The sequence below is a fragment of the Trifolium pratense genome, linkage group LG4 (assembly GCF_020283565.1).
Source record: "Trifolium pratense cultivar HEN17-A07 linkage group LG4, ARS_RC_1.1, whole genome shotgun sequence".
Taxonomy (NCBI): Eukaryota; Viridiplantae; Streptophyta; class Magnoliopsida; order Fabales; family Fabaceae; genus Trifolium; species Trifolium pratense.
Genome location: NC_060062.1, coordinates 27,652,851 through 27,720,035, shown reverse-complemented (window position 1 = coordinate 27,720,035; position 67,185 = coordinate 27,652,851). Strand labels below are relative to the sequence as shown.

General features: G+C 36.5%; 4 protein-coding genes, 1 long non-coding RNA gene and 1 pseudogene across 7 annotated transcripts; 3 read left to right on the top strand and 3 right to left on the bottom strand.

Annotated features, from left to right (window-relative positions):
• Window positions 1-22,570: 22,570 nt before the first annotated feature.
• Window positions 22,571-33,423, top strand: LOC123922396 (annotated as a pseudogene).
• Window positions 26,145-26,741, bottom strand: LOC123920145. Its single transcript, XR_006813550.1, has 2 exons — window positions 26,303-26,741; window positions 26,145-26,216 (listed from the first exon to the last, which is right to left on the bottom strand). It is a non-coding gene; the product is annotated as an uncharacterized LOC123920145 (long non-coding RNA).
• A 2,531-nt stretch (window positions 33,424-35,954) lies between the features above and the next one.
• On the top strand, window positions 35,955-38,759 carry LOC123920143 (protein MAIN-LIKE 1-like). Of its 2 annotated transcripts, XM_045972300.1 has the most exons (4): window positions 35,955-36,092; window positions 36,473-36,947; window positions 37,053-37,769; window positions 37,871-38,759. In XM_045972300.1, exons 2-4 carry the CDS (start codon window positions 36,480-36,482, stop codon window positions 38,621-38,623), a joined length of 1,938 nt encoding a protein of 645 aa, XP_045828256.1. In that variant the 5' UTR covers window positions 35,955-36,092; window positions 36,473-36,479; the 3' UTR covers window positions 38,624-38,759. The 2 variants fall into 2 exon arrangements, with proteins under 2 accessions (XP_045828256.1, XP_045828257.1); XM_045972301.1 differs by lacking the exon at window positions 35,955-36,092 and having other exon boundaries at window positions 36,366-36,947.
• Window positions 38,760-39,256: 497 nt separating this feature from the next.
• LOC123922395 lies at window positions 39,257-39,649 on the bottom strand. Its single transcript, XM_045975117.1, has one exon. The coding sequence runs from the start codon at window positions 39,647-39,649 to the stop codon at window positions 39,257-39,259; it is 393 nt and encodes a 130-aa protein (XP_045831073.1).
• Window positions 39,650-41,063: 1,414 nt separating this feature from the next.
• LOC123922394 (PKS-NRPS hybrid synthetase cheA-like) lies at window positions 41,064-44,485 on the bottom strand. Its single transcript, XM_045975116.1, has 3 exons — window positions 44,346-44,485; window positions 42,198-43,990; window positions 41,064-42,059 (listed from the first exon to the last, which is right to left on the bottom strand). Exons 2-3 carry the CDS (start codon window positions 43,986-43,988, stop codon window positions 41,064-41,066), a joined length of 2,787 nt encoding a protein of 928 aa, XP_045831072.1. The 5' UTR covers window positions 43,989-43,990; window positions 44,346-44,485.
• A 1,618-nt stretch (window positions 44,486-46,103) lies between these two features.
• Window positions 46,104-62,762, top strand: LOC123920142 (E3 ubiquitin-protein ligase UPL1-like). 2 transcript variants are annotated; one of them, XM_045972299.1, is made up of 18 exons: window positions 46,317-46,525; window positions 46,796-46,924; window positions 49,252-49,347; window positions 49,428-49,631; window positions 49,754-56,306; window positions 56,441-56,701; window positions 56,810-57,495; window positions 57,572-57,874; window positions 57,956-58,160; window positions 58,401-58,675; window positions 58,768-59,063; window positions 59,555-60,653; window positions 60,733-60,879; window positions 60,975-61,055; window positions 61,145-61,370; window positions 61,502-61,641; window positions 62,188-62,294; window positions 62,467-62,762. In XM_045972299.1, exons 2-18 carry the CDS (start codon window positions 46,829-46,831, stop codon window positions 62,567-62,569), a joined length of 10,878 nt encoding a protein of 3,625 aa, XP_045828255.1. In that variant the 5' UTR covers window positions 46,317-46,525; window positions 46,796-46,828; the 3' UTR covers window positions 62,570-62,762. The 2 variants fall into 2 exon arrangements, with proteins under 2 accessions (XP_045828254.1, XP_045828255.1); XM_045972298.1 differs by having other exon boundaries at window positions 46,104-46,525; window positions 56,441-57,495.
• Window positions 62,763-67,185: the final 4,423 nt, after the last annotated feature.

Sequence of the window (67,185 nt, the reverse complement as noted above, 5' to 3'; positions counted from 1 at the left end):
TTTCAAAGGATTTTAAAAGACTCTTTTATGATAAAAAATCTTGTGGTATTTAATCAAGACTTTTACAAAAGTTAAATAAATCTTGTGGTATTCTATTAAGACAATTAAGATTTTGTTTTAAGTCAACAAAATCTGTTGGTATTCAATTAAGATTTCTTAGTATTTTTAAAATGTCCGTTGGTATTCAAAAGTCTATAGATTTTGATGGATTTTCTTGTGGAATGGATTTTGAAAGACTTTTTAGTTAAAAATACACATAAAACACCAATCCAACAATCTCACTCAAAGTTTTTTTAAAAAAAAAAAAACACACTCAAACCCTTCATACCTTTTATAATTTTTCAAAATTTTTTTTTCTACCACTTACAGGCAGACTACAATCAAGTTCATCGATTTTTATGCATACCTGTATCCTTGATTGTTTATGCTGCTATATATATATATATGGTTAAACCTTGAGGTTATTATATGTCCACACAAATAAAAACTACAGGAACATGATTCAATCACCGGATATCATTGTTAAGAACCCTAACATATATAGCATATGATTGAAACGTTAATCATCACATCAACACGATATCGTTGATCCATTTGTTTCTTTATTCAAATATCGATTACATATGCACAAAAACATGATGTTTTTCTTTTTTTCTTACCGTAAAAAATAAATATGATGTTGATTTTTCTTCAATTTTTTTTTTGTTAAAACGTTAATTTTTTTTTCTTTTTTGTGTTATTATTATTAGAACCATTTTTATTTTCTTTATTTAAACATTTTAATTTATTTATCATTTTTTTATTCACTTTTATAATTTTATTTGTTTATATTATGTCCTTGATGTATTTTAAGGAATGATTGATTGATTAATTATATTTTTAGAAGAAATTTGTATTGAATTTATTGAGTCATTTAAATTTTAAAAATCCATGAAGTTCTTTGAAATCTCAAAAGTCTTGTTATAAAATCTCACAAATTCTTGTATTAAGAATCTTGATTGTAAAGAATCTTTTAAAATCTTATAAAATCAATATAATCTCACAAAGTCTTTTAAAATCTTCAAGATTTTTTTTGCCAAAATAGTCTTTCGAAATCTCAATCTAATACACCCCCTTAGTTTTATAACTTTTGTTTGTTATTATGCTACCCATAGACAAGAAATGTATTGAATTGAGATTTTGAGACTATTTTGGCCAAAAAAAAATAAAAAATCTTGAAGATTTTAAAAGATTTTGTGAAATTATCTTGACTTTGTGAGATTTTAAAAGACAATTTTAAGTCTTTTTACAATCAGGATTTTTGGCATAAGATTTAATGGATTCATATCATAGATTTTTAAGATTTCAAAGGACTTTATGGATTATTAAGATTTCAAATGAGTCGTTTTATAAATTGTTGAAGAATTATTATCAAAGGTTTGAAGCACAGAAAAAACTTAGATACCGTTTGACCTAACTTTTTTTTATAGTAAAAGTTACTTTGAACTTAAAGTTAAAAAGAATAACTTTAAAAATAAAGCTAAAGTTGTTTGGTGATTTTATTTTCTCTTTTTGTTTTAGAAGCTATTTTTTCACAATATTTTTTTTTGACAACATATTCTTACAAAATGTTTGATTTTCTTAACAATAAACTTTAGCTCTGATATAGTGATCATAATTTGGTAGTTAATTTAACAAAAATATTGCTCCCAATATTTAGCAAAAAATTGAACAAAAATGGTTATGGTTATTAATTTGACTAATGAAGAAACAATACGAAGATGACTGATTTTTTTTACTAATGATGATGACTGATGATGAGTAGTGTTTTTCTTAATAAATAAGTAGATTAATCACAACAAAAAAATAATTACGCAGGCAGGATATATATACATGTTAGAATTATAAAAACAATATGTAACCAAAAAAAAATTATAAAACAATAAATATTTAAAATACCAATTCAACTGTCTCAGGTGGGAATCGAAGGAAGGTAACCACCGAGAAGCTAATATTTGTTAGAAAAAGTTCTATAGATTAACTTTATTCAAAGTACTTAATTAGCATATTTAACACACATATAATAAGCTACTTTTTCAATTAAGTACTTTTAAAAAAAATTGTTTGGCCTAACTTTTTTATTAAGGAGTAGAAAAGTCAAAAATTGTTTGGCCTAACTTCATCATATGTGTATGTATGAACACATGACTGTTGAATATGTATATGTGAAGTGTGTGTGTATATGTGAACACATGATCGTTGAATATATATATATTGTGTGTATATGTGAACCCATGATTGCTGAATATGTATGAAAACTGTAGCATAACAGTAGTTGGAAGGATCGGACGAAAACAATAGTCTATGAACACAATCCTATCGTCTAATGTACCGTGAGCAATAACAAATTTTGGTGAAAGAAAAGCAACGGCAAAAAAGTCTTTAAGAGGGTTGAGAAAGTCTTGAAATCCTTTATTAGGAAGAAGAAAACTCCTATCTTATAGAAATCCATTGAAATTTGTATACTTTTTAATACCAATAGACATTTTATAAGTCATAACAAATCTTAATCGAATACCGACGGATTTCGTTGTCCTGAAAAACAAAATTATTGTCTTAATTGAATACCACAAGATTTATTAAAACTTTGTAAAAGTCTTGATTCAATACCACAAGATTTTTTATCATAAAAAGTCTTTTAAAATTTCTTGAAATTCTAATTCAATAACCTCCTAAGACAACACATTTAAACCGAAAGAGGTGAATGAGTCTTCGCATATTTTATAGAGTTTTACTTTTGTCACTCTACTGATTCTGGGGCGCGCCCTACGAAATTACCATACTACCCATGTCTGCTACTTAGGTCACGAAATACTGTCAGGCATTTAAGTGACGGACGTGTTAAAATTCTTTAGTTTTTGAACCAGTTGTGATCTCACACCCTACAAAGATTTTTATAACGCCCACTACTTAAGTAGCGGATGTTATAAAAATTTCTCATTTTAGTAACTTTTGTATATGAAAGTTGTAATTCAAATGTGAGACTTTTTGGTTTATATTATGAAAGTTGTACTCAAATGTGAGACTTTGTGTTTTATGTATGAAAGTTGTACTTCAAATGTGAGATTTTAGATCCGATACTTAAGTATTAGACGTTATAAAAATGAGATTTTTTTGAGTTAAAAACACCCTACCAAGATTTTTATAACGTCCGCTACTTAAGTAGCGGATGTTATAAAAATTTTGGTTGGGTGCTTTTAACTCAAAAATTACTCATTTTTTACATGTCCGATACTTAAGTAGCGGAAGAGTAAAATGGGAAACTCGTATGACGCTCGAGTAACTGGTAGGGTGGGAAAAGTAAATCTCTATTTTATAAGCTGTCAATCTCGTTCCAAGTAGCATTATTTGTGTTAAGGAAAAAGTATATGAAGTGCATTTTTTTTTTTTGTCAATTATTCCATTGGCTAAAAATTCCACCCTATGATCAGGATTTGAATCCCAACCCCTACATATATAATGCAATGTTCCTACCAATTGAGCTACACTTACGGGGATGTATATGAAGTGCGTTTATTTTATGCTTAATTGTACTTTTGATCCCCTATTTTGCAAGATTCCCGATTTTGATTCACTATTTTAAAATCAAACATTCACGTCTCCCTATTTTGATTTTTCTTTGCACTTTTGGTCCCCCCAACCCATTTTTAACTAGCTGGCATGAAAAACAATGATGTGACAGTACTATAGGCAAATTAGGACATCAGCGAATGTATTTTTTTAATGACAAATATAATTACAAACAATTAAATAATTATAAAATAAAGAAAATACATTTAAACATGAAACTTGTAGATTAATTTTATTTTTGCAAAATAGTCTTCACATATATTATAAGTTGTTAATCTCATCATGTGTTCCAAGTCGTAGCATTATTGTTAGAAATTCCACCTTCTAAGGTAAATAAATGGGATGATCGAATTTTGAACTTCAGCCATACATATATAATGCAATGTCCCTATCAATTAACTATGCTTATAGGGATGTATACGATGTGCATTTATTTTAGGCTTAATTGCATTTTGGTCCCCTATTTTGTAAGATCCCCGATTTTGATCCCCTTAATTTAAAATCAAACATTGTTGTCCCTCTATTTTGATTTTTTTTTTTTGCACTTTTGGTCCCCCCATCCCATTTTATAACTAGTTGGCATGAATAACAATGATGTGCAATACCATGGACAAACTAGGATTACACATTACTAAATGTTTTTTTTTGTTACAAGAGAGAACAAATGAAAACAAAAACCAAAAGAAAAGGCTACTCTCTAACAAAAGCAACTCCTAAAGCATCAGCAAGGAGGATGTTAGACAACTCAATAGGAAAAACTTCGAACTTCACAATAGGGGAAACAGAGTTAGCCCCCATCTTTGCCAAAATATCAGCGCACGCATTCGTGTGATTAATAGCTACACTTCAGTCTCTATTATGCAATTGAAGGATGCTAACAATTTCATTCGCAAACTGATTGTAAGGATAACAAATATAATTTCAAACAATTAAATAATTATAAAACAAATAAAATAAACTTTTAAATAATTATAAAATAAAGGCTTAATTGCACATTTGCTCCCTTATCTTTATTTTAGGTTTCAAGTTGGTCACTTATCTTTTAAAAGTTTCAAATTGGTCCCTTATCTTTTCTTCCGTTCAATAAGTTAGTCCCTCCCGTCAATTTTTTGACTAGCGCCGTTAGATGTGGACACGTGGCAAACGGAAAACAAATTTGACTTATAGCAATGGCAAATATCCGTAGGTAAAAGTCACAACTATCAAGAAAGAGAAAGCAGATCCAATAACTTTCGATCCTCTCCATGAATTCAAGCCATTGGGTTAATCTGACAACTATCAAGGGTTAATCTGACTTTTACCTACGAACATTTGTCATTGCTATAAGTAAAATTAAGTTGTGGACTTTTACATACGGATATTTGCCGTTGCTATAAGTCAAATTTCTTGTAGTGTAATTTTCGCTTGCCACGTGTCCACATCTAACGGCGTTAGTCAAAAAATTGATGGGTGAGACTAACTTATTAAACGTAAAAAAAGATAAGAGACCAATTTGAAACTTTTAAAAGATAAGGGACCAAATGTGCAATTAAGCCTAAAATAAATTGGGGCTAAATTGAAAAGGGTGAACCCTAAGTACTAACTGAGGAATATAGTAAAACAAAAAACACAACCAAGGTTCTCCATTCTTCTTTGCGTTTCGCTTGAGAGGGAGCATAAATAGTTGAATGACTCACTTGCGGTGAGGTGAATTAAGGCTTATATTGATTAGAAAAGTGGAGGTCGAGTACTTTATAAATGAGATGATCCATAAACCTTTTTTTTATTATTAAAATCGACATTTATTCATTCAAATTGATTGAATATACTAGAATAATACAAATTCAATTTCGTTAAAATTAAAAAGGATGAATCTACGATCAAACACCGCACCAAGACGGGAAAACAAATTGCCGCAACAAGACGACGTCCAACACAATGTCGCACTAAGATGACGAAATCACAAAGAAAAAACATTAAATATATGTTAAAATCACTTATTTAAACGAAAAGAAAAGAAAAAATAATTTAGATGGGTGATTTTAGGTAAAACTTTGAACAAAAAACCACCCCTCTTTGATGAAGGATGAAAATGAGAAAACTAGGGTTGAAGGGGCGGCTGATGTTTGTTGAACCGTTTTTCTTGTGTCATTAGAGGACCAAAAACCTAATACCTTAAGATTTTAAATAAAAATGTGATGTCCAACTCAATTATATGATTGTTCTAAGTTTAATGTGAATGACTCTCCAACTGTCCCGCTAACCCAATCAATGTATGTAAGCCTGATGTTCCAATAGCAAAGTTTCAATTGCAAAGTCAAAAACATAAAAGCAGATTGAAATGTGAATGTATTTAATGTCAAGAGTTTGGGGTATCCAGGACACTGTCCTCTAGAAATGAAGTTTATTTGGGTTGTGTGGTTCATGACTTTTCATTATATGGTCTTGGTTTAAATGCAGTTTTGATCCCTCTATTTTGAATTTTTTGAAGTTTTGGTCCCCCTATTTCAAAAACCAACTTTCCAATCCTCCTATTTTATATTTTTTGTACTTTTGGTCCCCCCTTCATCTCAAAATGAAGTGGGGGACCAAAAGTACAAAAAATCTAAAATAGGGGGATCAAAACTGCATTTAAGCCTATGAACTTTTCATTATCGAGAGTTGCCTTTTGCATAAAGTACATGGCAAAAGGAATAGGTACTAGTTTACACGAGAGTTTTTAGGACCCTTGTCAAGACCTTTTTGTTAAACGAGAGTTGAACAATAAAAACAAATAATGGTGTAGTTTTTTTTGTTGTCACCTCCAGTTTAATCTGGTTCGGGGGTCAGTTCTGACATCAAGTGGTTTCAGCCTCCTCCCGATCGTTGTTGCGGGGGATCAAACTGCGGTCCTCCCTTCCAAGTTCAGCGCCAATCACCACTAAACCAACTAACGATTGTTGTAGTTTAGTCAATTGCCACTATATTCACCTGTTTCAATTTACGAGAAAAAATTTCAATTTCTTTGTCCCAAATTATAATAGAGAAAAACTAAAATTTCTCTTTTCTAAAATTTTTTTCTATTTATTCTCATAAAATTAAATAGAAATTGCATTGAATTTTCTCTCTTCACTTTTATCAATAAGCAATAATAAATGAAAATGTCTCCGTGAGCATAGCTCAATTGGTTGGGACATTGCATGTAAAATACATATACCGAAGTTCGAATCCCGGTACTCCCACTATTTCACATTGAAAAAGTGAAATTTTAACCACTAAACTAATTAACAAAAAAAAGTCAATGAAAATTATTTGTACATATTCCCATGAACCTATTTAAAAAAAAATACAAAAATACATACACCAAATTGTAATGATTTGATTTTTCTTAATAAATGTGGTTTTTTTTTTCTTCTTATAATTTGGGACGGGGAGTATAAGTTTGGGAACTGGGAAGACACTTGACCAAACAAAAATTAAAAAAATTAGAAAGACAAAATTTGGATTTGAATTTTGTAACACAATTTTTTAGGAATAAATAATCTTAACCATAAACACTAAGAGCATGTTTGGATTAGCTTATTTTTGAGTTATGCAAACAGTTTATGCAGTTTTTATGTATTATTATAAGTTTGTCAAGGTAATTTATGATAAAATAACTTGTAAAAATACAATTTTTACTAGTGTGAACTTTTTTTTAAGCAAAAAAATAAATATATTAAATAAAAAACTAAAGATACAGAGACCGGTGGACATTAAACCTGACCCAGTTATAACCAAATGGGAATACACCGTGAATAAACAAAACCAGGTCGAATAGCCCTAATCATTCATAACAATACAAACACTCATCACGAGCGCAACCCAGCGAACCCGCGTACGGGCGCGAAACCAATTTACAAAAAAAGATGAAGATTGAGAGCATCACCAAGATAAAAAAGGGTTCAAAACTTAGCGAATGGACCAACTGCCAACACGGAACCAGAACCACGTGCCAACAACCCCCTGAATAAGCAGGGGGCATAACAGTTCTTTCGAACAAAACAATCCGAGAACAGTCACAAGAACATAAATGGATAAGAAGCCTGTACCAGACTAAAGCAGTCCTGAAGCCTTGAGACCTGCAGATTTCAACAGACCTGGAACATCACAGAAACGAAAAGCGCAAGAACACCAAAACAGCCAGTTTCAGAAGAACGACGCTTTTGAACCCAAAGCGTGTTAGTAACGACCCTTACGGGTTAAGAGAACCAAACATTTTCGGGTTAACAAAACCGATATACCACCCAATCTCTGATCCAGAAACACAAACAAAAACTAACGGTACAAAACAGAGAGAAAACAAAACGAAATCAAACAAAACCAATCGAAGAACAGCACGCCGACGAGCACATAACACACACTTTACGAACACACCGGCGGCGAACAAAAACCGATGACGGCAATTAGAGAGAACGCAGATCAACCAAAATTGGACATTGAGGACGCCAATCCCATCAAACCAGAGCTGCGAAAACTCAAAACTACCAGAAAACGCGTGACCCGGCACCGGCGGCCACCACAAAACCGAACGAACAAAATAAAAAACCAACAGAACTCGCAGGAAAGGGAGAAACGTGATCCTTTGAGGTTACAACGTGGCTGAGGGAACCAAACCGCCACGAGGAGGCAACCGGTGAAGGCAGAATAGATCAAAGATCAGACCACCAAAACCACCACGAAAACTCTGGCGCCGATCTGGATTAAGGAGGTGCGGAGGGCAGCTCCCGCTCATCGCACCACCACCAATTAGCTAGACTACATCAGAAAGGAATGATTTGGATGAAAAGGAGCCGATCTGGAAAGATTTACTAGAGAAGGGTCAGAGAGATTTTTTTTAGAGAGAAAACCTTTTTTCTTTGTTCTTTTTCGTTAGTGTGAATATAGTATAAAACTTAATTTATATTGCATAAGTTGTTTGCATAAACTTAAAAATAAGTTAATCCAGTCCCGTGAGCTTGCTCAGTTGGTAGGGACATCCGGCGACACACTGCTACAATGGACGGGACAAAGGATCGCGACCCCGCGAGGGTGAGCTAACTTCAAAAACCCGTCCTCAGTTCGGATCGTAGGCTGTAACTCGCCTACATGAAGCCGGAATCGCTAGTAATCGCCGGTCAGCCATACGGCGGTGAATCCGTTCCCGGGCCTTGTACACACCGCCCGTCAAACTATGGGAGCTGGCCATGCCCGAAGTTATTACATCCGCATTTTATATGCAGGAGCCGGAGTTGGAATCCTGGACACTCCACTTTCACCTTAAAAAAGGTGAAATTTCTAGCCACTAGGCTACCTCACAAAAATAAGTTAATCCAAACGAACACTAAAACATTGTTTATGCTTATGATTCCTTATTCCTAAAAAAATGTTGCAAAATTTTTGTAAAAAAAAGTTACAATTTTTATTTTTGTATCCAAATTTTCCTTCACAAGTTTATACGGTGCAATTGACTAAGCTACACCTTTATTTATTATTTTTTTTTGTGTTCAATTCTCCGATAAGAGATAATACTCCCTTCGTACAATAATATAAGTCACTTTGGTCAAATTATACAAATTAATAAATGTAGTTAATGTTGTATGAAAAAGTGAAATTATGAGGTAGTTTACAAAATTGTTCTTCATTAATAGTATAAGAAAGATAAAATGAAGAATTAAAATAAAAAGGAGTAATAAATAATTAATGATACAATTAAAAAAATAGTATTAAATGCTTCATTAGTAATGTAAAGTAACTTACAATTTAATACATTTTTTTTCTCAAAGTAACATATAATTTGATACGGAGGGAATAATAACAAAAGGTTTAATCATAATTTAAGTAGATTCTGACCAAAAAGAATTGTAAAATAGTATTCAAATTTTAATTTTTCTAAATAATTTATCCTTAATTAACTAAAATCCGTTAAACTTGAATTCAGCGACAACTATTGAGTATTCATGTTAATAGTACATGATTAATTCCTGTCAGAAAAAAGAAAAGAAAAAGTACATGATTAATAATAAATGCCGATAGAGAGTTTGTTTTCCATAAATCATACAAAAATAATGTGGATCATTATGATTTTGACATACCCGCTTTATTATCGATCATAAGCTAAACGATTATTAATGTATTTATAAGAAAATTATGTATGATGCCAGCGACGGAGCTACGTTGTCCTCTCTGCAGGCATGAACTCCCACTAGTTTTTGAAATTCATAGTACCCCACCTTATATAATACATGGTGCTCCTCTCCACCCACCCACTACTTTGTTTTCTATTCATAAGTTATATTCATGTTAATGTCAATGTTGTGACTCTTTTGTGATTAAGATGTGTTCATGTTACGTTCATCTATTATGTCGAACATCTTTATGTTTATATTATGTTCAAAATATATCAAGACTAACATATAAAAATTATATTGATTTTACATACTATAATTGATCTTACCTGATCAGAAGTGCGACCGCGCCGGCGTTGGTGTTGATAAGGCCCCTATTGAAACGGAGGGGGTTGTGTACCTGCAAGCACTCCGACGCTCAAGTCAGTGAGGTGAAGTGAAGGTTTTCTATGCTTAAAATAATGCGTACCTTACAAATGACAAGGAGTTGCGTTTATATAGCCCCCAGCGCTGGGCCAAGACCCTTGATGGCATTAATGGCCATCAAGTGGCTGCCGGAAAACGGCTTGGAGGCCTTGATGTGCAGTAAATGCTCATCATTCCGGTTTACGGCCGTTACGATATGTGAGAGTATCAGACCGTTGGTGAGTCGAGCAGGGCTTGCGGGCTCTTCGTGATAGGCTAGCTCGAGACATTATTGTTCGACGTCCTCCAGTGCTCGAGCATCTATGCTCGGCCCAGAACAGGAGCCCCCCAAGTTGTTATGCTCGTTGATGAGCATGATAACTTGAAGTATGAGTGGTTCATCCAGCGCTTCTGAAAGATCTTCCACTTTGTCGAACATGATTTTATCGAGGTGGCCTGTCACGCTTGTTCTCTCAAGGTTTCGTAATTCCCTTTGGTCAAAGTCAAGCTTTGGGAAAGGAAAAAACGTTTCCCCAAGTGGTCAACCCTAGGTAGTTGCAACCGCCCTATGCATTTATTGTGGGCCGTTAAACACGATGTTGGGCCTTTAGGCGGCAAGTTTTTCTATAAATTCTTGCTGCTTTTTCTTTTACCTTACACGATTGTGCCTCAAGCAATAACGATGGAAAGGAAGAATACCAAGAAGGTTGCTGTCGAGAGTTCAAAGTCTCAGAAAGGGAAGAAAAAGGTGGAGGTGACCACCGCTAGGGTTACCCGCTCAAAGAAGGCGAAGGAGGTCAAGGTAGAAACCATAATTCTCTCTTCAGATGTATCCGATTCGTCAGATTCTGATAGTACAGACGGGGACTATGCAGAGTTCTTGAAGACTTACAAGCCTCAGGACTTTTATCCTCTTGTCTCTTCTTCTGACGAAGGGGAGTCCCAGATGACAGTGGAGTCCAAGATGAAGCCAGCAAAATTGTTGAAGATTGATTCGGATTCCGAGCATGAGGATTAGATGCTCGGATCCTTTGTAATTTTCTTTCATTCTGTACTGTTTTCTTATTAATAAAGAACATTGAATTTAGTCTTTCGAGCGTCTTTTTATTTTTGCAGTTGTGCTTTAATTGTGCGATTCCTTTGAACATATGTTATAATTTTTGAACAAGCCGTTCCGAACATATGTTATAATTTTCCGAGTAAGCCGAGCTGAGCATATGTTATAATTTTTTGAGCATGTGCCCAAGTTTACGAACTTGTCGAGGGTCATGATGCTTTGTTTTGGCGTTCGCTAGCATTTATGACCCTTTTGTACCTTGCCGAAAATATCGGGGATTAGATTCCGAGGATCTCGCATTACCCTTTGTGTTGCGATTTTCTCGAGATAATGGTGTTGAACACGTATTACGTAGCCCAATTGGTAGTGGGAATGGATTGAACACGTATTTGAACCCCAGGGTATGTGGTTCGATTCCCACGGAAGGCAAAAACTCCACTAGAGATGGCGGTGGAGAAGATCGTGAGGTGACAGCCGGGATTGCCTACTAAATACGTAGAAAAGGGGCCCGGGCTGTTACAGTGGAAGGGTGGATTTGAATTCGAATTCACTTTTTCTTCCACTGCTTTTTCAGGTTTTAAATGGCTGAAGGGTCTCAAGGACAAGCCCCGCCTTTAGGCCAACAGCCGCCTTCCTCGTCTCGCCGACGAGCTGACCATTCGTGGGTAGCGGACGAACCACGCGAAACAGAGTCGATTTATAAGGATTGTGAGAACAAAATTCCGGACACGATGTGCACGGATATCCAGACTCCTCCCACCGAAGATTTCGAAGTGCGAATTCCGACTGCTCGTCACAGGATTTGCAGTGTTTGGGTGTGGGGAACTATCCCTATGTACGAGATCGCATTCAAACATCTGGGGATAAGACTGCCTTTTACAGATCTCGAAGTGTCGATTTTTCGTCACCTTCATTTAGCCCCCTCCCAACTGCATCCAAATTCTTTAGCTTTTATAAAGGCTTTTGAAATGACTGTCGAGCATTTGGGTTTGGGTCCTACCCTGCCCTTGTTTTTCTACCATTTCGGCCTTCAGCGCAGCTGTCCTCGTGGGGAAAAGGCGAAAGGGAAAGGAAAGCTCGTAAAAGGGGCCCCGACTCCGGACTCCAAACATGGATGCGTTTCCTTGAGGCAACGAAAGCGCCTCTTCGACATGTACGAGGAGTCAGTACGAGGATTTAAAGCTATTTTTTATGGGGTGAGGCCCATGACTTTGAAGGGGTGGCAAAATTTCGTCCGCAGAGTGTACTTCGTTGACAGCGAAGGACGGGAAGTTCCTGATGACCAGGGTCGTCCTATAGAGGAGGATTTTGCTAAGTTTCCTTTTTATTGGCGTAAAGAGCATTACTCCATGGCGACCAGTGAATTTGTTTATAAGCTGGGAGAGCTTACCGCCGAGGAAAGATTGGACTATAAAAAATTGGTGGAATTCGTGGAAGGCATTCCTCCTTATGTTTTGGAGAATCCTGACGGCGAGCCTTTGCTCGGGGAGGATGGTCAGAGAGTGACTAGTACGAAGTTGATTGGCACAAGGGAGTTGATCGCTTGCGATACCCCGGAAATATTAACTGCTTTTTGGAGTATGCTCGCAGTTTACTTTCATTTTATTCATGCGCTTTGCTTTTTATTGCGTGCTTTGCTTTTACTTGTATGTCTTGTTTTGTTTTTTAACTGTTGTCCGCATTTCCGTGCAGGTAAAATGTCTAGTGCTGCTGCTGCGCTTCGTCAAGCTTGCGCTGCGAAAAACAAGAGGGATGCGAGCAATACAGCTGCGGCATCCTCTGCACATCGCTCTCCGACCAACTCTTCTGTGGCGGATCGTTCCAAAAGGTTCCGGGTGAATGACGTAGAGGATACTTCATCTCGTCAGCAACAAGAGGTTGTAGACCTCGAAAATCAAGATGATTCTTCAGCCCTTGGTCCTCACAGGTTGACCCCCGGGGTTCCTGCTGACGACTTTGTTCTTCCTCCAGTTTTTGCCCATGGTCCTCTGCTCGACGGGAAGACCAGAGTGAAGATCAACAGAGCAGATGAAGCAATCCTTATGGACATGGGTCCCGAAGCTTTGCGAGGTGAGATTGCTACCCAGACCACAGCTCTTCTCAAATTGATCGAGGTGGCGACCTTTTTGAATGGTCGGGAGTGCAAATACCTGGCGGAGAGGGATGATGCTCGCAGGGAGTTACGAGTGCTGGAGAAGAAGTTAGCTGATTCTGAGGCCTCCTGTGAAGGTTATAGAGAGGAACACAAGACCCTGCGTTCTAACCTTAAGGAAGCCGAGGAGAAGTTCAAGACTTTGTCGGAGGAGAGGGAAGGTATCTTGAAGGAGTTAAAGACCAAAATTAATGATCTGGAGAACAGGTTGGCGGGACACCAGGGAGCTGGTACGGTCGAGGAGGAAGAGAAGGAGATCGATCCCCAAGGTGAGTTCGCCTCTTCTAGCCGTGCTGCTTTAATTGCAAAGATTCAGGAGTATGAGTCCAACATGGTTGTCGCGGCTACCTTCAGCTTCAACAATGTCGTGGCCCAGCTCAAGATCCTTAACCCTAGTTTATCCGAGGAGGGCTTGGACGAGGAAAAGGAAGTTCGGGATGGTCAAATTCTCTCACCCCCCTCTCCCTAAATATTTATGTACTATTCGAATTTGCTTGGGCCTTGTGTTCGCCCTTTTTGATTTGTACCCTTAACATTTCGCAATCCTCGTGATTGCTTTAATTTATTCTGCACTTTTATTTATTCATTCGCAATTTTACCTTTATCTTTATGCTTAGACTTAGGCTTTATGCGAAAAATTTTGTGCGATGTTTTTACTTCCGGTACCGATCTAAATGTGTGTTGTGGTATGATCGTTCCAGTTTGTAGATTTAACTTAGCTAATTTTCTAAAGATTCTATACGCCGGACTCTTACATCTTCGCGCTAGTGTATGTTTAGATAGTGGTCATCGTTATGATAGCTAGTATCGTTGATGCCGAGCTTAGAAGGTGCGGGGAACCTTTCTAAGTGTTTGGAGATGTTATCCAAACTAGTAACGAGGAGAGGGGTTGTTGTTAAGCATTCCAAGGTCGAGGAAGCTCTTTACCGTAGAGATCTTCCAGATAGTAGGCACCATTTTCGGTTTTAGCTCGGACTCGATATGGTCCCTCCCAATTGGCAGCGAGTTTACCCTCATGGGAATTCTTTTGATTTCGTCGTAACACTAGCGTGCCGATGTCAAATTCTCGTTTAATGACCTTTTTGTCATGCCGTTTTGCTATTTTCTGTTTCAAAGTTGCTTCTCGAAAGGCTGCTCCGTCTCGGAGTTCCTCTAAGAGGTCGAGCTCCTCTCTGAGCGTTTTGTGGTTATCTTCTCCTTCAAGGGGTATCTCTGTTCGAAATGAGGACGCCCCGGTTTCTACTGGAATTACGGCCTCTGTTCCGTATGTTAGTCGGAACGGCGTTTCTCCCGTTGTAGAGTGTGGGGTTGTTCGATAAGACCAGAGTACACTATGTAGCTCTTCTGTCCATTTCCCCTTTGCTTTGTCCAATCTTCTTTTGAGACCTCCCAATATAACCCTGTTCGCGGCTTCGGCTTGACCGTTCGTCTGCGGATGTTCGACAGACGTGAAATGTTGGGCTGTGCCCACTTTTGCCATAAATTCTCGCACTTTCTTGTCTGTGAATTGAGTCCCGTTATCTGTGATGACAACTTGAGGGATCCCAAATCTCTCAAGTATATTGCGTTTGAAAAATCGCAACACATTGAATGTTGTGATGTTGGCGAGGGGTTCGGCCTCGATCCATTTCGTAAAGTAGTCGACGGCCACTATTAGGTATTTATTTTGTCCTGCTGCTGTCGGGAATGGTCCTAGGAGATCCATCCCCCACCATGAAAACGGCCACGGGGATGAGAGTGTCTTTAGCTCGCTAGGGGGAGCCAACTGCATATCCCCGTGTTGTTGGCATTTGTCGCACTTCTTTACGTGCTCTTTTGAATCTGCCTGCATGGTGGGCCAGTAAAACCCTGCTCGCAAAGCTTTTCTCGCCAAGGAGCGCCCACCAATGTGTTGGCCATTTATTCCTTCATGGATTTCGCTGAGGATCGAGCTTACTTCGCTCTCCTCGACGCATTTTAACAAAGGGATGGAAAACCCTCGGCGATACATTCTCCCATTGAGGATTACGTATGCGCATGCTCTTCTTTTGACCTTAGTCGCTTCTTTTTTATCGATTGGCAGGCTTCCCGTGCTCAAAAATTCGAACACGGGTGTCATCTAGCTGTTGGCATTGATTTCGCATATTAGGAATACCTCGGAAGGTTTTGCTATGCTCGGTTTGGATAGCGTTTCCTGAATGAGCGATTGATTTCCGCCCTTCTTTTTCTTTGTGCTTGCGAGCTTCGACAGAATGTCTGCTCTCGCATTGTGTTCGCGTGGAACATGCTTGATCTCGGATTGCTTGAACTTGGTTAGTTTTTCTTTAATTAAGTTCAAGTATTCCGTGAGCCGTTCGTCTTTTGTTTGGTATTCTCCGGCTATTTGTGATGCAACGAGTTGTGAGTCCGTGAATATCTTAATTTCCTCGGCTTCCATATCCTCGGCCAATTTAACCCTGCCAAGAAGGCTTCGTACTCAGCTTGATTGTTTCTGGTGGGAAAGGCGAGCTCGAGTGAAACTTCTATGAGCACTACTTCGCTATTTTCGAGCATTATTCCTGCGCCACTCCCTTGCGGATTTGAGGATCCATCTACGAAGATGGTCCATTTGTTTTTATCCGGGGTAGATGGCGTGGTCATCTCAGCTATGAAGGCTGCTAAAACTTGGGCTTCAAAGCCTTCCTGGTTTCATAAAAGATTTCAAATTCGGACAACTCGAGCGACCATTTTAGCATTCGACCTGTCATGTCTGGTCTTGCGAGGAGCTGCTTAATAGGCTGGTCCGTTCGAACGACGATGGAGTGAGCTAAGAAATAGTGCCTTAATTTCCTCGCGGTCATGACTACTGCTAAGGCCTTTTTTCAATCTGTAAGTATCGGAGTTCTGGTCCTTGCAAAGCTTTGCACACGAAATAGACAGGTTTTTGCCCTTGCTCGGTTTCTCTTATGAGTACGGCGCTAATGGCCTATGATGCTACGGCTAGGTAAAGATACAGGGTTTCTCCTTCGCGTGGTCGAGTTAAGACTGGAGGTTCGGATAATGCTTGTTTTAAGTGTTGCAATGCATCTTCGCATTCCTTTGTCCATTCGAACGTGGATTCTTTTCGAAGTAGTTTGAACAGAGGTAACGCGTGTTGAGCGGATTTTGCAACGAAGCGAGATAAAGCGGTGAGCATCCCGTTTAGCGATTGGATTGATTTTTTCGAGTCCGGTGTTGGGAATTCGAAGAACGCTCTACACTTATCGGGGTTAGCCTCGATTCCTCTTTCGGTTAAGTAAAACTCGAGGAATTTCCCAGCTTTTACGCCGAAGGTGCATTTTTCGGGATTGAACCTCATATTATATTTTCTCGCCTGGTCGAATACCTTTTTCAAATGGGTTGTATGATCGACTTCCTCTTCAGATTTGACGATCATATCATCCATGTAAACTTCGAGCATATTGTCTATTTCATTATTAAATACCTTGTTCATCATCCTTTGGTATGTGGCGCCTGCATTTTTGAGCCCGAAAGGCATTACGTTATAGTAATAATTACCAGATTCGGTCATAAACGCTATTTTCTTTTTGTCAATTTCAGTCATTTTTATTTGATTATAACCCGAGTATGCGTCCATAAACGATAGTAATTTAAATCCTGATGAATTATCTACTAATTTGTCTATGTTAGGCAGGGGGTAAGCGTCTTTAGGGCAAGCCCTATTAAAATCGGTATAGTCAACACACATGCGCCATTTTCCATTCGATTTCTTAACAAGTACAACATTGGAGAGCCAGGTAGTGTACCTAGCTTCCGAAATGAAATTTGCCTCCAAGAGGTCTTTTACTGCTTTTTCGGCAGCCTCCGCTTTTTCGGGAGACTGCTTCCTACGCCGCTGAACAACGGCACTAGCCCTAGGATCTAAAGTCAATTGATGACAAGCGACCTCAGGGTCGATTCCATGCATCTCCGCCGCGCTCCATGCGAACAGTTCAGCGTTCTCTTTTAAGCAGGCGATCAGCTGTTTTTTGACCAAGTCAGGGAGTCCTGTTCCGATCTTGATTCCTTTGAGGGGGTCCTCGTCGAGAGGTACCAGCTCGAAATCTCCGTCCGGAATTGGGCGATAGATTTTCTTTTCAGCAATGAGGAGGTCTTTTTGCTTATCCTCTTTGTGCTCCTTTTTGGTGAGTCGAGCATCGAGGTCCACAGAAGTTCCAATGGTGTTTACCCCCGGATTTTTCTTTGGCTCTGATTTCTTGGGGGTTACCACGGTGTTCAGATTTTTCGCCGCTGCTTCAAAACATCTCCTTGCAGCGGCTATATCACCATTGATGGTTACGACCTGATCGTTTTGAGTGTAGTATTTTAACTTCAGATGGATGGTGGATGACACTGCATACAGCTCAGCTAACGTAGTTCTGCCAATGATGCAGTTGTACAGTGAGGGGCAATCGACGACCATGAATTGTGTTCTCACGGACTTCATTGCTTTTCCCTCGCCGAAGGTGACGATGAGATCCACGTAACCCCAAGGCTTAGTAGTTGACCCATTGAACCTTTGAAGGTCAGGTCCTACATGTGGGATCAGGTTCTTTTCTGACAGCTGCAGTGTTTTGAAGAGTCCTGGGTACATTACGTCGCACGAGCTCCCTTGATCTACGAGAATTCGGTGGACGTCGAAGTTCGCCATGCGATCTCTCACCAACAATGGTATTTGATAGTTGGGGGAGCCCCCGGGAACTTCTTCTTTGTAAAAGGCGAGCGGGTTGGAGCCTTCCTCGGGCTTTGAGACGGTGACGGGGTTCACCGAACAAATGCTCTCCAGCTCTTGGAATTTTCTTTTCACAGACCCAATAGTGCTTCTGTTGATCCCTCCTCCTGTTATCACCATTGCTTTTGGGAAGTTTTCCCATGAGCCGCTCATGTGGGCATTGAAGTGCCTCATTAGTGCTTCTTCATCCGATCCCGGGGAGGGAAGAGGGATTTCTGGTACCGAGATGGCGAGGGCCTGCAGGACCACGGCTCGGTTGTCCTCCTGCTCGGGAGCGTCGATGGCCATGGCGACTTCTCGAGGCTTGATCGGACGCGACAACGTGACTGCAAGTATACAGTCGTGTCGTGTAGTTTTAAAAGATATCGAACCGAAAGGACCAATAATCGACCTACCGTATTCTAGTGTTGCTTTGTAAATCTAAGGCTAATGATTTAAAGGGTTATGATTAATTGAATAACTAAAATAAGAGAAATAAATATTTTTTTAGATTTTTAATATGTAAATAAAATATTGCTAGGACGTGCTATTAGTTGCTTCAGAGGGTTCAATACTTAGTTCGCGCTAGACAAAATTACTACCACATCTAATTGTCGTATTTTAATAAAATCGATGCTCCAGGCGAAAGCCGTTCTCACTTCCAGCTCTCACAACTCTCATCATGAAATTAATAAAATACTTTACAAAGTAGTTGCATTACTTCTAGATTTTAGTGGTGTAAACAATTAAATTTTCGAAACTATATTGTTTTAAAAATACAATTCAGATAGTATTATAAATTATAAAGGTGGTGCTTAACTCTCGTCCTCACACCCGCTAATAAAATACTCTTTGAAAAACAATATAATTTAATTAATTCTGATCCCAACTCTCGTTGCGAATTAGATTTAATGTTCAGTTTTTACTATCTAGTAGAAATCTCACGCTCTCGCTCTATTGATTTTTACTTTAATTAATTCTCACTCTCGTGACGAATTATAATCAACGCTTAATTAAAAACTGCTTAAGAAAATAAAACCGTTGTCAGTTTTCAAGAATTATATTTAATTTAAAAACACTAATCTCAGCTCTCGCAAATCTTGACTAGCGTTATACTTAGATAAAATAAATGCTCAGCTCTCACGCGCTCACTTACCTATATAAGTACCTTTGAAAATCAATATAAAACTCATTAATCCTAAATAGCTCTCGCGGACTTAGAACTAACGGTCAGTTTTAACTATCCGACCCTAAACCTCAACTCTCGTCAATGTTGGTTTAATGCCTTTAAAACAATCCTCACTCTCGTGACGAATTATTTGAAAACGTATTTATTTAAAACTGGTGGTTGAAAACTATTAAGCGCGAATTAACTACCGAACCCCTATTAGCTACTAACTACACATCCTAGCAACGCTAAATTTAGCTAGACATAACTAAAAATAAAGACATAAAAATAAAATAAGCAAATAAATAAATAGACATAATAAAAATAAAAACAGAAATTAAAAGCATAAAATAAAAGCAATAAAATAAAGACAAGAAATAAATAAGACCATAAAATAAAATAAGAACCTGAATTAAAAAGAAATCTCGAGTACGGATTCCGACAGCGTAACGGTAGGAAAATAAAAAAAAAAAACTTATTTTATTCTCAACGGAGAATAAAATAATACTAAACTCTCGACTTTAGAGAAGAAAACCTTGTGGTACTAAGCCTAGTTTTCAATTCTCTAGTCAAGTGTTATCGGTTCGTCCTTTAGAAAGTGGAGAAAAGGGACCTATTTATACTAAATTACAAGAGACAAAAGAGCAAATCTGTCCGATGTGGGACTTAAGGAAAAGTAGCGCGTTGCCGTTGGATCAACTGGACGTCCATGATGAAAGGGAGTGGCGAGGGCCACTTTGGTGCATGTGGCGGTTGCCACTTTTGGTTGGCTGGCGAGCAGCACTTGTTTCCTTGTGGCAGGCGCCACTTTGGGCTTCTTGGTGACCGTCAAGTGTGTTTGGTGGGCTGCACATGTGTGGCCCAATTGGCTGCACATGTGTGGTCCTTTTTGTCCATTTTTGCTCCTTTTCGGTCCGTTTTCGCTCCTTTCTTCAACTCGTACACTTTTTATCTGTTTATTTAAAATACGAGAAATAAGTAACGATTCATAATATAAAACTTCGAAATCGAAATAAAAATAATTAAAATATAATAGTAAATTAACTAAATAAATAGCATATTTTTAGGCGTATCAAGGCTCTCGTTGTTGTACTTGCTCATTGTTTTGGACGTATTTTCGGGCATAGCCCTTCTGTATTAAAATTTCAATGGTGTCTTTCAAATGGACGCAGTCTTCAGTGACGTGCCCATGGCTTGTGATAACGACAGAATTTTGTCTTATCAGTATTTGCCTTTAGGGGCTGCTGTCTTGGGAAGTGAATCCCAGCTTTCTTGAAGTCCGCAGAGGAGACTTCTGCAAAAATTCGCTCTCTTGGAGCATTCAGTGGAGTGTATCCAGTAAACTTTCCACGTGGAGGTTTGGATTCCTTGACCCTATCCTCCCTTCCTCTTTCATTACCTCTTCGTGAGGTTCCAGCTTCATCTTTTTCATGACTTTTAGATTTCTCATAGCCTTTAGGTCTTCTCAGGTCTATGGCCTTTTGCTTTTTTTCGTAGGCGATGTATTTTTGCGCCTTTTCGAAGAAAGCGTCCAGTGTCTTTGGTTCTTCGATGCCGACAGCTTTGGCGAAATCGCTGTCTCGACGAAGTCCTCTGTCGAGGAGATATAGCTTCATGCTCTCTTCGATTTTCACCTCGACGGATGCCTTGGTGAAACGTTCGAGGTAAGACCTGAGGGGTTCAGTTTCGCCCTGGATGATGGCTTCGAGCGTTGCTTCCGTCTTCGGATGACGCCTCGAAGACGTGAAGTGTGCTCTGAAGCGGGCGCAGAGATCCGTCCAAGAATCGATGGATCCCGGGGCCAGACTCTTGTACCAAGCCATCGCGCCTTTCCTCAAGGTGGTGGGAAAGAGCTTGCACTTGATAGATCCTCGTACATTCCTGTACTCGAGGAGAGCTTCTAAGTTTTCGATGTGCTCGTCTGGGTCTGTCAGTCGAGCCATCGTAAGTGTCCATTGCTGGTGGTTTTTCTAGCCCGACCGGCAAAGGAAGTTCTCGAATCCTACGGGAGAGGGGGCCTTGATGGCTTTCCTTTTCAGCCGGGGATCGGTGCCTCTGATGTCGAGGAGGGTCATCCCTTCTTGGGGAATGTCTCCTCGGAGGTGGGGAGTTTCGAGATGATTCCTCATTTCTCCTTGGGCTCACCCTCTTTTCAGTCCTTCTGTGAGGAGGTGGTGACCGCGACCTGGAAAAAGTTCTGCTTCTTACAGGTGTGAGTGAGCGTTGAGTTCGACGGGGCTGTACCGTCACTCTTGATTCAGCAATAGCGTCTATTCGACGGCTTTGGGATTCGAGCCTCCTGTTATGCTGCTCGAATTTCTGGTTCTGCTGCAGGATCATGTCCGACTGGCGGTTGATCACGTTAACCAAAGCAGCCATAATGTCCTGCATGGGAGCCCCCGGAGGAAGAGCCATTGCCGCAGTCGCCAGTGGCAGTGTAGCCACAGAGATCTGCGGTTCTTCAGGGTTGTAGGGCTCGTCATTCATGTTTTGCCCTCCTTGGCTATCCTCCGTTACGGACGCCATTTGCCCATCTTGAGGGTGGTATGGCGCGTAATCCATTGGTTGGACGTTGTTCTCCGCCATGTGCTCCGGAACCTGGTGGTTGTTGACGCCAACCATTGATCGCAAATTGGTTGTTTGATGGAAGCTTTTTGTTTTGGCTTTGGAAAAAAAACAGGGAAGCTAGGTTCCCACAGACGGCGCCACTGATCTTACCTGATCAGAAGTGCGACCGCGCCGGCGTTGGTGTGGATAAGGCCCCTGTTGAAACGGAGGGGGGTTGTGTACCTGCAGGCACTCTGACGCTCAAGTCAGTGAGGTGAAGTGAAGGTTTCTATGCTTAAAATAATGCGTACCTTACAAATGACAAGGAGTTGCGTTTATATAGCCCCCAGCGCTGGGCCAAGACCCTTGATGGCATTAATGGCCATCAAGTGGCTGCCGGAAAACGGCTTGGAGGCCTTGATGTGCAGTAAATGCTCATCATTCCAGTTTACGGCCGTTACGATACGTGAGAGTATCAGACCGTTGGTGAGTCGAGCAGGGCTTGCGGGCTCTTCGTGATAGGCTAGCTCAAGACATTATTGTTCGACATCCTCCAGTGCTCGAGCATCTATGCTCGGCCCAGAACAATAATCAAAGTCCGATTGCCCCCACTACTCAATATTTCTGGTTCGGTCACCGTTGCTAATGAGTATTTGAAGTATTGTTTATGTATTTCTAATAAATAAATAATTAATCATAAAAAATTTAAGTACACTCTTTCCATTTTAATCTTTGGTTCTTTAATTATTAATTTTTTTGACAAATATTTTAGAAACAAAATGCATGTATTGATACCGATCGTTAATTAGTTGGTTCAATGATGATTGACGTTGAACTTGATAAGGAAGATCACGGTTCGATCTCTCACAACTGCGATCAGAAGGAGACTGAAACAACTTGTATGTGTGCCTAAATATATTTTATTTAGGTTTATTAAAATACATTTATTTAATTATTTGGAAAATAAATCATCAAATTGTCGACTGAACCTCCTACAGTGGACACGACATTGTAAGGGAGGAAATCCAATTCCCTCATCTAGAGTTCCTCATAAGACGGGTCCGTCCACTTTTCCATCTCTCACATATAATAAGAGAAACTCTTATCACAAAATTTGTCCATTCACATAAAATTAAAAGAAAAAGGTGAAAAAAGAAGAAAATAATTAAATAAATGTATTTTAATATATAAGTTTGACAAAATTTTGCTGGATATTTATCTTTAATTTATTTCAAAGTTAATTATTATATTAATTGTGGTTATATCAATTTTATTTCTACTTGACTAAGTCATGCACGTTTCCAATCTATGTTGCCTAGATACGGGTACGGTACCGGTATTCGGTACCGGTACTGGTACGTGGTACGATATTTTTAGAAAATTTAAGGTACGGGTACGTTAGTATAAAATATTAGAAAAATTATTTTTAAATGAATTATTATCATCATGCTTTGAAGATTTAATTTTTTTTGTCTATCGTCTCAACTATTTTCATAAAAAATGAGAGATAATTGAAATATAATAAAAAATTATAATATTTTAAGAGAATTTTCAACGTCAATATGTTTTTTCCGTATTCATCATCATAAATCAACCAAATAAAAATGGGTACGGAATCGGTGCGTATCATACGAGTACCATGGAGTATCCGGTACTGATACGTACCCGGTACGGGTACTTCACCATTTTAGGAGTACCCATGCTACATAGTTTCCAATTTAATTTGTTGGTTATAGTCAAGATAGCTGTTTCTATTTTATTGTTAGTAATATAATACTCGATCAATCCTAATAAATACTTAAATAGGAATTATTGTTTTGTCTTGAGAAAGAGTTTGCAACGTTTTTTTTTTTTAAGAAACCAAAATGATATATATTAACACAAACAGCCTCCCCTGCACAAGACGTACCGAGGTAGACTAAATAATTACAAGAGAGTCGGAGAGATACAATCAAAAAAATCATACAAGGCTCAAACACAACAATGGACTAGACCACCAAGAGTTTGCAACGTTAAATTGGATATAAACAATACCGCAAGACATTGCCAATATATTGAGAGGGACGAACATCTTAGAAAAAGGCAGAACAAGGAATAGTGAAAATAAGTAATACAAAGTAATTTTTTTAAAAAGAGAAAATAAGTAATAGAAAGTAAAATAATAAGTTCGCATGAGTATCCAAAAGTAGTTTTTTGATACCTTACTAATTCAAGTACAGTGTTAGGAAGATGTGACTGTTGTATCGTGGAGGGTATTATGAGATCAAACTGCGCCGGATAACTTACATGTGGTGGCGAAATACTCTTAAGCTCAATGCATTTGCACGCCTCTATCAAATTTGATAAGTTCTTCTCGTTCTATATTTTATTTTGTTATGAGTCATATATATGTGTATCAATATTTTTCTTTGATTTATGGTATTGAAATAATTCTAACTCATATTTTTGCAACAAATTTTCTGAACAAACACACGTGTCCATTCAATTTTTTTCTACTAGGGGAGGGGTGTGCAAAAGTTTCCAACCAAGCCAACAGTTATAAAAACTCTTCTTCATCACATCCTTCTTTGCATACAAACTCTTTTTTGAAAACAACTAAAAGCAATAAACAAACTAGAAAGTTAAAAACTCAAAAACACTCACATAAAAATATTAGGCACATCCCATATTAAATTTTCATTTTACTTTTATGTAGCCTTCTTTCTAATTTTGTGCCATGCAAATTCTCCGTCTCAGAAACAAGAACACTTAATCTTATTAAAGATAAAGCTTCACTTACAAAATCCATCTTTTCTTAGTCATTGGAACTCATCAAACACCTCTTATTGTTCTTGGCCAGAAATTACATGCACCAAAGGTTCTGTCACAGAGTTGATTTTGGTCAACTCCAACATAACTCAAACTATACCTTCTTTCATATGTGACCTTAAAAACCTCACACATGTTGATTTCAACAAGAATTTCATTCCTGGTGAGTTTCCAAAATCTCTATTTAAATGTTCCAAGCTTGAGTATCTTGATTTGTCAATGAACAACTTTGTTGGCAAGATTCCATATGATATTCAAAATTTGGTTCATTTGCAATATCTCAACCTTGGTTCAACCAATTTCAGTGGTGATATTCCTTCTAGAATTGGAATGCTTAAAGAGCTTAAATTTCTTCAACTTCAATATTGTTTGTTTAATGGAACTTTTCCTGATGAAGTTGGTAACTTGATCAACCTTGAATTATTGGATATGTCCTCTAATTCTTTGTTACCTCCTTCGAAGCTTCCATTAAGCTTAACAAAGTTGAAAAAATTGAAAGTTTTTTACATGTATGGTTCAAATTTGGTAGGGGAAATTCCTGAGGCTATTGGTGAAATGGTTGCATTGGAGAATTTCAATATATCAAAAAATAATTTAACTGGAAAAATTCCTAGCAGTTTGTTCATGCTAAAGAATTTGAGCATAGTGTACCTTCACAGAAATAGTCTCTTTGGAGAGATACCAAGTTTGGTTGACGCATTGAATTTGACATAAATTGATCTTTCAAAGAATAAACTTATAGGGAAAATACCAAATGATTTTGGAAAGCTACAAAATTTAAGATGGTTGCATTTGCTCATGAACAATTTGTCAGGGGAGATTCCACAAAGCATAGGAAATCTTAAATCTTTAACAAATTTTAATGTCTTAATGAACAAGTTTTCAGGCACACTTCCTTCTGGTTTTGGTCTTTACTCAAAGCTTGAATATTTTCATATCGCAATAAACAATTTTAAGGGTAAGTTACCAGAGAATTTGTGTTATCATGGTAAGTTACAACATTTAATTGTTTATGAAAATCATTTAAGTGGTGATTTGCCAAAATCAATTGGAAATTGTAGTAGCTTGTTGGAGTTGAAAATTTACAAGAATGAGTTTCATGGTAAAATTCCTGGTGGTCTTTTTCGGAGTACTAATTTGACGACTTTTATGGTAAGTCATAATTGTTAGAATATTTTCTAATATTTTGTGGGCTGCAATCAATTGTGGCTTTTGATTTTAATAAAAACGGGTTGATGTTGTTGTGATCCATTTGATGGAAAATTATTTTTTCTACCCCAACAATTGTCCATCTACCCCAACATTAATTTTGAATGGACGAATTTGTCCTCGTATATAAATTAAAACCATGTTGAAAAAAATTTGGTTACCTGAACACTTTGAAAAAAAGTGTGCAGGTATGTAAAAAAAAAATTTGGTTACTAGAACACTTCGAAAAAAAGTGTTCAGGTATATAAAAATTTTTACAAAATTTATTTTGATTACCGGAACACTATAAAAAAAGTGTGCAGGTATGGAGAAATTTTCTAATTTTTTTATTACCTGAACAATTTGAAAAAGTGTGCAGGTATGTTGATAAAGTAGAAAGCAGCATTATAAGATCCCATCTTGACATAAGCATTCCCCTTACTCTCACCTGTCTCCACATTCCTGCAAACCTGAAGCACAAAACACAACAATTAAACATAAAAAAGCATTCCATGAGAACTATATATAAGCAAAAAAAAGTAAAAGAAAGAGAAACCTGTGCAGATTAAACGGTTCCGTGAGGAGTAAACATATTGAGTAGTTGTTGGGTGTCATAGGTTCTAGGAAGGTTACAGACGTAGAGTTCGTTTGTATTTCGTAGCTTGAGTGGTTGTTCTTCCGGGACGGAAACGACGTCGTTTGGTTGTTGTTGGACAATTGGCGTTTGTTCATTGAGAACAGCTCTAGGATTTGTGGTGTGAAGCAAGAAAGAAGATAAGGAAGCACATAAAATGAAATGAATCGTTTTGAGAAGCTACTATTACTACTACTAGCAAGGAGACTAGGAGAGAAGAAGAGGTAGGTTGTCGCTGCGAAGGACAGAGACAGAGTGGCTGTAGTAGTAACGTTGTTTACAACATACCTGCACACTTTTTTGAAAGTATTCAGGTAACACAAAAATTTAAAAGATTGTACATACCTGTACACTTTTTTTCAAAGTGTTCAGGTAACCAAATTTTTTTTAACATGGTTTTAGTTTATATATGAGGACAAATTCGTCCATTCAAAATTAACGTTGGGGTAGATAGATAATTGTTGGGGTAGAAAAAAAAATTTCCCATTTGATGATGCTTAAGCCCGATAATTGTGATCAGTAATAATGGGCTTGAACACTAATTCTGATTTGTGTAGAAACAAAGTGTAGGCCCAACTCTAGAGTCCATGATGGGTGGTACTAGGGTTGTGATCTTATATAAGATTGGCTAGGTCCCCTTTGCCGTCACGTACAAACACAGTAAGCTCATTTGTGGTTTTACCCATCAAAGACCTCAAAGACCGGAGCAAGTGATAGGCAGAGGAAGACCTTGTCTAATATATCGATGTTTTCGATATTGGCGCGCTTCCGGTAACCATGGAGCATATGATTATGATTATCAAGTAAGTGTGTTCTAATTTCATATAATATATCGATCTCTAAATTGTTAATTATTACATGTGGTATCAGAGCCTTATTATATGATTTAGAACCCGTATTTCAATTTTGGGATTTTTCATTAATGTCCACAATTATTCATATGAACAATATATATGTTTCGATGATGTTCTTCTTGATTTCGGTAAAAGTATTTTACTAAATTAGTGGGTTCATTCTTTGTAAATATCTTTAAAACAAAACCCACAGTCTACCTCATGAAATCGATGCAAATTGATAGAGAATTATAGTGATCGGGTGATACTTTACCTTCCCCCTTTTTTCTCCATTATTTTGTTAAAATCAGATACTTAAATAAAAGGTGCAGAACCCTTCTTGATTATATGTCGTGCCGCCATTGATAGAAATAAAACACGGATATTTTGTTTGAATAAAATTTTGTCGAAATAATAATTTTATTTTGAGGGTTTGTTGTTTCTGTTTGATTCCGTGTGATGAATACCTTTATATATCATGATTTCCAAATCGATCCTTGTACTCATACGTGAGAGATCTATGTTTAATGGATTTAAGCTATATAAATTGTTACTCCTTGTTATTTTTTTTAGCAACCATGTGAAGTATGTTAAGAGAAATTTGGTGAGAAATTTTTATTTATTTTTGGTACCACCACTGATTGCGGGTTGTTCAATTTAAAGTGTTATGGTATAAGTGCTCAAATTCTTCTGTTTTGCTCAAATTCAGATTATGGACTATTAATTTTGGATGTTGCTATAATTTATATTTTCTCCCACTTATTTGCTCAGAGATCAGATTATTTTTTCAGAAACTTAATTTTCTTAATTTCACGTGTTATATATGATAGAGTTTGAAGCTTCCGTTTAATTCCATATATGATTTAATTTTCTCAATTACGGGAGCATTCCGAGCGTAAATTTGTGCAATATTATGATTTGATTATCTTCTATGCTTGCTGCTTACATTTGCCGGTTGATATATATGAGAATAAAAATATAAAATCAAATGATATGATTTCGGTTCTGACCTTATTCATAACTTGTGATCAGTCTCTTATGTGTTGTCAAGAGTTAACTGATAGAAGCTATATATGTATAAATTTGAGTGGCAGAATATTTATTAAAATCGTGTGTTCTATTTTGATTGGTTTTCTACGCTTGTTATTGAATTTGTGCACACAAGCTGGTTCCGATTTAGTCTTATACTACACTTTTGCCTTGTTGTTCTTGGTGTACATGCTCAACTGTAAACTAGTACTGAAATCAAGTTTTTTTTTTTTGCAAGGCAATTGAAAATTGAATTATCTTTGCATTGATTTATTATTAGAGTTATTTTATTATTATGATATAATGGTTTGTTGTTGATTTGTGAACTGTTTGAGATGACGCTGTAAAGGACTTCATTATACTCTCAAATCATTAAGGTTCATTGACTCTAATTGCAAGGATGGATGTCACACTTTTGAAGGTTAGTTGTGCAATTGTTTATCCTCTTGTGACTTATTATATAATTGCACATAAGGAGAAATTCTTTTAAGATATTATCGACTCATTTTGAAATAATAAATGTGCAATTATATATAAAAGTGTTATTATTTTCCATAATATTCTAAAAATTAGAAACTCTCTATATGATCATCAATTAATTTCTTGCAATATACTCCAATTTTAAAATTTTACTCGATTGAGTGGGAGTATTTCAAGTTTAATATTTCGAGAGTTCTATTATGGAAAAATATAAATTTAGTGTGACATTGTTTGACATGTCCATTGTGTGATAGAGAAAATAGTTGAATATTTGTTTAAATATTTTAACGCTTTTGGATTGATAAATTCAACTATAATTCTCTATCAAGTGGGAGAGTTTTACATGTCAACTATTTATAAATGTTTATAGAGACTTATATTGAGGAGTCCTATGTTATTTATAAAAGTTCGGGACTATTTGCTTTATATCCTCAATAATATTTCAAATGAAGTCTCATATTATTCCGCTGCATAAATCATTTATTTATTATATTGAGTTGACTGTTTCACAGTAATGATCTCTCATGAGTTGACTGTTTCATAGTAATGATCTCTCTCCCCAACTAAAGACATATAATTATATGTGAAAACTTTTAATTATTGATTCCTATGCAAGAGATTTCGTGGGTTGGTATAGGCCGTTACCACCAAAGTGGAACCGCTTATATTGATTGATGAGATTTTCTTTGTAGTTTGAGGAATGATTTTAATTATAACATGTAATTTTCTGCCCAAATGTGATTATTATATGTTACGATTAAAAATTAATTTGAGATGAAGTTATTGGAGGATGTATTGATCGGAGGAATTTGCCTGCCTAAAGGTGACAACTTTCAAAGTTCAATGTATACTCATTGATTAACTCATATGAGGTTTTGACTAGGTTTTTTTATCCCTAGTGAGTGCATTCTGCCCAAAGGTGATTGTACTATTATATTGGCCTCTTATGATAATACTAATCCAATTTGGTTTTGATTCAAATGAATTTCTCCAGTTATGTTTCCATTGAAATGTTGAACATCATAGATCACTTGATTAGTGGGAGATAACTTATATTCTCTTTTTTTTTTGATAAAGATAACTTATATTCTCTTGATATGCTTGATTAGTGGGAGTTTGAATTTTATATTAACTCCTTTTATAAATTTGAAATTATTTGAAATATAAAAATATTTGAGCTCAGTGTTGTTGGGATCACTATGCCGGTGATCAACACTATTTTGGAGCTGAGGCATTATATAAATAAATATTATAGCTCAGTGTTGTTGGGATCACTATGCCGGTGATCAACACTATTTTGGAGCTGAGGCATTATGGTATCTTAAGAACCATGTAATTTCTCTGGCTTTGAGGCATTTGAGAGAAATTATGTCTAAAATATTGGAGCTCGATGTTGATTAGATCATTATACTGCGGTAGTCAACATTGTTTTGGAGCTTGGACTTGTGGTATCTTATGGACCATATAATTTCTCTGGCTTTAATGCATTTGAGAGAAATTGAGGACTGACGAAGAAAATGATAGTATGGTTGAGATCACAAACATATCATTTTCTCGCTACACTCTACACAGATGACTAGTCGACGGGGTTTGGTGGTATTTGTAACCATAGAAGGTGTTGTATCGATAATGATATAATTACCGCTATGATTCGATATCATTTAACTTTTGTTGGACGGAGTCTTAATTAGATGTTGCATCTTGGGATCATTGTGGCCACGTTAATAAATATGTTATCAACCCGAGAGTCGTTTTCAAAGTATTTTCTTTAAATTAAATATACACAATTGATTTTGCCCAAGTGGGAGAATGTTAGAATATTTTCTAATATTTTGTGGGCTGCAATCAATTGTGGCTTTTGATTTTAATAAAAACGGGTTGATGTTGTTGTGATCCATTTGATGATGCTTAAGCCCGATAATTGTGATCAGTAATAATGGGCTTGAACACTAATTCTGATTTGTGTAGAAACAAAGTGTAGGCCCAACTCTAGAGTCCATGATGGGTGGTACTAGGGTTGTGATCTTATATAAGATTGGCTAGGTCCCCTTTGCCGTCACGTACAAACACAGTAAGCTCATTTGTGGTTTTACCCATCAAAGACCTCAAAGACCGGAGCAAGTGATAGGCAGAGGAAGACCTTGTCTAATATATCGATGTTTTCGATATTGGCGCGCTTCCGGTAACCATGGAGCATATGATTATGATTATCAAGTAAGTGTGTTCTAATTTCATATAATATATCGATCTCTAAATTGTTAATTATTACAATAATAAGTTTGATGGTGAAATTCCTCAAAATTTGTCTTCAAGTATTTCACTTTTTGATAAAAGTTACAATCAATTTTATGGTGGAATTCCAATTGGTGTATCTTCTTGGACGCAAGCAAGAATTATCTTAATGGAAGTATTCCTCAAGAGTTAGCAACTCTTCCTAATCTTGAAAGATTATTGCTTGATCAAAATCAGCTAAAAGGGTCACTTCCATTTGATGTAATATCATGGAAATCATTAGTGACACTAAATTTGAGCCAAAACCAACTCAATGGACAAATTCCAATATCAATTGGTCATTTACCTTACCTTAGTGTTCTTGATCTGTCAGAAAATCAATTCTCCGGACAAATACCTTCTATACTTCCTAGAATCACAGAACTCAATCTATCATCCAATTATTTGACAGGAAAAGTTCCAATTGAATTTGAAAATTTAGCTTTTGATAGAAGCTTTTTGAACAATTCTGGTTTATGTGCTGATGCACATGCATTGAACCTTACCCTTTGCAATTCTAATTCTAATCCTCAAAGTAAAAGCAATGACTCATCTTTATCTCCAACTTTGATTGTAATCTTGGTGATAGTTTCCATCTTAGTGGCTTCATTGATATCCTTCAAAATTATCAAACTTTACAAAATAAGAGAACAATTGGAAAGTTCATGCCAGCTCATTTCATTTCAAAGTCTAAGCTTCACAAAATCAAAAATAGTTTCCTCAATGACAGAACAAAATATCATTGGAAGTGGTCGATTCGGCACGGTATACCGTGTTCCAATCGACAATTTTACTTATGTTGCTGTGAAGAAAGTCATGACTAATAGAGAGTTAAATCAAGAGCTCGACACTCCGTTTCACAACGAAGTTGAAATATTGAGCAATATTCGTCATCGAAATGTTGTGAAGTTTTTGTGTTGTATCTCTAATGAGGATTCAATGATGCTCGTGTATGAGTATTTGGAACATAGCAGCCTAGACAAGTGGCTGCACAACAAAAATGAATCATTAGCTATGTTGGATTCGGCGCAACGTGTTGTCCTTGATTGGCCAAAGCGATTGCGTATAGCCATTGGGATTGCCCATGGTTTGTCCTATATGCACCATGATTGCTTGCCTCCGATTATTCATCGCGATATAAAAACAAGCAACATACTTTTGGATTCTGAATTCAATGCAAAAGTTGCTGATTTTGGTCTTGCTAGATTGTTGATGAAGCCGGGACAATTTAACACCATGTCGAGTGTGGTTGGATCATTTGGTTATATGGCTCCAGGTAAAGTGAAAAACATGCACATGCTAATTCCTTTGTTTTTTCTTATTAACAACTATATTCCTTATTTAACATTCTATATATGCATGATTTTTTTTAAAAAAAAAATAAATAAAAATTGCTTCAAATGAGTGTTTTTAATAGCTTCTCTAGAAAATCTTTCATGATAATTGATTTTTTAAAGTGATTTTCATTATGATAAATAAACATAAAACAACTTCTGTTTTTTTTAAAAAAGTTCTAAAAATTCATTTCTAAATTATTGAGTAGTATTGACATTCAATAATCTAAAGTTTTGATTATTTAGTTATTTTTACAACAAAAGAAGAAAAACATTAGTTATTTTGTATTTGTTTACCGAAATTAAAATGACTTTAAATGAAAATCATATTATTTTTTTACGGCTAAAAAAATAATTCATGATGTCGAAAACAATTTTTAACAATAACTTCTCAAACTAGTTTCATAATTTAAGCGGTTTTACGACTTAGCTAAGCTTAAATGACAACACTAATATTGTTAAACTGAATATTTTCACCTGGGAAGTTGGGACCTTGCAATTATGTTTGTGAGTTTGAGTGGTGTTTATCATTTCATCTAAAAAATTGTAACAAACATATGAAAAATTGTTAACAGTTTTTGTTTTGATTGTATTCTTAAAGAAAGCTGAAACAAACAGGCCTTAAGTTTGATCTAAATGTGTTTTGTAATGCTTGAAATGCAGAATATGCTCAAACAACTAGAGTCAATGAAAAGATTGATGTCTTCAGCTTTGGTGTTATCCTATTGGAACTTACAACTGGTAAAAAAGCTAATTATAGTGATGAGAATTCATCTCTTGCAGAATGGGGTTGGCGCCACATTCAAGCAGAAAGCAATATAGAAGAGTTGCTTGACAAAGAAGTAATGGAATCAAGTCACTTGGATGGAATGTGCAAAGTTTTCAAACTTGGTGTGATGTGTACTTCAACACTTCCATCTAGTAGACCTTCCATGAAAGAGGCCTTGCAAGTGTTGCTGAGATGTGAACGGGGGTTTGTGTTTGGGCAAAGGGATGATATTGTTGGGGAATATGATGTTGTCCCTTTTCTTTTAGTCTGACTGTCACAAAATTTGAGGCTTCCAACTTCTGATACTCGTCAGCTTCTGAAGCTTGTAACCTCTGAATGATTTCAGAGTTTGAATCCAGAGTTCACTTCAACTTTTCTTTTATACGTTCAAAGTGATAATAGATTTATCTTCTATAATCTCGCACACTTGAACATACATTAGTAATTTCAGTTGTACTTTTAATACTTTGTTATCATCAAAATTCATATAGAGTTTAACAAAACCAATTTTGTGTTGGGAAAAACAGACATAGAGAAAATAAAAAAATGCAATCACAACACAAAAATATAACGTGAAAACTCCAAAACGGAGAAAAAATCACGGCCGTTGTCAAAACCGACAATCAGAGAATAAATACTACGTGAAAATTATTACAACACATAGACTTCACTCTCAACCACCCCATGCCCCAGTACACCCACACTCTCCAAAGTAAATATTTGAACTACATCTCAAATACTCTTAAACAATAGCATAAAAGAAAAGAAAAAAAACACAAATATAAACTTAAAGTGTTTACAAGTCGTAGGCATGTCGTGTCATGGTTTGTAGGAATGCTTATCTTATAGTTACATGTTTGTTTGTGTTTATAGTAGGCCTATTTATTTATTTATTTATTTTTTCTGGCTTGGTTATGCCCTTTATATAATTTGTAAACTTTTGTTTGGCTTGCCTTATGCTCATTTAATGTTATTTTCTTTGACTTCTTAAAAAAAAAAAAGAGAAGAGTTTTATATTTTAATGTGTTGAATATACAAATTTCAAAGATAATATTTCTACATGTAGTATTGAGTGTTCTTAAGGGCACTTGTTAGTGTCTTGGAAATATTATCTTTAGTGATATTGGATTGGATTATTTCCAGCAACTTCTGTTGTCACTTTATCAATCATCGTGAATTCCCTCTTAAGTCATCTCTACCAATTCAAGATCTTCCACTATATATTGTGCTTGTAATACAACTCTTTCTCATGGATGACAATGTGTGTCTATGAGTGCGGGTTTGATATTACCCAAACCCCTCATATATTCGTGTGCCACTCAAACTCAAATACAAATGTTGTTCGGGTGGAAAAATAAAACCCACACCCGCACAGGCACGGATCTACTCAAAGAGAAATGGGGGCAATTGACCCCACTCCCCTAATTATTTTTTAACTAACAAGTGCACATTTTTATGGATTGCCCCCACTTCAAATATTTGGTTGTCCCCACACAGCTCACTAATAATATTTGTTAGAAGTATTTTTAAGTTCCAATAAGTATATACTCCCTCCGGTCCTATATATAAGAAACACTTTGGAAATTTTTTTTTGTCCTTTTTATAAGAAACACTCTTTAAATTTATTCTTTATTAAATAGACAATTCCTTATATACCCTTATTAAATTGTGTAAAATGCAACATATTCCAATGTTATGCATTAATTACACAAACACATTCTCAAGGTTAACTTTGGAATAACACATAATATTTTAGAAATTTTAATAAAAAAATAAGTCTCCTTGATATGTGTGTTTTTCTCAATGTGTTCCTTATATATAGGACCGGAGGGAGTAATTGTTAAGGAGGTTGTTTGGTCCTTAAGGACAACAATTGAATTTAAATAAATTGGTTCTATGAAATTTATTCTAACTATAATATATATAATATAATTTAAATGTAAAATGATATACGACACTCAAAATATGAATACAGATGAGAAATCATATTTTTTAGATGCTAAGGTGTCTTATATTTTTAGGTATATAATTCTGAAAAATTTGTATTCGATCTTCAAAAATATTTGCTTAAATAAAACAATGTCATCATTTTAACGATGTATTTATATATAAATCATTTTGACCCCGCTAATTAAAATTTCTGGATCGGTCCCTGCACCCGCACCCGCTGAGTTCGGGTTTTTTCACCCAAACTCGTAACAAGAACACATATAATTGATTATCTAGTCAAACTCGACCCGAACTATATTCGATAAAATGCAAAATGTAACATAATTTGGTAATATAGTTTGTAAATTTCAAAATAGTTTTTTTTTACTAAACAATTTATCAAATATTATCATCACTACATCATGCACCAGTACAACATTCAAAAACTTAAAAGGGAGCAAAATACATATGATAAATAGTTAATTTAATATATAAACGGGTGGGTGAATGAGTTTCGGGTGTGACTTTGATACTACCCAAACCCACACCCATATATTCAGGTGCCACCCGAACTCAAACTCAGTCAACTCGGATTTCGCCCGTAACTTGAGTTCAGGTGAGTCTATCGAGTGTGGGTTTTCCTGCCATCCCTACTCTTTGTTCGTTCATTCTTACTTGCATCACTAGATATATAGATATATGAATAACAAATCTATCAATGGTGATTGACTTTAATGCTAACTAAAAATCTCCACCGTAATTTGGTCTTAAGATATTTTCTCTTTAGGCCCCCCACGTTTCTTTTATACCCCCCTTACTTACGTTTTTCCCCCTGCACGGTGTTTCGGGTTATACGAATCGAACTTTAAAAAAATTCGGTTAATAGAAATCGATCGCGTTTAACTTCGAGTTTTGTTAACCGAAGTTAACTGATATAGAAACAGAAGCATTTCATAACCTCTCAGTTACGTTTTTTCTTCTAAACACCAACAACACCACTCCTTCTTCTTCTTGAGAGCGATTTTGTGGAAAACTTCAACATCCTATCTCAAACCATTCTTAATCAAGTAAGTTCCATGCATTTACATTCACTCTTTTCTCATTCCATGTTTTTCTTATCACATTCACTCTTTTCTACGTTTTTTTCCCTCCCTGAGTAATTTTCTATCTCAAAATTCTATGTTTGAATTGTTGATTAATGGTTAGTTGTTAGTTTAGTTAGATGTTAACATGAATGCATGTGATATTAGGTTTAATTTGTGTATGCAATTAGATGGTATTATGGTGTACACTAAGTGTTTGACAAAATGTGTAAGTAAAATTCAATATGCTTCCATATGAATAATGTTAACCATAGGTGTTAGGATTAAATGTTGATTGAATTATAGTTTGAATTTATCATAGTTTATAAGATTGTATTGAGTGTGAAGATATTTTTCCATGTTAGGATAAATATGGAAGAAAATGTTGGGAGAGGTAGACATGGCAAGCCAAGCAATGCAAATGCTTCCGCTCGTAGAGAGCTTGCTGCAAATCGCCCTGCCAAACGAGGTCGTAGTAAGCAGCAAGGACCAATTCCGGCGCGAGGGACACATGATGCTGAGGCGGGTGGTTCGCGTACGCGTACACGGTCACGTTTAGGCCAAGCACAAAATGCTGCTGAGGATGATGATTTTGACGCGGATCAATTTCTAAATCAGGATGCCGAGTATGGCGAACCTGAAGAACCGCAACCTGATGAACCGCAAATTGAAGAACCGCAACAACCACCACGACGGAGACCGCAACAGCGACCACGGCAACCACGACGAGATGCAGCAAATGAGGGTTATGGAGGAGGACCAAGTGATATGTCATTATTAACACAATACGGAAATCATAGGGCGGTTCCGATATGGGATGCAGAACCAGATGATCACGAGGTACCGTTAAGTGTATTAATTGTTTTATTAAATGTATTAATTGTTTTAAATACTGTGATTATGTTAATTAAGTTTTCAATGTTTTGTGTTGTTGGAATTTTTCAGGTTTTAAAGAGGACTCTGCGTTGCCAAGCTAGCGGGAAAAAGGTTATGGACATCGTCAAACCGCCTCGTAGTGAGAGGTGGTTTTGGGATCCAATAGAAGCATCGGGATTGGAGCCGCTTACCCGTGTCAATTTTAGCGTACTTGACTATGGGGTTATATGGGCATTTGTTGAAAGATGGCATCCGGAAACAAGTACTTTCCACCTTCCGTTAGGTGAGCTCGGCATCACTTTGGACGATGTACAATGTCTGTTACATCTTCCAATCCAAGGAAAGTTTTTGAACCATACGAAGATGTCAAGGGGAGAAGGGGCTGACATGGTTAGTTCATATCTAGGAGTTGAGCGAGAGGATATTGATAAAGCATTTGCCGAAACCAACGGGGTACATTTGAAGCATACTACCCTGCAAACTCTATACACAACAAACCAGACGTCTGCTGAAAGAGCGATTGCTGAAAATAAGCCGGCGCATGTTGTTAGGCTTTACAGGGAGAGGAGCGTAAGGGCTTTTATGCTACATTTGGTCTGTTGTACCATATTCAGCAACAAGAGCAGTTACTACGCGGATGTTGTGTATTTGCAGTACTTTCAAGATTTGTCATGCGTTCATGAATGGAATTGGGGTGCTGCTGCTCTTGTTCATCTGCAGCATTATTTGGATCACGGGTCTGCGGTTAGCACGACTCAGATGGCTGGCTACATGTCATTTCTTCAGGTAAAAATATATGAGCGTTATATAAGATATTATTTGTATTTGTCTAATTTGTCACATAGACTATGTTTGGCTATAATGAATCTTGTTCGTCATACTTTCAGGGATGGATTATTGCGCACTTTCCGAGACTTAGTGTGTGGGTGGAGGCTCCTAGATATACAGCGAACATGCCACTAAATTCAAAGGTTGTTCCTGGGCAAGGACATAAGGATGCAGCTGGATATAGAAGCAGTTTGGACAATATTCAAACTTACGATTGCGTGTTCAGCCCGTATGATGCCCACCGACAAGTGCGACCTTTGATAAATGCATGTTGGTTTTCTGGATGGTTAAGGTGTGGTAAATTGAAAGCCAAGCATTTGCCGGAACGTGTGCTAAGACAATTTCAACATGTGCAAGGCATTCCAAGAAACCCGAGTATGTCTGCAACGCCGGGGATGAACTTGTGTGAGATAGATCGTGTGTTTACGGAAGAATTGGAGCTGAGAATGATAGATGAAGAGATGAGGGGTCGGCCTGTTACAAGCCCGTGGGACACTGAACCCGGATATATGTCATGGTTTTATAGAGTGTCGCATCCAGTTATGCGACCCGTAGAAGCTCCTGAATCACCACCAAGGCCACCTAATTTAGAGGTGTTAATAGAGGCGGCGGAAGCAAGAAATGACCCTAATCTAATGCAAGTTTGCCGGAGTGTCAAGGTTGAGGTCGAAAGGGCAGTTCGCGATGGTGAGGCGGTTGAAGGAACTCCAATTCATGGTACTTTGCAGCGGATTCTGAATTTGCTTAATCCGATACTTGCTTATAGGCGAATTAAGCGGGGGAAGGGGACACGCTACCACACTCGGGGGTAGACTTTGTTTGTTTTTGTAACTTTAATGTTGACGTGGTTGTTTATAAACTCTGATGTTTGTTTTTATTTTTGATGTAACTTTGATTATGACAATCGGATGTAGTACACTACGTATTTTAGTATCGTTTAATTCGTAATTTGTTACCGGTTGTTACGTTTTTTATTAATCGCTAAAATATTTTTAGATTGGATGGTTAATATGTTGATGCTCTGTCATATATAACATACTAAAATGTGTTATAAACAGGTTTGGACCTCAAATGTGTAGAGGTGGTGCAAGGCAGAGACTCACATTGACTGGTTTTTTGGCCTGATATACTTCGGTTTATACGGCTCGAAATTGTTTAAATTCCCAGTAATTTCGGTTTGTATCAATCGAAACTTAAGTTTCGGTTTCTGCGGGTCGAAATAAGTTATATTTTGCGAAATTCATGTGTATAGGGGGTATAAAAGACATGATGGGGGGGATTGAAGAATGGTATGATTGAAGAAAGGTAGGATTTAACTCGATATTAAAATTGTTTCGATTGAACTCTAATATTGAAACGAACTTTAATACTAAAACGAAATTAGACAAATCAAACACAATAAACGGAAATTAGGAATTACATCGGAATGAAATTGTTACAACGCATCAAATGGAAACATGATTTCGATCTTCCGGACGAACAAGGCTAGCAAGGATGGCTTCGACAGATCTTGTCAGCGTTGCATCTAATTCGATAGGCCCCCTGTTGCTATACTGCTCGAAAATTGAGAACATAGTTTCAATATCATCATTGTTTTCAAGCATCATATCGGTGAAGGAAATGCGTCCGTCGGGACCGATCGACGGTTTACGGTACTTGAGACTCGAAACTGTTCTGTTATCGTTCTGGTTGTTGGTGGTACGATTCAGCTCGTTCAGTTGTTGTTTCAGACCATCGAACGTTTCACCATCGTTAATGCGAAACAAAATTGGTTTTTCGTGGTTGAAGTAAACTGCTGCAAGGGTAGATCTCATGCGTTGTGTGAGTGAGACATCCATTTTTTTGTGAGTTGAGTGTTGAAAAAAGATGTGGTAATGTACATTAATTTATAGATCATATTGTTGCACATTATTGTGGTAGGTGATGGTTAATGTGGTAGGTGATGGTTAATGTGGTAAGTGAAGTTTAAATGGTAGGTGATGGTTATTGTTGCACATATTGATTAATTAAAAAACTTACAACTTATATTGTTAATTCAAACATTCATTAACTGAAAATTACGTAACATAATATAAAATTCAACAACAACATAAACGGATAATCAAAACATAAACGGAAAATCAACAACATAAGGTAGCATACAAACGTGGATATTTCGGATCAATTTCAATCCAGTCGAACATTTTTCTCACATCTTCATCATCTTTCAACTCTTTCCATTCGTATTTCCGTGGTGCATCATCATATCCTCCAACATGGTCAGCTGCCAGATCGATATATGACTCATAATACGCTAGTTTGTCTATTTTGATTTGTCTAGCGTATTTGAAGCGATACATGGCTTCAATCGTATTTTTGATAGTTTGAAGAGTTGTTAAAGTGTTTTTCAAATCAACGCAGAACAACTCGTCGTTACCGCGAAACTTGATTGAAAATGGATAAGAAGTCGCTAAATTGTTTTTAACAAACCGTTTTGAAGTACTCATTTTGTAGAAAACGATTTCAATTATTTTCTAACTCTCCCTATACGTATTTATAATACATAGAAATCAATAATATCCACATATATTGTCGGTGCAATATCGACCACGAATATCGACCACGAATATCGACCACGAAAATATTGTCGGTGCAATATCGACCACAAAATATTGTCGGTACAATATCGACCACAAAAACTTGTCGGTGCAATTTCGATCATTTTTCACATAATACCTACCTTTCTTCAATCCCCCCCATCAAGTCTCTTATACCCCCTATATTCTGTTGCGCAAAATTTAAATTTCTTTCGACTCGCAGAAACCGAAACATAGGTTTCGATTAATATAAACCGAATTTACTGGAACATTTCGGTTGATAAAGATCGAATTATGCAGAAACAAGGCCAGGTTATGCAGAATCACTTGCAGAACCACCTCAAAATCGTCGAGGTCAAAACCTGTTTTTTTCTTTCAATTCATTTCCAAAATTATATCAGGCTAAATACAATTTGTTACAACATTTCATAACCAAAGTTTCATAATCATATTTCATAACAATAATACCAAAGTTCAATATACAATAATACCACATTTCATAACCAAGGTTCATGTGTAAATTGCGCATACAAAGTTAATATGTTACAAAGCATAATCGGCATGGTATACATCACAAAATAATGCGCTTAGCTACCCTTTCAAAAAATAGTGCGCTTAGCTACCATTTCAAAAAATAATGCGCTTAGCTAATTCAAAATGAAACTACTAAAATCTACTACAATTCCAACGGATCGTCTTTGCTACCCTTTCCAATCGTGACCAAGTCATCGCCTGCTCTTTCAATCGTCAACAGCTCACCAAACTTTTGCATTCTATCCAAAAACATGGGCTCCCATTCTGCAGCTTCTTCGGAACAAGAGTTTTTCCACTGATGAGCCGTTGGAGGTATCGGACATCCTACTTTCAATCGCACTAACACAAAGTGGTCAGCGAGCGCGCCGATGCAAATAATCTTGGAATCCAAGTCTGACGTGTCTGCTGGAGGTTTGCCACGCAATGGGAAACAAGTTCTAGATGCTCCACACCTTTCCATATTTGATAGTTGAACAACAACCCTCTGAAAATGAGTAGCCACAACGTAACCCATATCCGGAAAAGTAAACCATTTGTCCTTGGTTGCAATAGCATGTTTACTCCTTCTCGGTGGTGGGAAAAGTGCATCCGTGACATACTTGTAACGATCAGTATCGAACAACTCCACATATGATTCCTTATGCAATCTCAGCTCCCTCTCCATGTTCAGTCTGATCAACTCATAATCTTGTTGATTTCCTTTTTGGTGCAAAGCTACCACACGGTATCCACAATAACCGTCACCTTGAACGTCAATAATATCTTCAATAAATGGGTGCATGAACTTCGGCATATGGTTGATAAAAGGAATTTCATGAGGTGCTGGAGGTGCTGGAGTCAAAGTACTGATGACGAGTTCTTTAGGCACCTCAGGCACTGTTTGTGAAGTCGACGGCTTTGACTTTGTTGGTTGCGACTGAGATGCCTGTGTAGCTGCAATATGATCATCAACATGCTCCCACCGAGACTTATCCCTGCTCGTGGATCTTGTGACACGAACTGATTTTTTCTTTCTAGCACCTTTTGTTTTGGCCTTTTGAAGCGGAGGTTTCACAGAGGTGGTTTCTGGATATGCAATGAGACGAAGTTGATTCCTAATATCATTCTTCACGCTAACATCGGCTGTTTTTAATCGTTCCTACAAAGAAAGAAAAAAAATCAAACTCATTAAAATTAATTGTATACAAAGTGTAACATTATACAAATAATGTAAAATTAAAATCATAATAAAAAGGTATACGAAATGTAACCATTATATTTATGAAGGTGTAATAACCTGAATTGCTTTCCACTCAGCCAAGCAATCATAATCGTCAGCCACGTCGCCCGGTGCCGGCTCATCTTCGAAACACAGTTTCTTCCATTGAGGGTGAATCTCATCCAGTCGGATAGGTTTGTTATTTTTTATCTTCTTCGCAATCAAGCATGCACATGGCAACCCGTATGTCCTTCTCATAACACAGCCACACTTTTTGCTATCCATACCACATTCTTCGACCCTGTTTGCTTCGTCATAAATGTGATCCATAGCCTTTCTTGAGATTTTATAAAACAAGAATGCGTAAAGAGGATCATCATCGTATCTGTGTTCCGCAACAGACATACTCCGACCGAATTCACCTTGTACTTCAGTGAACTGACTTATCAACATCTTATTTATCGCTTCCCATCCTTTCACCAAGTCACCGTTACCGTCCTTCAAGTAACCTTTCAACACACCATGACATGATTCAGCTCTATTCGTGGTGTGATTCCCCATGTGCATATGTTGGTCTACCCAAGCATTGACAACCCTTTCTTTATCAGTGTCTAGGACAGTCTCTTCAACATAACGCAAAAACTTTGGCCATCTCGCACAGAGCTCCCTAAACACCATAACATTGTCAGCATATTCTTTTTCCGTTGGCGACTGTAACACATCATTAAAAGCATCGGTGATTTGATCCCACACATCAGTCTGCTTCTCATTCTCTCCATTCTTGATTTTCACAATTTCCTTCATCTTAGAGCTCACGTTCTTTTTTACATGGAAACGACAAACCATTGCAGCCGATGTTGGAAATACCTCGGAAACTGCATTCATCAGAGCCAAATCCCTATCGGTGACAATCACCTTCGGTCTAACATCCTCATTCCTTAAGAGACTGACACACTGCTCTAGAGCCCAAGTGAAGTTGTCTTCTCTTTCATTGGTAAGCCAAGCGAATCCAACATTGAAAGATCTCCCAGTTGATGTGAATCCGACAATCTCAAATAACGGCATTTTGTATTTGTTTGTTTTGTATGTCGAATCCATCAAAAGCACAGTAGGAAAAGAATTGAACAAACTTATAGATTTAGGATGTGCAAAGAAAATGTCTTGAACGTGTTCGGATCCGTCTGCAACAACCGTCCTATGTTTGAAAAAATACCCGGTCTCGACAAGTCTTTTGGAGAGGTGTTGCATTTCAGTCATTGATGCCCTCATTTTAAGTTTTAATCGATGACTTAAATTGTAGAGTTGCTTTGCCGTTGTCTTGTTGTTTGGATCCCTATCTTTCAAGGTGGACATTATATTCTTAGGCGGAACCAAATTCCTTGACATTTCCTCCATACATTGCCTTTCTTCCGGTTTGAGACGACCGACAATGAGATGGCCTTCAACTGCCTTGTCCAACTCGTGGTTATGTTTGCCATTTACAACGGTCAAATGCCATGTTTTATCGGCATGACAATAACCACGGAGTCGAAATGGACAGCCGCATTTCCTCGTGCCGGTTTGATCAGATTTTAGCTTCTTATTTGTTGACACGTACCGGCCTCCCCGCTCGCAATCCAACCTGAAATATTGCTTCCTCTTATCGCTGCCGTTGTCGGATTTGCCAATTACAATTGCAAACTTTAGCTTTAACGCAATCTCCCGAGCCCATCTAATCAACTCATCTCGGTCAGGGGTTGCCATTTCAGTGTAAAAATGATCTGATGTATCAATCTCATATGCAACAGGTCTAGATGGAGGTTTATCAGGCGGAACCTCAACAATTCCCGGGGCACAGATACCTAGCACAAGCTCTCGTTTGCCCGCCATAACTACATAATATAAGAGGAATAAACACATAATTAGCCACATATAATACTTAATACATATAAAATTGGTAGCACATTCTATAATCCATAACAGCTAAGGCAATGCAAGCAAAACAAACAGACATTGCAAAAATTAAAGTTCCAGTAATTTCGGTTAGTATCAACCGAATGAATCCTTCGGTTAGGCTTGGCAAGCATACACGTTTAAACCAACACAAAACCAAAAGTTCCAGTCATTTCGATTCGTATTAACCGAAGTATTCCTTCGATTTCTATAAATCGAACGATTTTGTGTCAGAAACCTACCAACCTAGCATATATGACAGTTGAAAATAAAAGAAATTAAACGGAAGATTACCTTAATATTGTGCTTCAAATCGCCTTCCAACCCTTAGCAAACGTTCCAAACTTGATTTTAAGCAGCGATTTGAGTGAAAAACGGATTGGATTTTGGGATCTCTTTTGGTAGTGTGGGGATGAAGTATTGAAAGTGATGAAGAATGTGAGAGGTTGCTTTCTATATAAACATACTTCGATTCGTAAAACCCGAAGGACAGAGCGAGTGGTTTTTAAAAACCGAAGTTTTTATATGATCGATTCGTAAAACCCGAATTTGCTAACCAAAAAAGTGGTCATTTTCGAAGGGCAAACTGGGATTTAAGGGGGGTATAAAAGAAACGTGGTGGGTGGGGAGAGAAAATATCTGGTCTTAATCGATGAACTTGGGCAACACTATCATAATTTCTAAAGAGTTTAACCATATTAATAAGGTCAAATAACACATAGGTCTATGTCTTCTCAAACATCTATTTCTCCACCAAATATTCAATTTTATGACTTAAATGCATGACCAAATTGCTTCCGTGATAAATAACCACTGTGATTATCATCCACTCTTTTTTTTTTTCTTTCAAAAAAATAAAAATAAATAAATCATCCACTCTAATCATTAAAAACAAAGTATCAAAACAATTTACATTAAAATTCTTTTGACCTCATTTTTCAACAACAATAACAATATTTTTTTTATAAAGTAAAACTATGAAAATGAAACGAAGGAGCCGAGAAAAATAAAGAGTAACAAAGCATTAAAAAGGAAACTAAAAAATAAAATAAGGAAAACGAAATCCTTAAACTAAAACAACATGTTAATAAAACATGAAAAAATCAAATGCCTCCAAATAAGATGCAACTTAATCATAAGTCAAAAAAAAAAATATGCAACTTAATCAAATGCAAAACCACTAAACCACAAGGTCAACAATGCATTGACTGCACGCAAAACATGGTATTAACCATATTTGAGGAAAAAAAAAGACAAAAGTAAACGAAGATGACAAATGCAAAAACAAAATAACCACAACGAATGCAAATGAATGAATGGACGAAGGCAAGGTGATGTGGGACTAGCATAAATAAAGTGATGAGAGTGACGAAGAACGAAAAGAGTAAGGTTGAAGGAAAAAATGAAGGTAAAAAATGGGGAATTTGAATAAAAATAGATTATTCAAGTTCTTTCCAAATTCAATCAAATTAGCCCTTATTACATGACAATTAGGTGGCTTACATTTGGACTTGCCACATACACAACTTTTATCCATGTCATACCCCTTAACTAAACAAGTTAAAAAAAGACTAACTTGAGTGAAGTCATTCAAAATCAATGTTCATATAAACTAAAAATCCATGTGATAAAACCTCGCGTTAATGATTTACTCCAACAAAACCTCGAGTTAAAATTGAAATATTACGAAAACCTAACGTAACAAAAGGTAATCTAAACTTATATATAATGAAAATAATTAATTTTTTTGTAAAATATTTACTTTCCTTTTTTAATTATATCATTCGTTTAAACTATTGAGTTTACAATTTTATCATTTTATAAGTTTATTTGTATTGCTTCAAAAAAAAATTATTTGTATTAAAAAATAGACAAATTCCATCGCAATAGGAACCGACAACAAGTCAAAACATACCAACAAATATATTGTTTTTTTGAATCAACCATCAAATATATTGTTAAAAATAAAAAGAAAGTAATCATGTACCATAAACCTGCTCTAGAAGAGATCATCGATGTTTAATTCAAAGATTACCGTAATCAACCATACATATCTTAACAATCCAATCAAGATCATACTATCGTAGTTTTAACCTAAATTGCAATTTTAAAAACAATCAAAATCAAACTTAAAATTTAAACCTTTCCCGACGATTCAAATTTGCTGACTGCATATCGGACCCCACCCGACCCGACACACTCAATCCAAATCCCTGTGTAAGCAACCTAGTTAAGTAACTACTATTCCTCAGTAGTGACTATATATTCTCATCTCTCTCCGTCACACACAAGTCCCAAATTTTGTATTCCACAGTAAACAAATTTCTCATTCTTTAACCCCCACTCTCTCTCTCTCTCTCTCTCTCTGTTCACCCATTCTTCCCTTTGGGGTTTTCGTTTCGCTTCGTTCTTTCCCTCTCGCTTCTCCTTTCACCATTTTCATGAACCTAACCCTTTCCTCTCTCATCTCTCAGGTATATTTTTTTATCCCTTTCTTCATTCCACACTCTTTCTCTATTCACCTAAATTAAACCTATTCTATCGTTTTCACCAAATTGATCTACTCAATTGCTTTTTTCGTTCGATTCTTTATCATCTCTTTGTGTTTTTTTGATTCCGTTTACTTTACTTTAATCACCGATTATAATTTAATCTACTTTAATTTTTACTTATTTTTTGTTAATTAATCTGATTATTATTAGTATTATTGTTTGATTTTTTTTTTTTTTTTTTTTTTTGTTCAGGCAGTGGTTTGAGAGTAGAGAAGTTTAGGTGAAATGACAACCCTAAGATCGAATTGGCCTTCAAGGCTGCGGCAACTTCTGTCAAGTGAAGGTGCCATTGGTCCTTCTATCAAGCTGGATTCTGAGCCTGTGAGTGTTTTATCTGTTAAAGTTTTGTTTTTTCTGATATTTGTGAATAGGGTTTTATGGGATTGGTTTTAAATTTATGAGTTAATATCTGTTCAATGTTTTGTTTTCTCTTTTTTATCAGTTTGTTTTAATGTTATGTGAAAGTTTGACCCGCGTCGAGTTTTAAAGGCTTTGTTGTGATTTAAGGGTTTATTGGAACTTGTAACAAGTTATGAAAATAGTTCAATATATGTGCATAAGGTGTAAGATAATTTTCATGCTCCCCCAATAATTTATTGATATGGGTTATATTGATATTATGTGAAGTTCACCCTCATTCCCTTTTCAGTCCTAGAAACTATATATACATAAGCTTATATGTGATAAATGTTTTTCAACTCTAGTTCCTTTTCAGTCCTAGAAACTATAAAAAAGAAGCTTAATTAAGCTATTTATCCAAACATCCCTTTATGTATATTTTTTAACTCTTTAGTTGTAGAAACAACACATATATGAGCTCTTATATGACAAACCTTTTTTTTTTTTTTTGAATAAGAGCTTAATCAAGCTATTTATCCAATCACCACTTTATATAGTTTTTCGATCCTTAGCATATTGTATCTTACTCTTTGCATTCATTTGAAGATTTGAAAATGGCACTTGCCATCCAAAGTTCTGTTACTTCATATGTGTATATTCTGTGTAGCACTTCTGTTTTAATTTAAAAATTCACGAGTGCTTTTATGCACGAGGAAAAATAAAGCAATATGAAGCATCATTGGTAATTTTAAATATTGTGTATGTATAGGAAAGTATTTTTTGGGCAAGTTAATGTTGTCAACCTTTCAAAAAAATATGTTGACTTTCTTATATACTTTTGCTTAAAAGGTGAATTTTGTAGCTTGATAGAAACCAAATGATATGTGTGTAAGTATGAACAAGAACAAGATTTTTTTTTGAAAGTGCACTACTGCTGAATGTTACGGAAATGTCACAAGAAACTAAGCACAAGTTCATATGCCATTATCTTAACCACCCTTATTTTCTTTTACTCACCTGTATTTTGATATATAATATGATTGGTTGCCTGATTTTCGTCATTTTTATATGCAAAGTTTTTCGTACAAATTTGCAGTTCACTTCGAGAGAAACTGTAACCAAAGAATTCAGATACTACCATGTTAACCAATTATTAAGTGTGTATATGTGCTACATTTTTTAGTAATGCTGAACACAAGCTTATTGCAGAAGTTGTATAAACTGGAGTAATGTAGTTACTCCAAAATAATATCTTATCCAATTATTTTTTAATTTGAAATAGCTTATTTTGCTCGAGATGGGATACATAACCAGGGAGGGAAACTAATATTGCATGCGATCAAATCAATAAACTAAGTGCAGAATTTACTAATTGTTGGATTACTGGTTTTTGTAATATGTATTTTTTTTAATGGTGGATTATTGATTTTGAATGGAAAAATGGGCTATTTAAGTTTGGTATGAGATTGACTGAATAGAAAGGTTTCTAAAAACATGTACTGATAACTATGAAAGTTATGAAGCTAGATTGAACAATGAACAGTATAAGCAACTCACTTCATTGTTCTTCTGATTTTGGTTTTAGGATTTATATTTAATATTTTGGAAGTTTTGCTTTCTGCCATTGCAATGCATATATGCCTATGATACAATTATTTACTAAAATAATCAACAACTAAGACATAGTTACTTTGGTTTCTTAATTATTTAAAAAGCTAGTCTTACTGGACATAGAATATTATTAAGATAACATTACCTCAATATTTGACTAGGATACATTCTATCACTGGCATATTCTAATCACAAATTTCATTAGTTAGTATTTATTTGCTAGTGCCGGTTTGAACAATATTTAAATGCTCAGTATGTGTCACATAAAGGGAAGTGATATACTTAAATATAGTTAATTAATAATACCTCTCAACCCTCATGGATGCATTTTTGTGGTTTTCAAATTCCTAAACGTAGGAGGATTAAATATTAACTAGTTGTATGTCTTTAGGATTTGGATGCACTTTTTTGGGTGATCCATTTGCATATACTCCTTTTGTTATAATTATTGTTAGATGATGATGCTTTTCTTTTTCTATAAGTTTCACTAATCAATAGGATTATTCCTCAGCCAAAATTGATTACCACGGGCAACTAATGATTTCTGCATTCCATAATTTTTGTAATTCTAGATTTCTTTGTATGTATTTTCATCTTTGTGGATACATATGTAATTATATCGATACATGTATTGGCATATTTTTACCTTCTTCTCATCCATATATCGCCATCTAAATTTGGTGATTATTTGGTTCCAGCCTCCTAAAGTCAAATCCTTCGTTGAGAAGGTCATCCAGTGTCCATTACAAGATATAGCTATACCATTATCTGGCTTTCGGTGGGAGTATGACAAGGTAATATTACTGTGTAGTTTTGCTGTATCAAGTAATTTTTTCAATTTTCACCGTGCCTTATACATTACTTTCCACATCAGGGGAATTTTCACCACTGGAGACCATTGCTACTTCATTTTAATACATACTTCAAGACTTATTTGTCATGTAGAAATGACCTGACTTTGTTAGATAATCTAGAAGATGACAGCCCATTACCTAAACATGCAATTCTGCAAATATTACGGGTGATGCAAATAATTTTGGAAAACTGTCCAAATAAGAGCACCTTTGATGGCATAGAGGTTAGTGGACAGAAATTGTTCCTTTACAAGGCTGATCTTAATTATTTAATTTAATTTTAGTCCACTGGTTTGTTGTTATATATTTGATACTATATTTTAACACGTTCTCTGTATTTCCTCAGCATTTCAAGCTTTTGCTAGCATCAACTGATCCCGAGATTCTTATTGCTGCACTAGAAACTCTTTCTGCACTTGTAAAAATTAATCCCTCTAAGCTTCATGGAAGTTCAAAGATGGTTGGCTGTGGTTCAGTGAACAGCTCTCTCTTATCCCTAGCACAGGGATGGGGAAGCAAGGAGGAGGGTCTGGGATTGTACTCTTGTGTAATGGCAAATGAGAAAGCCCAAAATGAAGCACTAAGCTTGTTTCCTTCTGATGTAGAGATTGGTTCTGATCAATCTAATTATCGCATAGGTACTACTCTTTATTTTGAAGTACATGGACCCAGTGCACAAAGTGAAGAACACAGTGCAGATACAATTCCCCCTGGCTTGAGAGTCATACATATTCCAGATTTGCATCTCCGCAAAGATGATGATTTGTCATTGTTGAAGCAATTAACTGAACAATATAACATTCCTTCAGAGCTCAGGTTTTCGTTGCTCTCTAGAATTAGATATGCTCACGCCTTTCGGTCTCCTAGAATATGCAGGCTTTACAGCAGGATATGCCTACTCTCTTTCATTGTGCTGGTCCAGTCTGGTGATGCTCATGACGAACTTGTGTCCTTTTTTGCTAATGAACCGGAATATACAAATGAATTGATTAGAATTGTGCGATCTGAAGAAACCATATCTGGATCAATCAGAACACTTGCAATGCTTGCATTAGGAGCCCAGTTGGCAGCATATACTTCATCGCATGAACGGGCACGAATACTTAGTGGATCTAGTTCAAGTTTTGCTGGTGGGAACCGAATGATACTCCTGAATGTGCTCCAGAAGGCTATCTTGTCATTGAAGAATTCTAGTGATCCATCGACCCTTGCCTTTGTTGAGGCACTTCTTCAGTTCTATTTGCTCCATGTGGTTTCAACGTCAACTTCTGGGAGTAGTATTAGAGGTTCTGGCATGGTACCTACATTCTTGCCGTTGCTGGAGGATTCTGATCCTGCACATGTTCATTTAGTTTGTTTTGCAGTTAAAACCCTTCAGAAGCTGATGGATTATAGTAGCTCAGCTGTATCGTTGTTTAAAGAGTTGGGGGGCATTGAGCTGTTGGCTCAGAGATTATGGAAAGAAGTACAAAGGGTTATTGAATTAGTTGGAGATAATGATAACATGTTTCTCACTGGCGAGAGCTCAAAGCATAGTACTGATCAATTGTACTCCCAAAAGAGGTTCATAAAGGTCTCCCTCAAGGCACTTGGTTCTGCAACATATGCGCCTGCAAACTCCACAAGATCTCAATATTCTAATGACAATTCATTGCCTGTTACTCTAAGCTTAATATTTCAGAATGTAGATAAGTTTGGTGGCGATGTTTATTACTCGGCTGTTACTGTCATGAGTGAAATAATCCATAAAGATCCTACATGTTTCTCTATTCTGCACGATATGGGTCTTCCTGATGCTTTTTTGTCGTCAGTTGGATCTGAACTACTTCCTTCATCAAAGGCTTTGACATGCATTCCAAATGGTCTTGGGGCCATTTGTCTTAATGCCAAAGGGTTAGAGGCTGTTAGAGAATCTTCATCACTGCGGTTCCTTGCTGATATTTTCACTAGCAAAAAGTATGTCTTAGCCATGAATGAGGCGATTGTTCCTTTGGCAAATGCTGTGGAGGAGCTTCTACGTCATGTGTCTTCATTGCGAAGTACTGGTGTTGATATTATCATTGAAATCATCCATAAGATTGCATCCTTTGGTGATGAAAACGGTACAGGAATTTCTGGAAAAGCTAATGAGGGTACTGCAATGGAAACAGATTCTGAAGTCAAAGAGAATGAAGGCCATGGTTGCCTTGTAGGCACGTCATGTTCAGCTGCAGAAGGCATAAGTGATGAACAGTTTATTCAGCTATCTGTCTTTCATTTGATGGTATTGATTCATAGGACTATGGAAAATTCTGAAACATGCCGGTTATTTGTGGAAAAATCAGGAATTGAAGCTTTGTTGAAGTTGTTATTACGACCCACTATTGCTCAATCCTCAGATGGCATGTCCATTGCTTTACACAGCACCATGGTATTTAAGGGATTTGCTCAGCATCACTCCACTTCTCTGGCACACGCCTTTTGTTCATCTCTTAGAGAGCACTTGAAGAAAGCTTTAGCTGGGTTTAGTGAAACTTCAGAACCTTTGTTGCTGGATCCTAGGATGACAAATGATGGTGGCATATTTTCTTCGCTTTTCCTTGTTGAGTTCCTACTCTTTCTTGCTGCAGCGAAAGACAACCGTTGGGTGAGTTCGTTGCTTACAGAATTTGGAAATGGCAGTAAGGATGTTCTTGAAGATATTGGGCGTGTCCACCGTGAAGTTCTGTGGCAAATTGCTCTACTTGAAAATAAGAAGCAAGGGATTGAGGAAGATGGTTCCTGTTCTTCTGGTTCACCACAGGCCGAACAGGATGCAAGTGAAACCGAGGAGCAAAGGATCAATTCTTTCAGGCAGTTACTTGATCCATTATTGAGGAGGAGGACATCAGGATGGAGCATTGAATCTCAGTTTTTTGACCTTATAAACCTGTATCGAGATTTGGGCCGTTCCACTGGTTCTCATCATCGATCTATTTCTGCTGGGCCAAACATGCGGTCAAGTGCCAGTAATCATTTGCATCATTCTGAGTCTGATGATAATGCTGAGATTGTTAATAAGAAGGAATCTGACAAGCATAGGTCGTATTATACCTCTTGTTGTGATATGGTCAGATCACTGTCATTTCATATTACCCATTTGTTCCAAGAGTTAGGAAAAGTAATGTTGCTACCATCTCGTCGACGTGATGATATTGTGAATGTAAGTCCTGCTTCAAAGTCAGTGGCTTCTACTTTGGCATCAATTGCTCTAGATCACATGAATTATGGGGGCCATGTAAATCTATCCGGAACAGAAGAATCCATATCAACAAAGTGTCGGTATTATGGGAAAGTGATTGACTTCATAGATAGTATGCTAATGGAGAGGCCAGATTCGTGCAATCCTGTTCTGTTGAATTGCTTGTATGGACGTGGAGTTATTCAATCTGTATTGACCACCTTTGAAGCTACTAGTCAGCTGCTCTTTGCAGTCAATCGGGTCCCTGCCTCGCCTATGGATACCGATGATGCAAATGCAAAGCAAGATGACAAGCAGGATACAAATAACTCATGGATTTATGGCTCTTTAGCTAGTTATGGGAAATTAATGGACCATCTAGTAACCTCCTCTTTCATATTATCATCATTCACAAAGCATTTGCTTGCACAGCCCCTGACAAATGGTGACACACCTTTCCCAAGGGACCCTGAGGCTTTTATGAAAGTCCTCCAATCCATAGTGTTGAAGACTGTGCTACCTGTTTGGACTCATCCCCAGTTTGGTGACTGTAGTTATGAATTTATTTCTGCAGTTATCTCTATCATTAGACATGTCTATTCAGGGGTTGAAGTGAAAAATGTAAATGCCAGCGGTGGTTCTCGTATTACTGGACCACCTCCTAATGAAACAACTATTTCTACCATTGTAGAGATGGGTTTTTCGCGATCTAGAGCAGAGGAAGCTTTGAGGCATGTTGGGTCAAATAGTGTAGAGTTAGCAATGGAGTGGTTGTTCTCACATCCAGAGGAAGTACAAGAAGAAGATGATGAACTTGCCCGTGCACTTGCAATGTCCCTTGGGAATTCTGAATCAGACACCAAGGATGCAATTCCAAATTCAAATGCAAATGCAACTGCTCAGCAGGTTGAGGACGAGATAGTCCAGTTTCCTTCTGTTGATGAATTGCTATCTACTTGCACAAAGCTTCTGATGAAAGAACCTCTTGCTTTTCCTGTCCGCGACTTGCTTGTGATGATTTGCTCTCAGGATGATGGGAAACATAGATCTAGTGTTGTCACATTTATTGTTGACCGGATCAAAGAATGTGGTTTGGTATCTAATAATGAAAATTACATCATGCTGGCTACTCTTTTTCATGTTCTTGCTTTAATTCTTAATGAGGATACTGTGGCACGGGAAGCTGCTTCCAAGAGTGGATTAATCAAAATTGCCTCTGATCTACTCAACCAGTGGGATTCCAATCTTGATAGCAAGGAGAAACAGCAGGTGCCAAAATGGGTCACAGCTGCTTTTCTTGCTTTAGACAGGTTGTTGCAGGTGGATCAAAAATTAAATTCTGAAATTACAGAGCAGTTGAAGAAAGAAGTTGAGAATAGTCAGCAGGCATCAATTACTATTGACGAAGATAGGCAAAACAAGTTACAGTCTGCTCTGGGACTCTCTATGAAGTATGCAGATATACATGAGCAGAAGAGACTTGTTGAGATTGCGTGTAGTTGTATGAAGAATCAACTTCCCTCCGACACTATGCACGCCGTTCTGCTACTATGTTCCAATCTTACAAGGACTCATTCTGTTGCCCTTGCCTTTTTGGATGCTAGTGGTTTAAGTCTACTTCTTTCTTTGCCAACAAGTAGCCTCTTCTCTGGGTATGACAATGTTGCTGCAAGTATTGTCCGTCATATTCTTGAAGATCCGCAGACACTCCGGCAAGCAATGGAATCCGAGATAAAACATAATCTTTCAGTTGTGCCCAACCGTCATCCAAATGGAAGGGTCAATACTCGCAATTTTATTTTAAATTTAGCTTCTGTGATTTCTCGGGATCCAGTAGTTTTTATGCAAGCTGCACAATCTGTGTGCCAAGTTGAAATGGTAGGTGAAAGACCTTACATTGTCTTGCTGAAAGATAAAGACAAAGTGAAGGAGAAAGAAAAAGAGAAGTCTAAATCATCCGAGAAAGAAAAAGTACAGAATAGTGATGGTAAGGCTGGTGTTGGGCATACAAACACAGCAGCTTCTGGCAATGGCCATGGCAAATTTCATGATTCAAATATGAAGAGTATCAAAGGTCATAGAAAACCTAGTCAAAGTTTTATTGATGTGATAGAACTGCTGCTTGAGTCTGTGTGCACTTTTATTCCTCCCTCGAAGGATGACATTACCCCAAACGTTCTTCCTGGCACCACAGCATCAAGTGACATGGACATTGATGTTTCTATTAATAAGGGAAAAGGAAAAGCACTTGCTACTGTGTCTGACGGTAATGAAACCAATAGTCAAGAAGCTACTGCATCACTTGCAAAGATTGTCTTTATTTTGAAGCTTTTGACAGAGATATTATTGATGTATTCATCATCAGTTCATGTTCTACTTCGACGAGATGCTGAATGGAGCAGCAGTAGGGTCACTTATCAGAAGAGTCCTGCTGGTTTAAGCATGGGTGGAATATTCTACCACATTCTTCATGATTTTCTTCCATATTCTCGAAACTCCAAAAAGGACAAGAAAGTTGATGGTGATTGGAGGCAGAAACTAACAACCAGGGCTAACCAGTTTATGGTGGCTGCTTGTATCCGTTCCGCAGAGGCAAGGAAGAGGATTTTTAGTGAGATTAGTTCTATCATCAATGAATTTGTTGATTCATGTCATGGTGTTAAACCTCCGGGAAATGAAACTCTGGTGTTTGTTGATCTGATTAATGATGTTTTGGCTGCTCGCACACCATCTGGTTCATGCATCTCAGCTGAGGCCACTGCCACTTTTATTGATGCTGGTTTGGTTAAATCATTTACCCGTACTCTCCAAGTTTTGGACCTGGATCATGCTGATTCGTCTAAAGTTGCAACCGGTATTGTTAAAGCTCTCGAGTTGGTTAGCAAGGAGCATGTCCATTCAGCTGATTCTAATGCAGGGAAAGCAAAACCTTCTGATTTACAACAACCCGGAAGAATAGATAATATTGATGATATGTCTCAGTCCATGGAAATGACTTCTCAAGGTTCTCGTCAAGCTGACCAAGTTGGGCCTTACACAGGTCAGGCGTATGGTGGGTCTGAAGCTGTTACCGATGATATGGAACATGATCAAGATCTTGATGGGAACTTTCCTCCTGCTAATGAGGATGATTACATGCATGACAATTCTGAGGATGCAAGAGATGTTGAAAATGGAATGGAAAGTGTGGGTCTACAATTTGAAATCCAACCTCATGGCCAAGAGAATCTTGATGAAGATGACGATGAGGATGATGAAATGTCTGGAGATGAAGGCGAAGATGTAGATGAAGAAGAGGAGGATGACGAGGAACATAATGACTTGGAACATGAAGTCCATCACTTGCCACATCCTGACACAGATCAAGATGACCATGAGATTGATGATGATGACTTTGATGATGAAGTGATGGAAGAAGATGACGAGGAAGATGAGGAAGATGAAGATGGTGTTATACTGCGACTTGAAGAGGGAATTAATGGAATTAATGTTCTTGATCACATTGAAGTTCTTGGCAGAGATAATAATTTTCCAAATGAAGCTTTTCATGTAATGCCAGTTGAAGTTTTTGGATCCAGACGTCCGGGGAGGACAACATCTATTTATAGTCTCTTGGGAAGAACTGGTGATACTGTTATCCCTTCCCGTCATCCACTCTTGGTTGATCCTTCTTCATTCCCCCCATCTATGGGGCAATCAGGTTAGTTCCTTCATGGATTATTGCAATTGATATATCATTCCAATAATGTGTTTCTTTGTTAATCTATTCATTGTTATTTGTTGTATATGTAGTTTTAATGATCTTGTTTTTGGTTTCTTATGAAAAACTTCCAGATAGTTTTCTGGAGAACAACTCATCAGGTTTGGACAATATATTCCGATCACTGAGAAGTGGACGCCATGGAAATCGTTTGAACTTGTGGACTGATAATAACCCGCAGAGTGGTGGATCAAACACTAGTGTTGTACCACAAGGCCTTGAGGAGTTGCTTGTCTCTCAATTAAGGCAGCGAACCCCTGAAAATTCACCTAATCAGGATTTAGCAGAAGCAGGTTCTCATGGTATTGTTGAACCGAGCCACACACTAGATTCAGGTGACGCCAGGCCAGAAATCCCTGTTGAAAGTAATGCTATTCAAGGAGTTAGTACAATGACTCCTTCAATAATTGATAACATTAATGATGCTGATACAAGAACTGCAGGGACAGGAGAGCAAACAAATGTATCAAATGCTCACTCACAGGATGTTGAGATACAACATGAACGTAATGATGGTGCTGTGAGGGATGTTGAAGCTGTGATTCAGGAGAGTAGTGGTAGTGGAGCAACTTTTGGTGAAAGCCTTCGGAGCCTAGATGTTGAGATTGGAAGTGCTGATGGCCACGAGGATGGTGGGGAAAGGCAGGTTTCTGCAGACAGAATAGCTGGTGATTCACCGGCTGCATGCACAAGAAGAGCAAATATGCCTTCAGGTCATTTTTCCCCTGTTGTTGGAAGAGATACACCCCTTCACAGTGTTGCTGAAGTTTCTGAGAATTCAAGTCGTGATGCAGATCAAGGGAGTCCGGCAGCAGAGCAGCAAGTGAATAGCGATGCTGGATCAGGAGCAATTGATCCTGCTTTTCTCGATGCTCTTCCTGAGGAGCTGCGTGCTGAAGTCCTCTCAGCTCAGCAAGGTCAAGTGGCTCAGCCACCAAATGTCGAGTCTCAGAACTCTGGGGATATTGATCCAGAGTTCCTTGCTGCCCTCCCCTCAGATATTCGAGCAGAAGTTCTAGCTCAACAGCAAGCACAAAGGTCGAATCAGTCTCACGAGTTGGAAGGTCAACCTGTAGAAATGGATACAGTCTCAATAATTGCAACATTTCCTTCAGATTTACGAGAAGAGGCAAGTTCATCAACTGACTGCCATTTGTAGAAAAATGTGATTATATCTGATTTTTGTCTTTTCTTACTTTCTTCAGGTTTTGTTAACTTCCTCTGATAATATCCTTGCCAATCTTACACCTGCCCTTGTTGCTGAGGCAAATATGTTGCGGGAGAGGTATGCACACCGTTACAGTCGTACCCTCTTTGGTATGTATCCAAGAAGTCGTAGAGGTGAGACTTCAAGACGCGGTGATGGCATCGGTTCTGGCCTTGATGCAGTAGGGGGACCAATATCTTCACGCCGGTCCAATGGAGCTAAGGTTGTTGAAGCTGATGGAGCTCCACTAGTTGACACAGAAGCCTTGCATGGCATGGTTCGGTTATTTCGCATGGTGCAGGTAGTAATTTATAATAATAAGAAGCCTTTCTAAATGATTCCTATATCATTGTCATCTATAATTTGTCTTACATTTTTGCAGCCACTCTATAAAGGCCAATTGCAGAGGCTTCTTTTAAATCTTTGTGCTCATAGTGAAACAAGAATATCTTTGGTGAGAATTCTGATGGACTTGCTGATGCTTGATGTGAGAAGGTCTGTCGGTTCTGTCGGTACTGTTGAGCCACCATATAGATTATATGGTTGTCAAAGCAATGTAATGTATTCACGTCCTCAGTCTTTTGATGGTAAGAATACTTAATTGTGTTATCCGTATTGTCCTGATTATATAAACGTAATTTCTTAGTTGGTGCTTGTTTGCAATCTTTAATCTTCCCAAATAAGCAATCTTTAAAGCAGCTTTCCTTATTCTGGTATTTTTTTGCTAAATTGACCAGTAACAGTAATATTGTCTGGGGCATGTTGTTTCCTTATTTAATGATTGATTAGTTTATTAATAATGCCTTTCATATTGTTTGATTACACAGGGGTGCCCCCACTGCTGTCTCGACGAGTACTTGAAACCCTCACTTATCTTGCTCGCAATCATCAATATGTGGCAAAAAATTTGCTTCAGTCTAGGCTTTCTCATCCTGAGATTAAAGAACCAAATAATGCTAGTGATGCACGTGGCAAAGCCGTGATGGTTGTTGAAGATGAAGTCAATATAGATGAAAGTAATGGAGGGTACATCTCCATTGCAATGCTATTGGGTCTTTTGAAGCAACCACTTTATTTGAGGAGCATAGCTCATCTTGAGCAGGTGATGATTTGGTTGGTTTTATTCGCCTATATGCTATTCAATTTAACACAATGCTAACATGGTATACCTTGTACTTGTGCTTGTATTTTCAGCTGCTAAATTTACTGGATGTAATCATTGATAGTGCTGGAAGCAAGTCCAGTCCATCTGATAAATCCTTGATTTCGGCTTCAAAGCCAGTGTTGGGTCCTGAAATTTCTGCTGTCGAACCAGAAGCGAATACAGCTTCTGGTATTTTGACTTCTATGGCTGATGCATCAACTACAGTTGGCGATTCTTCCAAACCCACACCCGTTGATAATAATGCAGAATCTGAGTCTCAGAGAGTATTGAATAATTTGCCACAATCTGAACTCCGGCTCCTGTGCTCGTTGCTTGCACATGAAGGGTATGCTTATAGGCCTTTACTTGTTGATTTGTGCTGATCCCTTTGTTTCTATTTTTGTCAATATGCCCTAGTTTTCGTTTATTTATTTACCTTGACTAGGAGTTCCTGGTTCTAGGTGGAGGGTTGGGATGAAAAAAATACTCCCTCCATTCTTAATTATAAGCAAAAGTCAACTTTTCAAATTCATTGAATAACTTATGTATCTGGACTATAATGTAGACCAAATACATCACTTTTTCAATGAATCTAAAAAGTGAATTTTTGCTTATAATTAAGAATGGAGGGAGTAATTACTTAGGAGCTCCTAATCAATTTTACAATCAGTTAAGCTGGTTTTGTTGTCAATGTACTTGCTTTTGTTTCTAACTTCAGAGCTAGTATCATTCATCATCAGACCATATTGCTGGTTATTATCTTTGCAATGACGTGTTAATGATGTTAATGTTTTAGTGATACTGAAGTTGATCTAATATTTTATGCATTCTTCCCAGTTTGTCAGATAGTGCATATATTCTTGTTGCGGAGGTAGTGAAGAAATTGGTGGCCATTGCTCCAACTCATTGTCAGCTTTTTGTCACTGAGCTGGCTGAAGCAGTTCAAAACTTGACATCTTCTGCAATGGCCGAGTTACGTGTCTTCAGTGATGCTATGAAAGCTCTTCTTAGTACTACATCTACTGATGGGGCTACAATTTTGAGAGTTTTGCAAGCTTTGAGTTCCCTTGTCACCTCACTAACTGATCATGGTGATAGTGTTACTCCTGCTGCTCTTTCAGAGATTTGGCAAATCAATTCAGCATTAGAACCATTGTGGCACGAACTTAGCTGTTGCATAAGCAAGATAGAGTCCTACTCTGAGTCTACATCTGAGTTCTTCTCCCCATCTAGATCATCTTCTTCTCAACCCTCTGGTGCCATGCCTCCACTTCCAGCTGGCTCTCAAAATATCTTGCCATACATAGAATCTTTCTTCGTGGTTTGTGAGAAATTGCATCCCTCACAGCCGGGTGTTAGTCATGACTTAAATATTCCTGTTATTTCTGATGTTGAGAATGCCAGTACATCCGAATCTCAGCAGAAAGTATCTGGACCTGCTGTGAAAGTAGATGAGAAAAATATGGCTTTTGTTAGGTTCTCAGAGAAGCATAGGAAGCTTCTAAATGCTTTTATAAGGCAAAATCCCGGCTTGCTTGAGAAATCCTTCTCTCTCATGCTGAAGGTTCCAAGATTTATTGACTTTGATAACAAGCGGGCCCACTTCCGATCAAAAATTAAGCATCAGCATGACCACCACCATAGCCCCTTGAGAATATCTGTAAGAAGGGCATATGTTCTAGAAGATTCTTATAACCAGCTTCGCATGAGACCAACTCAAGATTTGAAGGGAAGGTTGACTGTTCATTTTCAAGGGGAGGAAGGTATTGATGCAGGAGGACTTACAAGGGAGTGGTATCAATTGTTGTCCAGAGTTATTTTTGATAAGGGAGCACTGCTCTTTACCACAGTGGGCAATGAGTCAACATTTCAACCAAACCCTAACTCTGTTTATCAAACAGAACATTTATCTTATTTCAAGTTTGTTGGAAGAGTGGTGAGTCCGTTTTCAACTGCTCTTAATACTTGCTGTTGGTTATATATGATTCTTTCTTAACCATTTCTACTTTATCCAGGTTGGTAAAGCACTATTTGATGGTCAACTTTTGGATGTCCATTTTACTCGCTCATTCTACAAGCACATACTCGGGGTCAAAGTTACATATCATGATATTGAAGCCATTGATCCCGACTATTTCAAAAATTTGAAATGGATGCTTGAGGCAAGTGCATTTCTATAGTCCCCTTTTCAGTATTTTGATCACAATTTGTTAATTATTAATATGATTATAATATCTTGTTTCTGGTATAATTGCAGAATGATATCAGTGATGTTCTGGATCTTACTTTTAGCATTGATGCAGATGAAGAAAAATTGATCTTATATGAACGGACAGAAGTATTGACTGCACCCTTGAACTTTTTGATATTTTATATTTATATTTTGAATAATGCATTTTTAGTCTAATCTTTGACGAACATGTCTAGGTGACTGATTATGAGTTGATTCCTGGTGGACGGAATATCAAAGTTACTGAAGAGAATAAGCATCAGTATGTTGATTTGGTTGCTGAGCATCGGTTGACAACGGCCATTCGCCCTCAAATAAATGCTTTCTTGGAAGGATTCAGTGAATTAATTCCCAGGGAGTTGATATCCATATTCAATGACAAAGAGCTGGAATTATTGATCAGTGGGCTTCCTGATATTGATCGTAAGACTTTCATTGTTTTTCATTCCTTTTATTGACGTCATTAATTTTTATTTGCTCTCCCAGCCAGCTGAGTTTATGAGTATTTAAATTGCATTAAAGGGAAGGTTTAACGGTTGTGCATTTTATTTCAGTGGATGACTTGAGAGCAAATACAGAATATTCTGGATATAGTGCTGCATCACCAGTTATTCAATGGTTTTGGGAGGTTGTTCAAGATTTAAGCAAAGAAGACAAGGCTCGGCTTTTGCAATTTGTGACTGGCACCTCCAAGGTATACTGCTAAAAGAGCTTTGAGTATTCTAATCTTTTTATCAACTCAAAATACTATCAGTTTTTTAAAGTGTCAATTAACCCATTTTATGAGCTATCAATTTATTTGTGATGCGTTTTAGTCAAGAGTGAGTCTCATGATTGAGAACTGCTGTAGAATATGTAGTTTTCTTTGATATACCTTTAAAGGTGGAGTATCCCAAGGTCCCAAGCTTTTGTCTCTTTCCTTGGGAAGATGAGGACCACTGTGCTTCTATTTTAATATTTTATCTTCACTAATAATTATAAGAGTATCACCTTGTTTTACATGATTTCTGGTTTTTAAATTCAAATGTCATGTGCAAATCTTTTAAAGAAGAGGAGTTGATGGCATCACTTTTGTTAATATTAGTGAAAATAAAAACAGGAAACGGATTATCCAAACTAAACAGAACCTAGTATTCTGTATCCTACTTGATGCAAAATGAATGTCATTGACACCTTAGTAGAGCCATTGTAACATTTAAAGTGCAATTTGGGGTTCTGATTTTAATCACCGATGTTTCAGGTGCCTTTGGAAGGTTTTAGTGCTCTTCAAGGAATTTCAGGCTCCCAGAAGTTTCAAATACATAAAGCATATGGAAGTCCTGATCACTTGCCTTCTGCTCATACTTGGTACATCTTTCTCCCCTTTTCAATTCATCCACTATATACACATATTTGCTTTCTGTCTGGATAATGTATAGCTGACATGCTATATATTATCACTTTATCATTCATCATGGTAGCCACCACCATCATTATTATTTGATTTGAAACTAATTAAACATGAAATTTGTTATTCCAGTTTCAATCAATTGGATTTGCCGGAGTATCCATCTAAACAACATTTGGAAGACAGGTTACTGCTAGCAATTCATGAAGCAAGTGAAGGATTTGGATTTGGTTAATTTGTTTATTTGTATTACATTTTAGATTAGGAGTTATTTCAGAATATTGAGTGGTACAGGGGTTTGAATATTTTTTAAATATCATGTTTATATGTGTTGTACAGTCTGTAGTACTTTTGCAATAGAAAATGCCCTTTGCAAATTTTCCAATTAACCGTTTTGCCCTGTTATGGATTTTTGTTCATTTCTGTAACTTCATTTAGCTGCGTTACGAAATCATGCTGGCAGCTTCCATGCAAATATTTAGTTGTCTTAATAATAACAAATTACCTTGTTTATTATTTTTTTTTTTGGTACAATACCTTGTTTATTATTTGGTCATTTTCCTAAGTAGACCAAGGTTGTGTTTGACGTTTGTTCAACCAATTTAAATTTTAAAGTTTTTCACCCATAGTTGATTATTATTATTATTATTATTATTATTATTATTATTATTATTATTATTATTATTATTATTATTATTATTATTATTATTATTATTATTATTATTCAATAAAAACGACATTTCAAACCATCTTTCATCTAACGACAAATCAGCAACTTTAAGAATTTCATAATCATCAGATGATCCAAAAATTATCTTAGACTCATCCCATATTTTGGCTTCATGTTGATGTTATTGTAAACTATTTCTAAAAAGACACGTTTTTTCCGTTTTACCCTTCCGCTACTTAAATAACGAACGTTATAAAACTTTCTCTATTTAAATAGAGAATGTTATAAAAATGAAAAATTATTGAGAATTTTTGCCATTGTTGCCCGCTATCTAAGTAGCGGACGCGTCTATGGTCAATTCCTCAGTCAAAGGCCTATTAAGTGGCCAATTTTAATTGGCCACATGTGCGGCCAAAATGCCTATAAAATGAGGCCTTTAAGAATTTTGGGGACACACCTCTCATTCTCTTCTTCTGTTTTTTTTTTTTTTTTTTTCAATAATTAGTTTGTTTAGTTTTTATCATTTCGTGTGTAAATGGTCGCTTAATCCTTCTTCAGCTAATCATACCGAACCCAACACTGTTGTTCGATCATCATGGTTGGGTGCGGTATGTTAATCGATGAGGGATTTTGTGTCCTAATAATTACACCTGAAAAATAAGGTGGACGACTTTGATGCCTTCACCCGCGCTATACCCGATACAACGCAAAATATTGTGATATTGCCGGATCAGGATTTTGATGAGGTGGTCCAAGCAGACCTTCAAGTGATTAAACAAGCTTGGGCCACAATGGAGAAAGGAGGGAAGTCTTTCACCCTTTTTATTTTGAAAAGTCAAAAGAAGAAGAAAAAACAATTGGCTAGAAGTGTTGGGAAGTCATATATCACTCGTCCTAAGAGCATCTCCAATGGTGCAACCCATGTTTGGGTTCTTTATGGGACCCATTGAGCCACATCATCTTGAAGCAGCTCATCCAATTTTCACTCCAATGGTGCTACCCATCTTTGGGTTCTTTGTGGGACCCATTGAGCCACAACTTTACTTTATATATTAATATTTTATTCTTATTAAATAAAGCTTTGAACTTCTACATGTAACTTTTCATTACATTTTATTCATTTTTTAATCAATGCAACGGTAGCATTGTATTTCTCCGTTGCCCAGCCTGGGGAACTCCAACGGTGCAATTTTTCAAAGCAACATACTCCAGCTGGCAAACTGAAGAAAGAACCAGCCGCTGGAGTTGGTCTAAGGGTGGCACATCTTACATGTTCCTATGAAACGGGAGGTGGTTTTGGCAAACCGGAAGCTCGAGTTCTTTGTGAATTCCCTTTGTAGGGATGATTATTTTGTATTATTTACCTCCCTCATGTACATTTTTATTTTCTTCTGTTTTTATTTATATTAATGAGATATAAGTATAGGATGGAGTGTTTAGGTGTGTCAACTGAATTGGGATGTCTACTCAATCCTTGATGCATAGATGCTCTTAACTTATCTAAAAAAACAAGGTACAGAAGCACCTAAATTCTATTTATCAATTTATTTTCTAAACAAGTAATGGAAAGATTGATGAAGCAATAAAAGACACCGAACAAGCAAGGAGAAGAAGCACTGGAAAGAAGGAAGAAGCAAAGGAAGAAGACGATAGAAGGTTTGGACTTTGAACGTTGAAGAAAACATAATGGATCGCGTTCAGAGAAATTCTTAGGTGAGTCCTCACCTAAGCATTAATGATTAGGCACAACCAATCATATAATTACAACTAATTATTATATTAAATAATTACAAATAATTAATAGTATAGTAATTAATAAAACCAAATCTCTTTAACCCAAAAAAAATAAATTAATAAAACCAAATCTCTATAAATAAGGAAAGAAAAGAAAAACATACATGTGCACTTTATAATTTATTTTCACACGCTATTTTTATTTTCATACTAAGCTTTTTTTATTTTTTATTATTTTACTAATTGAAACTTGTATTTATATTAGTAATAAGCTACTAATTCAATTAGTTTATATTTTATTATTTTTTTTCTCTCATTTTATTCCTGTTATCTTACTTGAAAATAATTAAATACCACTATTAATAATTTTTTTATTGCACTTTATATTAATAAGATAATTCAACCGTTAATTTAACTACATAATACAAATTGAATTATCTAGCTTATCGGCTATAAGCTACCTTATAATTTATACGACATAAGTTTGTTTATCAACTATCCACTATTTTTTTATCCAACAAATTCATATTAGTTTGGACAGTCCCTAAGTTTTCAAAAAGTACAAAAATAATAATGAATAAAAATAAGGTATATTTTTTGATACAAAACCTGTATTATTGGTTACCACCATTTCATACGCAAAATTCTTTGAAATATGATAAGACATTTACTTAACAGGTATTCAACAATGTATTGATCATCGAAGTGTTCACATAAAAATAAAAATAATTGAAACAAAAAAATTTAAAACTAAAGAGAGCTTAGTTGGAGAAATAAAAAATATGGCAATTAGAAGAAAAAAAAATTAATAAAGTGCACAACACATGTTTTTTTTATAACTCTTTTTTTTTTCCTTTCCTTATTTATAGAGATTTTGTTTTAATTATTTATCTACTAATTATTTGTAATTATTTAATATAATAATGAGTTGTAATTATATGATTGGTCGTGCCTAATCATTAATGCTTAGGTGATAACTCACCTAAGAATTTCTCTCGTGTTCATAATAAAAAACTAGTATAACTTACCCGTGCTATCGCCCGGGTGAATGTTCTATAAAAAATATAGATCATTTTTTTTCACACATGAAAAATATGGATTATTAAAATTTTAATATTGTGATTTTTTTAATTATTTGTAAAATTAATTTTATATTTAATGTAATAGTTTATTTAAATATGATAAAAGATCCAAATTTTGGAGATTTTAAGGAGAAATGGCATAATGGAGAGTGATACTCCACTCCTCGTTCCCAACTCACATGTTCATATATTTGTTTATTTATTTTCATAAAAAAATTGTCATTATGCAAAAACTAATCTAACGGTTAATATATTTGTTCTTAATCGTCATCTCTCTCCTTTAGACATTTGTTTTCTTCAGGAGTATTTTATCTCATCTCCCCGTGTGAAAAAATTTCACATTTGAGAAGCAAAATGGGGCGATTTTAATTTTAATATTATTTATTTAAAAGTAATGAACAGTAGAATTGTTTGTCATTTGCTTGACACAAAAAAAAATTATATAATTTTTTTAAGCATATCTCATTTGTTAATGTGCAAATTTTAAAAAATGTATCTATTTGTTTTTATTTTTATTTGTTTATTTTACAGTGATGTATGAAGAATAAAAATAAAGTAATACATGATATTATTGCTTTTAATTCTTTTTTATATATATAAAATCATTGATACTTTCCCTGCTTTAAATTGATATCGTATTTTTTATATAATAAAATCTACAAATGTATGTCTCACCCCGTGTAAGTTATTTTTTGCTTAATACCTCCATGTAGGTTATTTTTTTTTATCAATACCCCCGTATTTTAATATTTTGTTTGGTACAAATCACCATGTCTTTTTTTTATTAGAAAAACCACGTTAAGGTAAACCATAATTAATAGAATAATAAAATGAAATAGAAAAATAATCTATGAAGTCAATTACTTCATTCCTTTTATATTTCAGACAATGACACTTTTTTCTCTACTTGATAAGTATGAAGTTTAAGAATAATTTTTTTTAAACATATCAATTTCTCAATTCCACATTTTTCCAATTCATTCTATAGTATAGTCATTCGAGGAGTTTCTATTATTTTATCAGTGTATTTGTTAAATATCACATAAAAAATTAGACAAATAAAAAAATAATGAGTAAAAAAATAGAGTACAACATTTATTTATAAATAATAGTAAAAAAACATTTATAAGCATGATTTAAATCCAATAAAAAATAATATGAACAACAATTCTTTTTTAATAAGTAAACATATGATTTAAAAAAATGACAATAAAATATAAAAAATATAAATAAATACTTAAAACTCTAACATCAATTGATAATACTTAATCCTAATTTGAATAACAAACAATGTTGTTCTTCCGTATATGGACCTGCAAATAAAGATTTATAACTCAAAATTATTTGTAATTATTTAATATAATA

Bases quoted from the DNA above. Each gene is read 5' to 3' on its own strand.
- LOC123920143 (XM_045972300.1), top strand. From the start codon at position 36,480: ATGGAAGAAAATGTTGGGAGAGGTAGACATGGCAAGCCAAGCAATGCA. The intron at 36,948-37,052 runs GTACCGTTAAGT...GGAATTTTTCAG, and splicing joins CAGAACCAGATGATCACGAG to GTTTTAAAGAGGACTCTGCG. The intron at 37,770-37,870 runs GTAAAAATATAT...TCATACTTTCAG, and splicing joins GCTACATGTCATTTCTTCAG to GGATGGATTATTGCGCACTT.
- LOC123922395 (XM_045975117.1), bottom strand. From the start codon at position 39,649: ATGGATGTCTCACTCACACAACGCATGAGATCTACCCTTGCAGCAGTT.
- LOC123922394 (XM_045975116.1), bottom strand. From the start codon at position 43,988: ATGGCGGGCAAACGAGAGCTTGTGCTAGGTATCTGTGCCCCGGGAATT. The intron at 42,060-42,197 runs GTTATTACACCT...CTTTCTTTGTAG, and splicing joins CTGAGTGGAAAGCAATTCAG to GAACGATTAAAAACAGCCGA.
- LOC123920142 (XM_045972298.1), top strand. From the start codon at position 46,829: ATGACAACCCTAAGATCGAATTGGCCTTCAAGGCTGCGGCAACTTCTG. The intron at 46,925-49,251 runs GTGAGTGTTTTA...ATTTGGTTCCAG, and splicing joins TCAAGCTGGATTCTGAGCCT to CCTCCTAAAGTCAAATCCTT. The intron at 56,307-56,440 runs GTTAGTTCCTTC...AAAAACTTCCAG, and splicing joins CCCATCTATGGGGCAATCAG to ATAGTTTTCTGGAGAACAAC.